The sequence below is a fragment of the Nicotiana attenuata genome, unplaced genomic scaffold, assembly GCF_001879085.1.
Source record: "Nicotiana attenuata strain UT unplaced genomic scaffold, NIATTr2, whole genome shotgun sequence".
Classification (NCBI taxonomy): Eukaryota; Viridiplantae; Streptophyta; class Magnoliopsida; order Solanales; family Solanaceae; genus Nicotiana; species Nicotiana attenuata.
Genome location: NW_017673667.1, coordinates 15,507 through 87,595, shown reverse-complemented (window position 1 = coordinate 87,595; position 72,089 = coordinate 15,507). Strand labels below are relative to the sequence as shown.

Here is a 72,089-nt window from a genome sequence, read left to right as displayed (position 1 = left end):
TATCATTTTTTTATAGATTTTCACATTTACGCTTTCCGGCTACGCGCCCGGACTGCGCACGCAAATCAAGGTGATGCTAAAAGAGGTTTTTAAGGCCTCGGAACGTAGAATTTCATTTTAAAAGAAGGAAGTACCTGAGTCGTGGAAAAGATGGGGATAACGGCTTCGCATATCAGACTCGGACTCCCAGGTCGATGCCTCAGGAGGCTGACCTCTCCACTGAACACGTACAGAAGGAAAACTCTTCTATCTCAACTGACGAATCTGCCGGCCTAGAATAGCTACCGGCTCCTCCTCATAAGACAAGTCCTTGTCCAACTAGACAGTGCTGAAATCTAACACGTGGGATGGATCGTCGTGATATTTCCGAAGCATGGACACATGAAACACTGGATGTACGGCTGATAAGCTCGGCGGCAATGCAAGTCTATAAGCCACCTCTCCCACTCGATCAAGAGTCTCAAACGGGCCAATGAACCTAGGGCTGAAGCTTGCCCTTCTTCCCAAATCTCATCACGACCTTCATAGGCGACACTCGAAGCAATACCCGCTCACCGACCATGAATGCCAAATCACGAACCTTGCGGTCGGCGTAACTCTTTTGCCTGGACTGAGCTGTACGAAGCCTATCCTGAATAATTCTGACCTTGTCTAAGGCATCCTGCACTAGATCCGTACCCAACAACCGAGCCTCCCCCGGCTCAAACCATCCAATCGGAGACCGACACCGCCTACCATATAAAGCCTCATAAGGAGCCATCTGGATACTCGAATGATAGTTGTTGTTGTAGGCAAACTCTGCTAAAGGCAAAAACTAATCCCACGAGCCTCCAAAGTCAATGACACAAGCTCAGAACATATCCTCCAAAATCTGAATGGTCCGCTCGGACTGCCCGTCCGTCAGAGGATGAAACGCTGTCCTCAACTCAACCTACGTGCCCAACTCTCGCTGAACTGCCCTCCAGAAACGCAAGGTAAACTGCGTACCTCGGTCCGAAATGATAGACACGGGCCCACCATGAGGGCGAACAATCTCCTGGATATAGATCTCAGCTAACCTCTCTGAAGAATAGGAGACTACCACAGGAATGAAATGCGCTGATTGGTCAGCCTATCAACAATGACCCATACTGCGTCGAACTTCCTCCGAGTCTGCGGGAGTCCAACAACGAAATCCATAGTCACCCGCTCCCACTTCCACTCGGGAAGCTCAACCCTCCGAAATAAATCACCAGGCCTCTGATGCTCGTACTTAACCTGCAGACAGTTCAAACATCGAGCCACATATGCAATGATATCCTTCTTCATTCTTCGCCACCAATAATGCTGCCGCAAATCCTGATGCATCTTCGCGGCGCCCGGTTGAATAGAGTACCGGGAGCTATGGTCCTCCTCTAAGATCAACTCCCGAAGCCCATCTACATTAGGCACACAAACTCGACCCTGCAATCTCAAAACTCCACATCATCTAAGGTAACCTGCTTGGCACCTCTGCGCTGCACCGTGTCCCTAAGGACACACAAATGGGGGTCATCATACTGCCGATCACGGATACGCTCCAATAATGAAGAACGATCAACTGTGCAAGCTAACACACGGCTGGGCTTAGAAACATCCAACCTCACAAACTGATTGGCTAAAGCCTGAACATCCAAAGAAAACGGTCTCTCATTGACCGGAATATAAGTAAGACTGCCCATACTGGATGACTTCCTACTCAAAGCATCGGCCACCACATTGGCCTTTCCCGGATGATATAAGATAGTGACGTCATAATCTTTCAACCACTCCAACCACCTCCTCTGCCTCAAATTCAACTCCTTTTACTTGAACAAATACTGAAGGCTCTTGTGATCCGTGAACACCTCACATGCCACGCCATACAGATAATGTCTCCAAATCTTCAATGCGTGAACAAAGGCTGCCAACTCCAAATCATGAACCGGATAGTTCTTCTCATGAATCTTCAACTGCCGCGAAGCATAGGCAATGACCTTGCCATCCTGCATCAACATTGAACCAAGTCCAATACGAGATGCATCACAATAAACTGTATAAGGCCCGGAACCTGTGGGCAAAACCAACACTGGTGCCGTAGTCAGAGCTGTCTTGAGCTTCAGAAAGCTTGCCTCACACTCGTCCGACCACCTGAACTAGGCAACCTTCTGGGTCAACCTGATCATCAGGGCTGCGATAGATGAAAACCCCTCCACGAACTGACGATAGTAGCTTGCCAATCCCAATAAACTCCGAATCTCTGTAGCTGATGCTGGTCTAGGCTAGTTCTTGACTGCCTCAATCTTCTTCAGATCAACCTGAATACCCTCTGCTGACACAACATGACCCAGGAATGCAACTGAACTCAACCAGAACTCACACTTCGAAAACTTGGCGTACAACTGACTATCCCTCAAAGTCTGAAGAACCACTCTAAGATGCTGCTCGTGCTCCTCCCGGCTGCGGGAATATATCAAAATATAATCATGAAGACTATCACTAACGAATCCAAATAAGGCCTGAACACTCGGTTCATCAAATCCGTAAGAGCTACTGGGGAATTTGTCAACCCGAATGACATCACCAAGAACTCATAATGCCCGTATGGAGTGCAGAAAGCTGTCTTAGGGACATCGGATGCCCTAATCCTCAACTGATGGTAGCCAGATCTCAAGTCAATCTTCAAAAATATCTTGGCACCCTGAAGCTGATCAAACAAATCATCAATCCTCGGCAATGGATACTTATTCTTGATTGTATCCTTGTTCAACTGCTAGTAATCAATACACATTCACATCGACCCATCCTTCTTTTTAACAAACAACACCGGCGCACCCCAAGGCGAAACACCGGGTCTAATGAAACACTTCTCAAGCAAGTCTTGCAACTGCTCCTTCAACTCTTTCAACTCAGGCGGGGCCATACGATACAGCGGGATAGAAATGGGCTGAGTGCCCGGAGCCAAATCAATGCAAAAGTCAATATCCCTGTCGGGTGGCATACCCGGCAGGTCTAAAGGGAAAACCTCAGGAAACTCATGAACAACAGGCACAGAATTTATGGAAGGAACCTCAGCACTAGAATCACGAACATATGCCAAATAGGCCAAACACCTCTTCTCGACCATACGTCGAGCCTTCACATAAGAGATAACACTACGGGTAGAATGACCAGGAGTCCCTCTCCACTCTAAACGAGGCAAACCCGGTAAAGCTAAGGCCACAGTCTTGGCGTGACAGTCCAAGTAGCGTGGAAGGTGATAACCCGTCCATCAGCAATATAACACCGAAATCATCCATGTCCAGAAGAAGCAAATCTACACGAGTCTCAAGACCTCCAATAACCACTATACATGAACAATGGACGTGATCCACCATAACAGAATCACCCACCGGCGTAGACACATAAACGGAGGCACTCAAAGAATCACTAGGCATGACCAAAGCTTCTCTACCACAAACCAGAACAATACCTGCACCTCTACCTCTAATACCTTTACCTCCATCTCTAGCATCTCTACCTCCACCTCTAATACCCCTACCTCCCCCTCTAATACCTCTTTCTGAGTGATGTGGAGAAACTTCTCCAGAAATAGCTGCGTGAATTGCTCCCAAGTCGAAGCTGGCGATCCGGCTGGTCTAGCCAAGCAATAATCTCTCCACCAAGTCCTGGCGGATACAGACAAGCGAAAGTAGCAAACTCGACCCCATTGGTCTAAACTATCCCCATGTTTCTGAGAACCTCATGACAGTTGTGTTGATAATCCTGGGAATCCTCAGTAGATGCACCGCTGAATGTAATAGTGAAGAGCTTGGGGAAACTTATCCAATTGCCACAAAACCTCTGAAGACGTAGTTGATCTATCACGGGTCTGTGCTGCTGCCCGGCTGAAGAAGCGGTACATGACCTCTCCATTCGCGAAAGGACAAGAGTAGAGGTTTCAATTTAGCATTGAGAGAACAAAATCGCACGACAGGAAAGAATGAATGTGAAGTTGTTCCTAACTCTGTAGCCTCTGGGGGATAAATACAGACGTCTCCGTACCGATCCCTCAGCCTCTACTAAGCTTGTCTTTGAACTGTGAGACCTATGTAACCTAGAGCTCTGATACCAACTTGTCACGATCCGGATTTCCCACCCTCGGAAGTCGTGATGGCACCTACTAATGTGAGCTAGGCAAGCCAATTATTTGAAACATTTACCTTTTTACCCATTTTATATCCTTTAACAGTTAAGAAGAAATAACATTTAAACAGCGAAATTAACGTAAACGGAAGAAAAACAATAAGCTATCTGAACATGAATATCTAATACAATTGTTTGAGTCTCGACTACCCAGAACTGATGTCACAGTTTCACAGCCGGTCTAAGAATACTACAAATAAAGGTCTGAATGAAATAAATACAACACTGTCTCTGGAAATGCATGAAAGAAACAGGAATAGTAGATAGAAGAAGACGCCAAGGCCTGCGGACGCCTGCAGGACTACCTCGGGTCGCCTGATGAGCTAGAATCAGCAATCCCACCGCGGTCCGAAGTCTATACCACTGGCGTCTACACAAAAGAGTGTAGAGTGTAGTATCAGCACAACCAACCCCATGTGCTGGTAAGTGCCTAGCCTAACCTCGGTGAAGTAGTGACGAGGCTAGGACCAGACTATCAAATAAACATGTGCAGTTATATAATATACAGCGGAAAGTAAAGCAGGTATAAGCAAGTAAGGATGGGAGGGGAAGCATGCTTCGGGGAACAACAGGTAAAAATAGAATATCAAGAGAACTATAAAGGAATCAAAATCCAACCACTAGCAAGAATAAGGAAAATAAAGGCAGATTTCACTTTCTTTTCACATCTTGTTGCAGGCGTGCAACCCGATCCCACTTCCTGTATCTCGTGGTAGGCGTACCGCTCCCATTTCATTTATCTCGTGGTAGGCGTACCACCCGCTCCCATTTCATTTATCTCGTGGTAGGCGTACCACCCGCTCCCATTTCATTATATCTTGTGGTAGGCGTACCACCCGCTCCCATTTCATTATATCTTGTGGTATGCGTACCACCCGCTCCCATTTCATTATATCTTGCGGTAGGATTATCAACCGCTCCCATTTTATTATATCTTGTGGTAGGCATACCACCCGCTCCCATTTCATTATATCTTATGGTAGGCGTACCACCCGCTCCCATGTACAAGCCAACAATAATCACAAGGAATCCCGACAAGGGAACAATAATATCAACAAACATCACGGTAAGGAAACAATGATATCTCAACAATATCCCGGCAAGGGAGAAACAACTATAACCAAACTTGTTACAACATCTAACTACCCCAGCTATAACTAAACTTGTTACAACACCTAACCCGAGGAATCATCAACCTAAGCATCCGTAATATCAAATAAGAACACAACGCAAGGGAACCACAACTCAACAATAGCCCGGCAAGGGGCAACTTAATGATTTCTTCTCATTCTCACTTTTACTTCACATTTCACTTCACAACTCGAGCCAATGCTCTAGAGTTTCAATTATCACTTATACTTTCACAATTCGTTATACAACTGGAGCCAACACTCCTTAATGTTCATAGGTCACGATTATTTCCACAACTTTTCACAACAAATATAAATCTTCACCAAGGCATGAATAATACAACGAAGTCATGAAAATCACAATATAAGACTCACGGTCATGCTTGACACCAACGTATAGATACTCGTCACCATGCCTATACGTCGTACTCAACAAGAAGCAAATAGCAAATAGGACACAACTCTTAATCCCTCAAGCTAAGGTTAGACCAAACACTTACCTCGATGCCACGAACACAATTCACGATTCAATTATAGCTTTACCCCTTGATTTCACCACCAATTCGCTTGTATCTAGTCACAAGTTACTTAATTACATTAATAAACGCTAAATGAATCAACCCCAATGCATGAAAAATGAGTTTTCCAAAGTTTTACCCAAAAAGTCAAAAATTGCCCCCGGGCCCACATGGTCAAAACCCGAGGTTCGAACCAAAACCCGATTACCCATTCCCCCACGAACCCAAATATATAATTTATTTTGAAATCGGACCTCAAATCGAGGTCCAAATCCCCAATTTTTGAAAAACCTAGGTTCTACCCAAAACACCCAATTTCCCTCATGAAAATCTTTGATTTTAAGTTGAAATCATGTTAAAAGATGTTAATGATTGAAGAAAACTAGTTAAAAACGACTGACAATTGATTTGGAAGGAAAGTTGCTCTTGAAAAATCTCCCTAGTGTGTTTATGTTTTGAAAAGATGTGAAAAATGGGTTTAAAATCGGCTAAGTATAAAAGTTGCAGGTCTCAGTTATGGGAATTGCGAACAGGGGTTCGCAATTGCGAACCAACCTCTGCTGGCTTGGGAATTGCGAAAAAAGTTTGGAAAATGCGAACCTGGGAATTGCGAAAAAGTTTGGGAAATGCGAAGCCTGGGAATTGCGAAGGGAGTTTGGGTAATGCGAACCTGGGAATTGCGAAAAAGTTTGGGAAATGCGAAGCCTGGGAATTGCGAAGGGAGTTTGGGAAATGCGAACCTGGGAATTGCAAAAAAGTTTGGGAAATGCGAAGCCTGGGAATTGCGAAGGGAGTTTGGGAAATGCGAACCTGGGAATTGCGAAGGGTGTTTGGGAAATGCGAAGCCTGCAGGCCTGCAATTCCTTAAGTCCAAAATTTCACCCCGTGGCCTATCCAAAACTCACCCGAGCCCTCGGGGCTCCAAACCAAATATACACACAACCTCAAAAATATCCTACGGACTTATTCGTATACTTAAATCACCAAAATAACATCATGAACATCGAATTAAACCTCAAGATCAATGAAATTTCTCAAAACTTCTTTAAACATCACATTTGCATTTAAGGTCCGAATCACGTCAAATGGATTCCGTTTCTTTCCAATCTTCACAGAATTATCTTAATCATATATAAGACCTGTACCGGGCGCCGGAACCAAAATACGGGCTTGATACCAACATGTTCTAATCAAAATTCATTTTCAAACCTTATAAACAATTTCAGAAAACAATTTCTTTCAAAAATTCATTTCTCGGGCTTGGGACCTCGGAATTCGATTTCGGGCATACGCCCAAGTCCCATATTTTCCTGCGGACCTTCCGGGACCGTCAAATTACGGGTCCGGGTCCGTTTACCCTAAACGTTGACCGAAGTCAAATTAATTCATTTTATAGTCAAAACTTATCATTTTTTACAGATTTTCACATTTAGGCTTTCCGGCTACGCGCCCGGACTGCGCACGCAAATCAAGGTGATGCTAAGAGAGGTTTTTAAGGCCTCGGAATATAGAATTTCATTTTAAAACCTTGATCTCCTTCCCTATAAATATCAGTACACACTCTACCATTAGCAGTAATACAACCAGTTATAGAGCAAGAAAATATAATCTACGGCAACTAAATCCCCATATATACTAGTTAGAATAAAAATGATAATAAAATATTGAAAAATGCAACAAAAGTATAAGTAGCAAAAAAGACTTCTAGTACCATGTGATGCCAATATGGTATATATGTATACCAACAGAGCATATGATTTCTCTAGAATATTGCTACAACTATTTGCGACTATACTACTGTACCAAAATATTAAAGGACGCAATAAAAGTATGAGAAAATTACATGCTCGTATTGCAAGCTAAATATTCGCAAAACAACTTGCTCATTTCGTATACTAAGAGGGTATATATTTGTATGGGGTCGTTCTAACAATTGCCTATAACTATAAAAATAATTACATAATACACATAATTTGTGTCCATCGACACACAAAAATTCTAGCATTTCAACTCATGTTCATATAAATAATTTCATAGAATTCACTTAAAATGCAGCTAAAACAACCAAAACAATGTTCAAACTACCATATGATACCAATACGGCATATAACTATACCAACATGGTATACAGTTTTACTAGTTAATTCCCGGCAACTATATGACTATACTAATATTACATAACACACATGCATAAAGAGAAAATAAAAAAATAGTGTACCACATATTAATATAATAAGGTATTTCAAGATATTGTACTATATTACTGTTATTAAAAGAAAATCAAATATTGTACCAATTAAATGCAGCTAAAACGACCAAAAAATGATTCAACTAGCATATGATACCAATATAGTATATAGTTATACTAATAGGGTATATAGTTGGAATAAATTGTATACTAAAATGGTATATTTGTATACTATTTGGGTATACAATACAAATTCGTCTTCTTCTCTGGTTCAACTATATTTCAACCCAAATTTCTAAAATTTACTACAAAATCTCCACCAAATTGACTAAAATTTTAGCTACAACCTCCAATCAACTTTCCAAACAAACCCATACAGGATCGGATCAAAACAATTAAAAACTCAAACAAACCAAGTTATGAGTTTCAAGCTTCAAGGTCCTTCAATGGTGGATTTAAATTTTTGTACAATAAATCTCCAAAAACCAGCATCAAAGGTACAATCTAAACATCAAAAAATAATAACTAACGAATTTCAACAGTAAAACACTATAAAAATCAGATCTGGCATTTTGAACTCATTTATATGGAGTTTCAAAAATTGATATGTTCTTCCTATGATCTAGTTTTTGAATTGTGCCATGTATTTTAGTGTTGAAAACTTGTTTGCAGTGCTAAAACCACGAAGGCTTGAAGTTATTTCAATTTCCAGTGCGAACGAATGGGAGAATAGGGCAAATCAATGCTTCAGTTCTTGGTCGCATAAAGCATACGCAAACTTTATCAAAATAGTACAGTAGTATTTTCATACATTCAAGAATTAATGTTGCAATCCATGTCCACAAGAATTGATCTGTTGTTGGTAGTGACTAGCAACGGCTGGAATTAGCGGGTAAATAATTTGGGGCGCATGGGTAGGAATAGTAAATAGTTTGGGTCTGGGCATTAAAGAGTAAATAGTTTGGAATTAATGGGTATAAAGTGAGATTTTCTCTTGAATATACGGTTGCTCTTGAGCCCAACTTACGAGTAAAGATCAGCCCTTTCCAATTTTGAATTAAATTAGTTCTCAGTATCAATAATCTAGGTAGGAATTGCTCCACTAAACTACAGCTGAAGAATAAACAGTAAATAATTCGTGGCAATTAGTATATAAGACTAGGCAAGCAATATTAGGTGAAAGAGGGGGGGAGGGGGGATTAACCACAAGCAATATTAGGTGAAAGAAGGGGGGGAGGGGGGATTAACCACATCTTTATTATCAAATAAATAGTTCTATCTTTATTACAAGTGTATGAATTGTTTATCTATTTATTACGCACCTACTTCTCTTTCTTTTCTTACTATCTATCTATCTATCTATATCTATATCTATCTATCTATCTATCTATCTATCTATATCTATCTATATCTATATTATTATAAAAGCACGAATAATTTAGGTTAAATGTTGAACGACTAAAATATTCCTAAAATATTGATTGACTTTTATGACCTTAAATATTTGTATAAGTTAAGGATGTAAATCACTTAAAAGTGAATTTTTTTTCCATTTAAACTACACATACACCGAGCCTACAAAGTCGATTTTGGGTCAAATTCTTTTTCGGACTCTATTGTTTTGAACTCTACTCCTCACCGCCTACTTCTTTTTGGACAACACTATGCACGTGTCTCCATTATGCTTCTGGTAGGCTTTATTTTTTAGGTTTTTATTGTATACTGATTCTCTTACTCCATTAATTTTGGAATTGTATTCTTCCACAATATGTTTAACTGCTTTCTTTTTTTGTAGTTTATAGATAGTTAATATGCTTATGGTATTCCATAAAATAAAGACCGAGACGAACTAAACTTCATATCTATATCTATATCTATATCTATCTTTTTATCTATATTATTATAAAAGCACGAATGTTAGAACACTAAATATTGAACGATTAAAATATCCCCAAAATATTAATCGTCTTTTATGCCCTCCTAAAAGTAAATTATCTCCTCAATATAGTATTATGCTGATGTACAAAATCGTATTAAAAGGTCTTGTCTTAAAATTCACGATACTTTACGAGTATTCTACGTCTAATAGACACGAAATTGAACTCAGAAAAGTTGTCTTAGAATTCAAAGACATTAGGATTCTTCTACATCAAATAGGCATCTTATTAAACTAATTATTGTAGCTTAGGAGTATGCAAATATTCTAAATCGCCCAACACTCCATAAGTATGGATTTCGTGTCTTGCCAACTCTTGTATTGATTTCACATACAACTGCACGTTTGTTGTTTGATCATTGATATATTTTGAGTTATTTTTTCCTCCGTGAATTTGCAGAAAATTTAGAACTTGATTTAAATGGATGTTCTTGTTAATTTGTTGCTTATCCATTATGATGATGGTCATAGTTAAGCCTCTGGGCAGCACAATTCTGACGATTTTTTGTGTTGAATTTGAGATTAGAAAAACAACTAATAAGTAAATTGCTTGGAATTACTAGATGTTACTTTATATATTTTTTGTTTTATTGTTATTGCAGGTTTTATGAACACTGGATATCATTGGTACGTTCAATGACAAAGATCTTTTTCGACACTGTTCTCTTAATTCAATACGTGTATTGCTGTGTTATAATAACTAGACTCACCAACTGATTATTTCAACTGTTAACATCGTTATTAAATCTATTCATTCACAATGTATTTTTATAATAAATCAAAGTTAGGCTATATTTTTTCCAGATATTATTGCGTATGAAGTAAAACATGACACACGTGCGGATAATCAGATCTTTGGGTTTATCACATCGGAGTTGAAGGTATGTCTTTTCTTTAATTGATTTCATGTATATTACCTTCTAGATTACACTTGTCAGAGTTATAATTTCAGTTAATTTAAGTGATAGAATGTCATATTTATTTATGTTGCTAAAATTAGTATGCCCTTATTAATTTTCTTGATTGGTAATGCGTTTTGCAGTTCATCATTCTCCTTGTGATGAAGTTTTCGCCTTATTTGTATTCTGTATGACATAGCAAATTTATTTCATTAATTTGATGAGAAACTTTAGGAGCCTACAAGAAGTTCGAGACTATACAATAATACAAATATACAAAATTTATAAATACATGTCAATTTTCTTTCTTAAGAATTTTCACTTTATAATTAGCGAAAAATATACGTGCAACGCACGTGCATAGAGATTAGTACTATATTAAAAGCACGAAGGCCCTTAGCGAAATGTTGTTCGTCTTTTTTACCCTTCAAAAGTATAATTCACACTGAACAAAATAGTCATTTGATTAATTTTCTACATTTAGAAATAGTTATTTAATTCTTTTCCTAATATTTAGGACTTTAAATTCAACTAAATTTTGTGTATTAAATCTTTACCTATTTGAACCATATAATGTATAATATTTTTAAAAGAAATATAATAACAAATTGAACGGCAAATATTTTAGGCAAAAATTTTAGCACATCAATTCCTGTAACGTTTGGGATTCTTTACTTTCCATAGAGGAAAAAGATTCTTCAAATTGGCCTTTTTCATGAGTAATTATTGGCGTGAATTTGGAACTTCAATGGGCAGAACACAATTTCAATTTGATAGACATCACTATTCTATTATTAGTAAATATTGAATTAAACACAAAGGCCTAAATATTTTAGGTCAAATTTTCGAGCAATTTTAACTTCTTTTAGGTTTAGAAAATACATTAAATTCCACAAGGATTTATGAATCTAATAAAAATATTCTACGCATCGACATAAAAAAATTCTTTACGTTTGTAACTGAAGTTAGCTTTCACAAGAATTTATAAATCTTATAAATATATCATGCTCAATCAACATATATAACAAAATTTTTTATGTTTGTAACTCAAGTTAGTTTTTACAAGGATTATAAATTTATATATCTATATCTATCTATCTATCTATATCTATCTATACTATTATAAAAGTACGAATGTTCCACGCTAAATATTAAACGACAAAAATATCTCTAAAATATTAATCGCCTTTTATACCCTTAAATAACTAAAACATTGTTAATGAAGCAAGCTAAAGGTGGATATAACTGTAATATTCAAAATATTATATCAATTTCGATTTAAAGTACAACTTTAGTTCTAATTGCAATACAGTGCCGATCAAAAACTCCTACAAAATTGGTTCAGTTCTAATTGTGATATGAATCAAATATCACTCTAAAGTTGCAAAATAGTTGGCTTGCCGACATGCTGGAGATATCTAATACTCTTTGAATTTTAGTTTGTATAGGATTTACATTTAATGCATGAATTCATGTACAAAAAGAATAAGCCAAATTTTTCTATAAAAGAAGCTATTATTTCACATTATTTATCATAGATTTTTAGGGAAATATTAGACATAAGTTGTGGTATTGCAGTAAAAAGAAGGTTATAAAGCTCGGCAAAGTTTTCAAAAGGTATGATTAGTATTTAGTAATAGTAACAATATTTTCATTATACGATATTAGGTTAATCATCTCATTTTTTTTATAATTGTAATAAAACCTCTTTGTCCACACTAACCTGTTATGCATATGAATATTTTTAGGTCTCTTTGGACTTTGGTTGATATGGATTATTAGAAATTCCTTCTTTATATCTTGTTTTGCTGTTAACTAGATTATTGATCATGTTATAGGTTTATCTTATCGTTGCGGATCCAGGATTCAAACTCTATGGGTTCAGCCTTTAAATTTTTTATCATTGACTCATTGTATTTTTTGAAATTACGGGTTCATATATACTATTTGTTATAATTTTAGTAGATTTTTACGCATGAATTCATGCACCGCGTCAAAAGTTATGGGTTCAGTTGAACCCGGTATTAGAAGGCTAGATACGCCCTTGGTATTAACATGTTGTATTATCTATGACTAGCTAGTGCCAGATACTTGATTATGATAAACTTGACAAAGGTATGCTAAAAATGCATTCTCGAAATTCTCGTACAAGTTACTCTTCTATTACATGATCTTACTTCTTTGAATCTTTCAATTGTCTTGAGTATAATATTTATTATCCACCTTCCCGCTTACAACTTTACTTCATGTATAAGTATCTTTAAAAATTAAGAAAAATAACTTTTTCACCCCGTACAAATTATTTGCTTCGTGAATATCAATAGGTGTTCAAACTTTGAGTTCCCCTTGAATCCCAATGATAGGTCTAATTTTTCGTATTTACTTTGTTCAGGCCTACGATGACAAAAATCAACTTCAAACTGTTATCTTCTTCTAAGCAAACAACACGAGGGTTACACTCTAAATTCGTAGAAAAACTTAAGTTCAGAACCATTACAAAAGTTTTTCAAATTTATTAGGTACATTCATCTCATAAAGTTCATAGGTTTGTAGAGCAAATTTGTATGCGCAAGCTCTTTACCTATTAGATGAAAGCAAAAAGAGGATTCAGTGAATAGTACGAAGATATATAGGCATTAACCAACCAGGGAACTAATCTTGGATCTTGAAAATTGAGAGGACGTTGGCATAGTAGAATGTTTAGTGTTGGTTTTAGGATTCTAATTTCAGTAAAAGATCTATTAAGTATTATTCCTTTTCAAGATGATTTATTGCCAAGACTCACGTTGGCCTAGGGGAAAGTTTAGTGTATAACTTCACAATTCTAATTACATAATTGTTGTCAAATAATAAATTTTAGCTGAAGTCGACGTCCTCAATATTGAACAAAATGTTAAATATCACATACAATTTTATCCAACTTTAAATTATTATCTTTTTTGTTGAACTATCATAGCTTTCAAATCTTCCTATTTTAGGTCAATAACATGTTTTTATCTTTTAATAAATAAAGGTAATGTAGCTAAAAATTACATGTAACTATTTTAATGGTGATCCTTTGGTCTGGCTTTAAATATAATTTTGAAAAGATCCATTTTATTACTCTGGCAAATGTTATTATTTAAAAACATATGCGATTACAGGTTTGACTTAAATTTTCGTGCAACGAGCTAGTGTAGACACTAGTATATATTAAAAGCACGAATGCTCTTAGCGAAATGTCGTTCGCCTTTTTACCTTTTAAAAATAGAATTTACAATGAATAAAATAATTATCTTATTAACTTTCTAATATTTAGAATTTTAAAATCAACTATAATTTTAGTTATTATAGTAGGAAATTGCAATATTTAAGACATTAAAGTAAACTAAAATTTTCCTTTTATAATTCAAAATCCTAATATTTAGGACCAAATAAACGAACTAATTTTGACGTTGAAATACGTTTCAAGAATTCAAATTTCAAAGCTTTAATATCTCTGTCATGATCCGGATTTCCCACCCTCGGGAGTCGTGATGGCGCCTACTCGTGAAAGCTAGGCAAGACGAGTATTATAAATTCCTTACCCTTTTTATTAAGCATGTTCAACCATTCAAAGTAATAAGTGATTAAACAATGAAATAAATTAAACAACCAGAAATGCGAAAGACGAAAACTTAGTAGTTTAACCAAACATTGCTACATAATCTGAAGTACAATACTACCCAGAACTTGGTGTCACAATTTCACAGACTGTCTAGGAGTACTACAAATAAAGGTCTGAAAAAAAGTAATACAACACTGTCTCTGGAAATACATGAAAGAAATAGGATAAAGGATAGAAGGAGACGCCAAGGCCTGCGGACGCCTGCAGGACTACCTCGGGTCGCCTGATGAGCTAGAAGAAGCAATCTCACTGCGGTCCGAAAGCTATAGCACCGAGATCTGCACAAAAGAGTACAGGGTGTAGTATCAGCACAACCGACCCCATGTGCTGGTAAGTGTCTAGCCTAACCTCGGCGAAGTAGTGACGAGGCTAGGACCAGACTACCAAATAAACCTGTGCAGTTAAATCATATACAGCGGAAAATAAATGCAGAAATTTACAATTTAAAAGTAAGAAGGGGGAAGAGAGACATGTTGCGGGGATATCAAGTAATAACAGGAAACAAATAGATAACTGTAAAGAACCCGTAACTCAAATATCAACAATAACCAGGAAATCAAACAAGTGCACGGCATCACCCTTCGTGCTTTTGCTCTCGTCCTCACCAAATATCAATATAATCGGCACGGCTTCACCCTTCGTGCTTTTACCTCACATAATCATGGCACGGGATCCTTCGTGCATAATCACTCATATAAAGGCACGGAATGGTACATCGTGCGGCACGACATCACCCTTCGTGCATTAACACTCTCACAAAATATCATGCACGGCATCACCCTTCGTGCTTTAACACTCTCTCACCAAAACAATGCACGACATCACCTTTCGTGCTTTAACACTCTTCCTCACCCAAACAACAATCACAAACAATAAGGGTAAGGAATTAAATAGAATCACAATAAAATCACAATGAAAATCCTGGCAAGGGAACAATATCAAAACCAACAACATCCCGGCAAGGGAACAATATTAAAAGCAATAACATCCCGGCAAAGGAACAATATTAAAAGCAACAACATCCCGGCAAGGGAGACAATATCATAATCCTCTTCTCTTTTTCACATTTACTTCACAACTCAATTTTACAACTTGAGCCAACGCTCTACAATGCTCAATTACCAATGATACTTTCACAATTCGATTCACAACTTAAGCCAACGCTCTACAATGTTCAAATACCGATAATACTCTCACAAATCAATTCACAACTTGAGCCAACGCTCTTAAAAGTAGTTACAAAATTTACTTCCACAAGTCTTGTTCAACAATAGGAATATCACATAAGGCATGAGCAATACAAAAATGGAGTCACATTAATCATAGTATAAGACTCACGGGCATGCTTGACACCAACGTATAGATACTCGTCACCACGCCTATACATCGTACCCAACAATTAACACATAGCAAATAGGACACGACTCCTAATCCCTCAAGCTAAGGTTAGACCAAACACTTACCTCGATGTCACGAACACAATTCAAGCCTCAACTATCGTTTTACCTCTTGATTCCACCACCAATTCGCTCGTATCTAGCCACAAGTTACTTAACTATATCAATAAATGCTAAATGAATCATTTCTAATGCATGAAAATAGATTTTCTAAGATTTTTCCCAAAAAGTCAAAAATCGACCCCGGGCCCACATGGTCAAAACCCGAGGTTCGAACCAAAATCCGATTACCCATTCACCCACGAACTCAAATATATAATTTATTTTGAAATCGGACCTCAAATCGAGATCCAAATCCCCAAAATTTGAAAAACCTAAGTTCTATCCAAAACACCCAATTTTCCCCATGAAAACCTTTGATTTTGAGTTGAAATCATGAAAAAAGATGTTAAAGATTAAGAAAACGAGTTAGAATTGACTTACAATCGATTTGGAAGAGTACTTGCCTTTGAAAAATCGCCCAAAGGTGTTTAGGTTTTGAAAGGTTTTGAAAAATGGTTGAAAATGCGTCTAAGTTATGATTTTGTAGGTTGCAGATGTCGCAATTGCGAACCCATCAGACTGCTAACTTCGCAAATGCGAAGCTTTTGTCGCATTTGCGACCCAGCACAAATCCGATCACCTTCTATTTGCGAGGGACCTTTCGCAAATGCGATATCGCATTTGCGATAGAAAAGTCGCATTTGCTACCAAGGCAGCCCGGGTCCAGTATTGCATTTGCGATGATTTTCTCGCATTTGCGAGCTTGCATTTGCGAGCCAGGCTTCGCATTTGCGAAGCCTGCAGACCTACAACATACCAGCTGAAAACCCGCAACTTCCTAAGTCCAAATTTCACTCCGTGACCTATCCAAAATTCACCCGAGCCCTCGGGGCTCCAAACCAAACATGCACCCTAACCTAAAAACATCATACGGGCTTGCTCGTGCAATCAAATCATCAAAATAACATCAACAACTATGAATTTAGCATCAAAATCAAAGAAAATCTCAAGAACTTTCAGAGTTTCAAATTTTACAACTAAGGTTCCGAATCACGTCATATGACATCCGTTTCTTACCAAACTTTACAGGCTCAACTTAAATCACATATAAGACCTGTACCGTGCTCCGGAACCAAAATACGAGCCCGATACCATCAAAATTCAAACACATTTCATTTCCAAAAACTCATATATATATTCCAGAAAATAATTTTCTTTAAAAATTCATTTCTCGAGCTTGGGACCTCGGAATTCGATTCAGGGCATACGCCTAAGTTCCATATTTTCCTACGGACCCTCCGGGACCGTCAAATCACGGGTCCGGGTCCGGCTCCGTTTACCCAAAATGTTGATCGAAGTCAACTTAAATTATTTTAAAAGCAAAATTTATTATTTTTCATAGATTTTCACATAATGGCTTTCCGGATACACGTCCGGACTGTGCACGCAAATCGAGGTGAGGCAAAAAAAAGGTTTTAAGGCCTTGGAACACAGATTTACTTTCAAAACGAGTGATGACCTTTTGGGTCATCACAATCTCACCGCTAAGCATTAGATTTGGATTCAAGACATTAAAGGCAAAAATTGAAGAGATGCCATTACTTTTTAATTTGAAGAAAAGAACTACTATTATTGATTTTTCTTTTTAATTTCCAAGTACTACCGATTATTGTAAAAGTAAAGCTAGATGAGGAATAGAGTCAAAATAAGCCAATATACAACTAATATAAAGGAATTAATTTCTACTCCCTCCATCTCAAGTTATTTATCGTAATTTATAAAAATAGATATTGATAGAGGAAGTATTGTTTGTATAACTTTTTAAAAATTTAGCATTCATCGATATAGGTACACGCGCAAAGCGCGTACCCTAAAGCTAGTCTCTAATAAAAGTTTGGAGTTTGGACACCATCATGTTATTTTATATATACAATAATACAACTTCCATTAATATTAATGCTATAAAACTTCCTTGAATGATAATTTCATGTTGGATACGATTGTCTTGTAAAAAATTTTACCCAATATTTAGGACTTTAATTTAACCAAAATAATTATTTAACAACTTATGAAAGTAATATTTGAATACTAAATATACTAAACTTTCCTCTAGGTAAACATGGAATAAATACATCCGAACTAAACAGAAGTTAGATCAATTGTATATGGTCGGATATTTTCAAACTATTGAAACTAAAATAATTAGTTTACGGAATTGTTAAAATATTATCCTTATAAGTTACATTCGGTAAGTGATTTACTACTCTTAACATAACTCCCAGAATATTTAGTTCCATTTTATTCTTAAATTACTATTAAAATTTTATTAATGAGTTGATCCAAATTATATATTCTATATTTTTTAAATTTTTATGTTCATACATCTTTTACGCACTTGAAAGTTTATTACTTTTAGTAGATATTTAACAGTATTTGATACAAGACATTTTGTGTATTATCAACGTGGGGAATGTGATGTCCAGAATCATTTCTATAGTGGGTGCGGAGCATGACCAGAACTATCCTTTCCCCAGCACCCTCAATATGTACTTCTGGGACTTGAAAGTGGACAAGAAGCCCTTCGATGTCAAAGTCAAAGCGAAGGCTCCTTTTTCCTGGTACAACATGCATAGGGATGACAACCCCAAGAGCAAGAGCTTCAAGGGTACAACTACTACCACAATTGGCCATTTTGAAGAGCCAGTTGTGGTAGTGGCTCTTGTTGAGCCGACCTCCACTTCCACAGATATCCCTCCCGGTCCATCCACATCAGCAGGCCCGGAGATTCCATCCTCCTGGGCCCATCCTATTACTGCTCACCGACTGAGCCAGGCGCTTCTTACTGAGGCCTCCGTGGTGAACCGGGTAGTAGTTAAGGGTGCCTCAAGCAAAGCTTCACTTGGGCCTAGCACATTTGTCTTTAATCTTATGGTCAAAAATAAATTGTTGTGTTTAGGATGGTGAAAGCCGTGACCTTGAGACTCTTGTGTTAGCCGATAATCATCAAGTGGTTTTTCGGGACCATTGTGTGCTCAAATCGTATCTAAGGTCGTTGTGGGCCCCCGACTCTATGTCTTTAGCAATCCCTTAGCTTGTGTGGTGAGTAATTGAATTGCAAGTCCAAGTCCCGAGCAACTGGTCTAGAACTTGCCCTGAATGTTTGTTGAGGTGAAATCCTAGGTGAATTTTTACTTGAGGCATGATTATAGTCTCTCCTTGGTCCAAATGATAGTTTGAACAATTCCATAGCCTATCAATGATAAAATCCCTAGTTAACCCTTTTGAGCCTTAAACTTTTTTCTTTCAAGAACCATGATACAAGCCTATACCCGTTCTAAAAAGATACCCTCACTTGGCATCCAATCTTTCCTTTAGCACATGGCAAAAGTATAAGTTTGGGGGGAGAGACGAGGATTGCAACAAAGTGGTAAAAAGGCGCAAAAATGAAGATAAGGAAAGGCAATGAAAAAGAAAAAAAAGCAAAAAGACAAAAAGAATGTTCAATGTGAATAAGAATGAAAAGGGATTCAAAGAAAAGCAAAGTATGAAAGGTGTGGAAAGTTAAAAAGGGAGAAAAGGTTTGAAATGCATAAGAAAGAGTGACATCGTGTCTCTCTAACCCCTTCAAAAGAAGTGAAGAGACTCGAAGAGTCAAGTGAATGGATGCCAAATGAATCAAAAGAAGTGCTTAAGGGAAGATGGAACCTACTTAGACCAAAAGCCTTCACAATGTCTCCACAAAAGCCCTATAAGATCTTGAGTTGGATGAAGCTTACATTAGTGGATACTCACTTAAGGGGCAAGCATATGGTAGCTAGAGCCGGACTTGTGGCTTTTTCTTGAGAGAGATGAGTGAATTCCAATTATTCTCGTTCTGAGTGCCACTATCTTAAAGGTGAGGATTGCTTAAGGAGAGCTGAGGAGTGTGAGTTTGGGTTCCACAATGACCAAAGTAATAGAAAAGAGTTCTTTGATGTGTTGAGTCAATTCTTGATTCTCTTGTGTCGCACTTGATCCATGGTGTTTTAAAAGAGTAAATGTGTTAATGATTCATGTGTATTGAGGGCAATTGTTAGTCCCAATTGAGGCTAGTTGAGGTCACTTTAGGACAGCTGAAATTTTTCTTGGACTTTCTCTTAAGGGGTGGGTCTTATTTTGTTTGCTTGAGGACAAGCAAAAGCTTAAGTTTGGGGGAGTTGATAACTAGAGATTTTGAAGCATTTTATACTCCTTCTTGTTTATGCTTTGATCAAATATTCATACAAAATAGTTCCAAAAGGCTCACAAGTTGTGCTTGATTGCAGGTTTGATCAACAAAGTGACAAAATGTCAAAGATCGGCTCAAAAGGAGTGAAACTTGCACAAGTGCCAAAGACAAGCCAAGTTCAGTCAAAACAGGCCTAGTGCGGCCGCACACCACCGCACTGGGAGATTCAGAGAGCTGTATTTTCTAGCATCCAGGTAGTGCGGCCGCACTAGGTTTTGTGCGGTCCGCACTAAAGGCAATGCGGCCGCAATACCATTTTGTGCGGTCCGCAGTGCCAAGATTTAGAGAGGTTGCATTTTCAAGTTTTAAGCCTCCGCGGTCCGCGGTCAACTTTGTGCGGACCGCACTAGAAGCCTCCGCGGCCGCAGTCCATTCTGTGCGGTCCGCGGAGCCCAAGTTTAGAGAGCAAGAATTTTGAAGTCAAGAGCCCAGTGCGGACCGCAGTCCATTTTGTGCGGTCCGCACTAACCCCGCAGGGGCAATTTTGTCTAGATTTTTCAGCTTAGTATAAATAGATTCTTTTTCCATTTTTAGGGTATCAGATATTGTAATACACCAGCTGCGCTCGTGGGTCGATTTTTCTTAGCCATTTTGGGCATTTTTACTTACTTTCCATCATTGAATCTTTGTATTTAGCTTAGCAATTAATTAATATGTGTTTATATGGGCAGCTAGACCCATAAGCTAGGGTTGTGGCTCAACCCTAGTGTGGGTAATTGATGGGTCTTGTAATTTAGGGCTAATTTGACTATGGGTGTTTGTTATTTGGGCCAAATTCATGGTTAATTTCTGAATTAGTGGTTGCAAACACTAGGTTGAGTTGAGTTGACTTGAACTCTTCTTGAGAAAGAGAGCCTAAGTCTCCGAAATTGGTCCAACAATAAATCGGGGCATACTCAAGAGATTGATAGCCCTAATTAAAGGGTTAAACCTCGAGAGAGTAATACCCGAATTGAACCCTAGTTGCTTGTGCAAATTTGCATACCCAATTGGTCTTGAGAAAGCTAATTCGGGCAAAACCACTCGAACCACCAAGAGGTGTAGAGTGGGTAAAGTCGTGCAACGGTTATAACATACTCCCCAAACATGCCAAACGTGCCTTAGTTTCAAGTACCCGTCAATTGACCACCTAGGCGGTAGTCACTACCCTAGTGCCTTTTAAACCTATTTGAACAACTTGTAGCATTTTAATACTTAGCTAAATTTACAATTTGTAGTTTGATACAAGTAGAATTATAAAGAAAATCCCAAAAATGTTGAGAAGTGTAATTAAGAACACATACGCAATTCTACACTAGATAGATACTCGATTCCAACTTCTAGCTCTCTGAGGATTCGATCCCGACCCAAAATTGGGTAAAAGCTATTGCGTCCCTCTCTTGCTACTTTTTAGTAGTGCGAATTTGGCAGCGATCAGAAAGCATTGGGGGCTACAAGACATGGGATTCCATCATCTTTTCATCAATTCAATACGAGAGTTTCGATTGTAAAGTTAGATTAATGCTTTCTTATTATTTAATTATAATTATTGTAAGCACGTAATTTTTGATCCATACAATTTTAAAATTTAGTTTTAGTAGTATTTTTTAAAATACAACAACAATAAAAACAACAACCCAGTAAAATTCCACAAGTAGGGTCTGGGGAGGATAGTGTGTACCAGACCTTACCCCTACCCCGAAGTGGTAGAGAGGGTGTTTTCGAAAGACCCTCGGGTCAAGATAATAAAAAGAAGACAAAGGATAGGATATTAGATTCATCACAGAGATCATAGGAAAAATAGGAACATAAAATGCAGAAGAAAAATGTAAAGCAAAAACGGTGGCTAGTAAATGGATACAACGTCGAAAAAGAAAATAGTAAGACACGACATTGCCCCTAGATCTCTTAGACAAAACCCTACCGGACTAGGCTCACGCAAGACTCAACTACCTCCTAGCCTACAACCGTAATACTCGACCTCCACAACTTCCTATCAAGTGTCATGTCCTCAAAAATCTGAAGTCTCGCCATATCCTGCCTGATCACCTCTCCTCAATACTTCTTAGGCCGCCCTCTACCTCTTCCCGTGCCTTCCACAACCAGCCGCTCACACCTCCTTACTGGAGCATCTGGGCTTTTCCTTTGTACATGCCCGAATTTTACTTGAATTATATTAGATTTTAGTCCACTCTTATTCTTAATCTTAGAATATAAAATTTAAAACACAAAAATAGTTTCAATTTTATCTTTTTACCTTTATATTTAAGTTAAGGACATTAGTCTTTTGTAGTAATATTATTTAAAAAAATTTATCATTTTAATTAAATTTTTCTCTACTTTGATTTTAATATAATCTTTGAAAATAGTCGTTTCATATAATATAAACTTTATTTTAGTTAAAGTCAATTACTAGTATTCTAGTAGTATTTTGCTATTTATTTTATTTTTATCTTTAGAAAGGAGAATGAATTTTTGTTTAGCTTTGTCTCATTTTAATTAGAGAAGTCTATTTTCAGCCTAATTATTTCGTTTAGCTCATAGGATTTGGCAGGTTGGGCTGAATTTGGGCGGGTCAAGATGGGTTAGGTCAATAAATGGGTCATTGCCTAACCCAGCCCAAAGTGTACTTTGGCTAAGATGTCAAGATGGGCTAAACAATGGGTCATAGCCCAACCCGCCCAACTTGACCCATATTTTAGAACCATGCTCATCTTGCATAAAAAAGCCCTAACGACTTCCTTTTCCTCAAGGAAGAAATGTAGGAAAACGTATTTTAGTTCTAGGTAATCCTCCCAGGGAGCTAATTCTGTGGGCAGCTACTTCCATTGGATCAGGGCTACTTCTTTATTCCCCTTTTGAATCATGCGCCTATCCAAGATCTTCTCAGGTTAAGGACAGTAAAGACTGGATAACTCTATGACAAGAGGGTGAGAAATGGTTGTTGGAAGCTCATAGCATGGTTTGAGTTAATATACATAAAATGTGGGGGAGTAAGAGAAGCTGGGAAGGAAGAGATAACTTATAAGCCACAATGCCAATTTTCTGTAGGATCTGATAAGGGCCATAATGCTTAGCAGATAGTTGGGAAAAGTGGTTCCCAAGCACAAATCTCCCTATAAGGTTGGATTTTTAGATAAACTAAATCCCCTTCTTTAAATCGTCTATCCGACATGTGTTTGTTAGCTTGTGCTAACTTCCTTTGTTGATCTCTATTCAAGTGATACTTTAACAATTGCACCTTGAATTCTCTAGTTAACAAGCTCATATCCACTTCTTCTACTCCAGAGGCACCAGCCACATAGGGAAGATGCAGAGGTGGGGGTTGGCCATATAGTGCTTCATAAGTAGTGCTTTGTATAGAAGTATGAAAGGTGGTATTGTAACACCATTCCGTTGTAGCTAAGAATTGGAACCAGTCTGATTGGGAATCTGAGCAGAAACATCTCAGGTAGGTCTCTGGGCACTTGTTCACTACCTCTGTCTACCCATCTGTTTGAGGAAGATAGGTTGTTGAAGTGTTGAGAGTTACTCCTATCATGGAGAGCAGTTCTTGCCATATTTTACTGGTAAAAATTGGATATTTGTCATTGATTATATCCTTTGGTATTCCATGAAGTGTCACGACCCCAAACCACCCCGATCGTGATGGCACCTATCATAGTACTAGGCAAGCCGTTTCAACACAGATAAAAAAAGGTCTTTTTCAAATTCATTTCTCAAATCAGTTATAAACACAAGTCTTTCATTTAATATAACAAAATACGCGGAAGAATGAACAAAATACGCAAATACATCTACACTGCCCGACCCTGGTGTCACTAGTCATGAGCCACTAAGATACTGTCCAGTACTGTCTACTCAATACAAGAAGAAAAGACTAAAATAAATAACACTAAGGGTAGGAAGGAGAAAGGCAGGGCTGCGAAACGCCGAACAGCTACCTTGCTATCTCCGTAAATACTCAGAGGCTGCTGAAAACTCTCACTTTGAAGCTCTGGCACCTGGATCAGCACACAAGGTGCAGGGAGTAAAGTGAGTACGCCAACTTAGTAAGTAACCAAAGTAAATAAAGTCTGAGTGCAGTGACGAGCATTTGAATCATATACATAATCTAACATAAAATCTCAATGGAAATATCAAGTCAAATAGTTAAATTTCCAAACAACTCGTAAAACTTCAGTTTCAATGAAAGTTATTTAAAACAATTGTTCAACATATTTTCAATAGAGGCTCAGTGTAAAAGAGAGTGAAAACAGAAAATTTCATAAACAAGCCCCTCGGGCTAAGCATCGCTCATATATATTTACGGGCCCTCGGGCAGCCTCTCAGTCACTCGTGACTCAACTCTCGTCAATCAGATTTCCCACTCAGCATTCCCGCTCAATAGATATCTCATAATAGCAACCACTGCGGCGTGCATCCCGATCCGTAATATATAGTCGACTGCGCTCACTAGGGGTGTGCAGGCTCCGGAGGGGCTCCTACAGCCCAAGCGCTATATCGTTGTGGTGCGCAGCCCGATCCAACATATCGCTACGGCATGTAGCCCGATCCATATACATATAAATATCGCTACGGCGTGCAGCCCGATCCATAAATATATATATATATATATATATATATATATATATAGTAGGGAAACTCAGCCCAAACAACTTTCATATATTTAAAACAGAGTAATGAAACATGAATAACAGTAAACAGGTAAAAATCATGGCTGAGGATATGCTTTCGAATCAAAACAGTATGAGGAAAGTAGTAAAATACCCCTGAGGGTCCAAACAGATCGGCATAAGGCTCCAAACATGGCATTCAGCCCAAATTAACAGATTCATTTCTAAAATACATAGATATCATATAGAGTTTATCAAAATAAGCAATTCTATAGGTACTACGGGACGGACCAAGTCACAATCCCTACCGGTGCACGCCCACACGCCCGTCACCTAGCATGTGCGTCACCTCATTTATCAAAACAGTATGAAATTCTGGGGTTTCATACCCTCAGGTCTAGATTTACAATCGTTACTTACCTCAAACCGGATGAAATTCTACTCCGCGATGCCCTTGCCTCTCGACTCGGCCTCAACTCGGCCCGAATCTATCCAAAATCAGAATCATAACATCAGAATAGGCTAAAGGAACAAAGCCCACGCGAAAATAATCAAATTACATCAACAATCCCGAAATTGGCCAAACCCGACCCCCGCGCCCACGTCTCGGAATTTGATAAAAATCACATCACTAGAAACCTTATCCTCCTACGAGTCTATACATATTAAGATCATCAAAATCGAACCTCGAATGGCCCCTCAAATCCCCAATGAAAATTCTCCAATTTCAAGCCCTAACTCTCCAATTTTAACCCTTAAATTACAATAATTTCATGCCTAATTAGTGAGAAAAATGCCATAGAATCGAGTATTGAGTTCAAAAACCTTACCTCCAAGCGTTACCCCTTGAATCCCTCTTCAAATCCTCTCAAAAAGCTCCAAGTCCGTCTCAAAAATGGTGAAACAAGGCTGAAAATCGCGAAGGGAAGCTTATATACTTTCTGACCCAGGGATTCCGCACCTGTGGTCCTTTTCCCGCTTCTGCGATCTAACCAACCGCATCTGCGGTTTTAACTTATGTACCTTCGAGCGCACCTGCGCCCGCCTACACTCACTTGCGGTCACGCAGGTGCGTAACATCTTCCGCACCTGCGGCTTCTGGCCATCTCGCTTGTGGCCGCATATGCGGCTGCTTCATCGCTCCTGTGGACATCGCACCTGCGGTTCCCACACCGCAAGTGTTGTTATGATAGAAACAGCAGCTGAAGTTGCTCAATAACCAAAACCAAACTTTTTGACAACCTTCCGAAATCATCTCGAGGCCTCCGGGACCTCAACTAAAAATACGAACAAGCCACATATCACTATTCAAACTTATACCAACCTTCGGAACACTCAAAACAACATCGAAACATCAAAACACCCTCGGATTCAAGCCTAAGGATTCGAAAACTTCCGAATTTCGCAAACAATCAAAAAACCTATCAAACCTCATCCGAATGACCTAAAATTTTGCACACACATCACAAATGACATAACAGACCTACTCCAATTTTCGGAATTTCATTCCGACCCTAATATCAAAATTTCCACTACCAACCGAAAAATGCCAAAATTTCAACTTCATCAATTCAAGCTTAAATCTACCACGGACCTCCAAAATATATTCCGATCACGCTCCTAAGTCCCAAATCACCTAACGAAGCTATCCGAAACATAAAACCCCAATTTCGAGATCATTTACCCACAAGCCAACTTCCGGTTGGCTTTTCCAACTAAATAGCCAACTTAAGAGACTAAGTGTCTCATATCTTTCCAAAACTACTCCAAACCCACACTAACCAACACGATACGATGAAATGTAGCTGAATAATACATAAAGAAGCAGAAATGGGGAAAACGGAATGTAACTCATGAAACGACCGGCCGGGTCGTTACATTAAGTTTGAAGATATTGTCCATAATGAGCTTGGAAACATCATCGGCAGAGTATGTGTGGGAAAGTCCAATGACGTGAGCATATTTGGTAAGCCTGTCTACCACTACCCAAATAAATATTTTTCCTTTTGACTTGGGCAGTCCCTCCATAAAATCCATATTAATGCTACTCCAAGTAGCTACTGTATCTTCAAGGGTTGCAAAAGTCTAGGATAGGGAGCATTATCATACTTGTTTCCCTGACAGACTTCACAAGCTTTGACATAGTCATGTACCTTTTCTCTCATGCCCTTCCAGTAAAAGAGGGAAGACACCCTTCTGTAAGTGTTTTCTATGCATGGGTGCCCTCCTACTAGTGTATTGTGCCAGAGTTGCAAGATGTATTTTCTCTATTGATCATTAGGTCCTACCGCCAACCTCTCATTCTTCCTTAGTTGCTCATGAATGAAAGTGTACCCTTTTGCCACATCCTTTTTCTCCTTTAGGGACTGGATTAGTGTCTGCAATTTATCATCCAACTCCCAGCTATTCATAATCAATTCCAACAGATCAGTCTTCATGGTGGAGAGTGCCATTGCATCAACCTTCACCAGTGGTAGTCTAGATAGAGCATCTGCTGCCTTGTTCTCCTTTCCTTTCTTATACTCAATTTCAAAGTCATACTGCATTAGTTTGGTGATCCATTTCAACTGAGTCTCTATGTGTAATTTATGCTCTAATAGAAACTTGAGAGCCTTTTGGTTTGTTTTAACAACAAATGGTCAGGCTGTTAAATACTGAGACCACTTTACTCACAGCTAAGACTAGAGCCAAGAGTTCTTTTTCATACACTGATAGAGACTGATGCTGCTTTGATAGTCCCTTACTAATAAATGCAATTGGTTGTCCCTTCTGCATTAAAACAGCTCAAACGCTCATATTACAAGCATCGGTTTCAACAAGAAACATCAATGAGAAGTCTGGCAGAATCAAGACTTCCTTCAATTGCTGGAAAGCTTTACTAGCCTTCTCATTCCAACAAAAATTATCCTTCTTTAACATATCAGTGAGGGGTTTACTAGTGATTCCTTACCCTCTAATAAATCTTCTATAATACCCTGCTAATTCCAAAAGACCCCTCAATTGTGTTACAGATTGTGGTTCAGGCCATGACCTTACTGCTTCCACTTTCTTAGGATCAGTGGACATACCCTTAACAGAAATGTAATTTCCTAAATACTCTACTCTTTTATCAGCAAATACACATTTACTCTTCTTAGCTAAGAGTTCATGTTGCACCAGCATTTCAAATGCCAACTCAAGATGATGTAGATGTTCTTTCAAACTTTTGTTGTAGATTAGAATGTCATCAAAGAACATTAGGATGAATTTCCTAATGTGTTCTTGGAAGATGTGGTTCATTAATCCCTGAAAGCTGAAGGGTGCATTGGCCAAGCCAAATGGCATGGCTAAGTATTCATAGTGCCCTGAATGTGTCTTAAAGGTAGTTTTTGGGACATCTGTTGCAGCCATTCTTATCTGATGATATCATGCCCTTAAATTTATCTTTGAATAGATCCAATAGTTCCTCAATAATGGTATTTGGGAATTTGTCCTTGACAATTACCTTATTCAAGGCTCTATAATCTATACATAATCTCCAAGATCCATCTTTCTTCCCTACAAGCACCACAGGTGATGCATAGGGACTTGAGTTGTACTGGATGATTCCCTGATTCATCATTTCTCTCACCATGAATTCAATAACAACTTTTTGAAGTGGTGAGTATCTGTAAGGTCTGGAATTAATTGGAAAAGCACCCTCTACTAATGGAATATGGTGGTCAAATACCCCTCTAGATGGGGGTAGTTGAGTTGGCTCACTAAATACATCAGCATATTTATCAAGGACTTCTTGGATCTCTGCAGGTTCTTCCCCAAGCTGAGATTCCCCATCTTCCCCAAGATGAGCTTCCCCAAGGACTTCTGTCACCTCTGCCTCCGTCTCTTCTGTCCTTACTTTGATTTGATCATAAAAAGTTGTGAACCCCCTATTGACATTTTCTCTAAAGATTTAGCATTCACAGTTTTGAAGGTGGGTTGTATTCCCTGCAGAATAAGTAGCTTTCCCTTGTAATCAAATTCAATCATAAGCTTTCTGAAATTGAGTTTGATGTCCTCCAAGTGGTAGAGCCATTGTACTCCCAGTACTACATCACTCTTGCCAATGGGAAACACTAAGAAGTCATCCTGGAACGCTGCACCTTGCATCAACCATTGAAACCCTTTACATACTCTAGTTGGTACCTCCCTACCATCTTCTACTTGCACTAACTGGGGCTTGGTCTTACTGATTTTGCAAGCTAACCTTCAGCAGCATCTCATGTATGAAGTTGTGAGTGAAACCATGATCAATAAAGATCTCTAATAGTTACTTCTTTGTGAATCTCTTAATTCTTAAAGTCTGGTAACCCATAGTTCCATTTAAGTCCTGTAGTGAAATAGCACAATTTTCAAGAGGTTCTATTATTCCATGATGTTCTTCCTCCCAACTCTACTTCCATCTCAATTTCTTCTTCCTCCTCTATATCTCCAATTGCCTCCAATTCCATTGAGAACAGTTGCCTTTTAGCTTGGAACTTGTGGCCAGCTACATATGTCTCATCACAAAAGAAACATAGTCCTTTAGACCTCTTCTCCTCCATTTATGTTGGGCTTAGCCTTTTTCTTCTGTTGTTTACAAACATAGTAGTGATAGGCTTCTTAAAGGTGCTAGTATGATTCTTCTGCCAATTACCAGAGTTACCTAAGGAGGAACCCTTAATGGCTTTGCTTTGAGCAGCAACACTTACCTCATGTAGTCTTGCTAAGTAGTAGGCTTGTGGCAAGGTGCAGGGATTGCCAACCTTCAGTGCCTGACTAAGCTATGTCTTGAGGTTGTTCAGGAAGATGCTGATACCACGATCAACTAAAATATCCAGCCTAGTCACCACCCCAACAAATGCCTTTTGGTAATCCTTCATTGTTCATATAAGCTTGATGTTCATAATATTTGTCATAGGATCAGAGTATTCAACTCCAAAGCTATCACATAATTCCCATATGTACTCTTCTCAAGTGGGAAAGCCCGTCTGTTTTTTACTCCATATGTAGCCCAAATGCTATTGTAAGGCATCTCCTTCAAAATGTAGGGAAACCAGTTTCATCCTCTGTTGTATGGTAACATCCTCTTCAGCAAAAAATTGATCCACCATATACAACCAGGTTCTCAAGTCTTTCCCATTGAATTTGGGGAATTCCACCTTAGTATATTTGGTAAAGGGTATCCTGGGTAATGGGACATTATGGTTATTTTATGGTGTTTGAGGGTTGTTCTGAGGGTAGTTGTTTGTGAAGGTGTTTTGATAGGAAGTTGGTGTTGGGGCATAGGAAAATTGGTGGTATAATGAGGGTGGAATATGTGTTGTAGTGGTGTTGTAAGCAAATGGGAATTGGGCATTCTGGTTGTAGGAATTATAGGGTATTGGCACATTGCTAGGGGCTCCTAGGTTATAGAACTGAATTTGTTTGTGAGGCTCAGTTTAGACATAGAAAGGCTGTGGTTGGGACCCTATATGTCTGGGTTGTGGGGACTGTTAGTTTTGAGATTGGATTGGTTGTGTTGCGGACACCCGTGAATGGTAGCTTTGGAATGGTGGGTTAGTGTTATGCAGCATATGGGAAACCTGCATCACAAAAGCTGGAATAGGGCTAATTTATACATTAGGGGAAAATTGGGTCTGTACACTAGCTGGAGTTGGAACACTAGAAGCAAAAGGCAGAGAAATCTGAGTTTGTCCACTAACATGAGGTGAAACATTAGCTAAATTTTCACTACTCATTCCAGTTGCAACCAAACTATTGAACCCAACAATGACAAGTATAGTTAACTCACCAAGGTTGAAAGGCTTGTCGTTAGGGGAATACAATTCTTCACCACTATAGCTCAAACCTTTATCTCGTTCATGTCTCTTTCCTGCGTGAATTACCCTATTGAGTACTTCCCTCATCTCGCTCATAGCTTTCTCATGATGTGGCAAGACTGCTCGTGACTTGCTTCGAGCTGGTTCTGCTTCTCTGCAAAATTGAGTCACCTCCGTTTCTCTCTTGTGCGGCATATTCATGACCGCATTCATTTCAGTAGCCATTATCCACAGAGCCGAGGAATTGCCTTGATAGCACTGTTGCGGCAAGTAGGGTTCCAGCGAAAGAAGAATAAAATTACAGCTAAAAGATAAAGTTAAGCAAAAAGAGAAATGGAATTTTCAATCATAATCAATAGTGGACAAGTACACCGATATATATGCCTCCACTACACACTAACTGTCAAAATAGCATACCTAATTCTGTGGGATTAAAAGAAATATAAAAAGATACTTAGAGGACTTAAGTGTACTGCTTTCAAAACTTTACCTATGCAGACTTCTAAACAACTTAACCGTTAATTACAATCCCGCAAGCTCTACGTACAACTCCCTAAGCAGACTTCAAGTCTTTTTTTTTTTATTTCTCACCCGGTATCCGGTACCCACATTGGGGTCCGACTAATTCGGATCCGCGCCGGGAAGTCCCACGTTGGGAGGTAAAGCGCTCCCTAACAAAGGCGACTCCATACCCAGGGGCTCGAACTCGAGACCTCTGGTTAAGGATGAAGGAGTACTTACCACTCCACCAAAATCCTTGTCGGTACTTCAAGTCTTCATTGTATCACTCTTGTGTGCTTTATTGAATTATATTCGGAGGACGATAAATATGAACTAGTATTAACTACGGAGTACCGGTTAGATCATCATCATTGTTGTATTTTTTTGTCAATATCATCACTGTTATTAGTATTGTTGAATATCTTCTTTAGTATCACTACCATCAAAACTGCTGCAAGTCTGCAAATACTACCATTATCACTGCTACTACTTAGCGTGCTCTATTACTATATATAAGATATAATTTTTATAATAACTATTAAAGTTTAATTTGGTTGGAGTTGTATAGATGGTGAGTCAATAACGATATATAATATTTTCTCTCATTAACCGGGTATATTTACCTTCTTCTTCAATTCTTATTTTTCATCTATGTATATTCATTTTTTTTTTATGTTCTGACGCTTGACTTTCTGATTTTGACTCAGTTTTTTCATATTAGCTATTTTTTTTTTTTTGATTGATCCATAGATCAAAAGACAAGTTATTTTGTATCTCACTATTGTATGAAATTTATTAAATAAGTTTAAGAGGTCGGCCTCTTAATATTTTTGGCTTTAGACCACCAACACCGTCAAGCTGCCTCTGTTTGTTTAAATAGTTTTTTTATAAAAAGTCTTTATCTGCATTTTGGACGTGCTGATGACTTGATTCCGCGACCCCAAACCCGTCTTGAATTCAGGTGCAATGAGCTTTAAGACCTGATCCTGAAATGAGAAGATAAAATAATATAACCATTTGATGAGTAAGTGCATTTTCAAGCAAGGTGTGTAATAGATTATTAGAAAGTTACATCCTCACGGCATGAAAGCCTGACTTGACCAACTATAATAAAACTAGTTGGAAATTTTCGTTTATCATACTAGGCGGCTTTTAGCAACATCATCTTTAAAATTAAAGTGATTGACATATTCACTGGACGTTCAAGGTTAAATTCTATGCCTAATGTTTACCAGAGCCTGAAGCAAGCCTCTTCTTTCCATACTATTTTATTTGATATAAAATAAGTGTCACTTTAGAAATCAAGAAACATTCTGGTCATTGTTTTTTTTCGAATTTACCCTTTTTCCAAATAAATGATCTATTTAATTTTCTAAAAGGTCCATTAAAATTTATTACTCATATTGAGGAATGATAAAGGGTAACTTAATGGATGTGTGAGAAACTTACTGGACGAATATCAAATCACAAAATAAAATTTAGAATTCACGATGATTTCTTTGATGAGTGTGAAAAACTTAACATACCAATAATAAATTAAAATAAAATAAAATGTAGAATTCACATTTTCCCATTTATTATATTATGAACTTATGTCTATATTATATTAACATCTCATCGAAACACAAATGATTTGCAAATGTGATCTTTCTAAAAACAAATTAAGTCTTAAAGAAAAGTTGCTAAAACTGCAGGGAAGAAATTACACAAATATAGAGACTAATCGTCAACAAATGTAGGGGATTTCTTTGGGTAACATAATAGACAAAGAAATGTTTTCTTTTTAAGCTAATGCCATTAACATGAAGTTAGGACCCATTTGGTCATAGATGTTGCAAAAATTTAATTGGAGTATTTTTTGACAAATACCGTACACATTTTGTCTACGTGAAGTTTAATGTGCAAAGTCCAATTAAATAGGGATTAAAATCGCAAAAAGCCAATAACTCAAGCATTAAAAATGCCATTTTCCCTTTCCGTAGCTTGTTTTTATTTTTATTGTTAAGACTAGCTTTAGTGTACGTATGTTGTACGTGTTTTTTACATGTAAATAACACTGTTAGAAGGGAAGATGAGGAGGATGAAACCTTGTACATGGCGAAGATGGAGATGGGTGAGGAGGTTCGTCCCTGGCTAGCACAGTACCTGGCAATCCCAGGTACCACCCCCGACTGATCGACCGCTGGAGTCAAGATCTTGAGACGGACCTTAAACTTTGAGGCACGGGGATGGGAGACCTTTGTATGTAGCAGGTTGGACCCCACAACACATGACAACACCCTTCCTCTTTCCCGGGCTGTGCTGGTGGCTTCTATCATGGCAGGGTACCCCATCAACGTGGGGAATGTGATGTCCAGAATCATTTCTATAGTGGGTNNNNGGGGGGGGGTTGGGAAACTCAACTGACTTAGTCCAGCATCACTATTTCAAAGTATATGGAAAAACTATATATATATAAGAGATTGTCTTCTTACATACCATATCACTACTATCTTGGAGCAAATTAAAACATGGCTAACATGATTTCCTTTCTTGCTTCTCTACTAATTATCCTTGCAATATTCACCCGTGAAATCCATGCAGTAGATTACGCCGTTACCAACACGGCTGCAAACACCCCCGGCGGTGCCCGTTTCAACCGAGATATCGGTGCCCAATATAGCAAACAAACACTCGCAGCTTCCACTTCTTTCATATGGAAAATCTTCCAACAGAACTCTCCGGCTGACCGCAAAAACGTTCGAAAGGTAAGTATGTTCGTCGATGACATGGGCGGAGTAGCTTACGCTAGCAACAATGAGATTCATGTTAGTGCCAGGTATGCAATAAATTGATTCAGTAAATAAGCAGAGGGTGCGCGCACATCTCAAACTCAAAAATACACATATATGCGTATATTAAGTGATGCCTTTAAATTTGTGTTTTGCAGGTATATTCAGAGTTACTCTGGTAATGTCAAGAGAGAGATGACCGGAGTATTGTACCACGAGAGCACCCACATTTGGCAATGGAACGGGAACGGTCAGGCTCCCGGTGGATTAATTGAAGGTATTGCTGATTATGTGAGGCTCAAAGCTGGTTTTGCACCTAGTCACTGGGTGAAACCAGGGCAGGGCGATCGATGGGATCAGGGCTACGACGTGACTGCTCGATTTCTTGATTACTGCAACAGCTTGAGAAATGGGTTTGTGGCACAACTTAACAAAAAGATGAGAAATGGCTATAGTAATCAGTTCTTTGTTGACTTGTTGGGGAAGACGGTTGATCAACTTTGGAGGGATTACAAAGCTAAATTTCGTGCATAGTGTAACGTTGTCTGAGATAGTTAACCTTTGTTGAATAAATAATACTATAATAAGAATAAGTACAAGGGGCTAACAACAAGTCGTTATCTTACTCATGTGACTAATTTATAATGCAATATATATGTACCTTGCATGTTTATCAAATAAAATAAGAGTTCAATATATGTGTAATATCCAAAACAATTATCAGGTTTTTCAGATCCATGCGCATGTTATAAAGAGGGCGTTTGGATTGGCTTATAAAAAGGGGTTTTCACACAGTTACCCACAAAAACAAAACTATTTACCCTTGTCTACCCATTTGTTTTCCTACCCATAAACTAATTACATTTCCTACCCATAGTAGGTTTTGTGGGGAATTTTTTCTTTATTCTTTTTTATTTCTATGCTTCTTTTCTTTTCTTTTTTCTTTTTTTTTCTTTTCTCCTTTTTTTTCTCGTTTTCTTCTTATTGTTTTCTTTTTTTTCTTTTCTAATTTCATTTAACTTCTATTTTTTATATTCTTTTTCTCTTCATAATCTAATTTTATTTACTGTTTTCATTATTTTTTATTATTCTTTTTTTTATATTATTACGAAAGAAAAATCAAATTGTGTACCAATTAAATTTAGTTAATACAACCAAAAAAATATTAACTAACATATGATACCAGTATAGTATATAGTTATACCAACAGGGTATACAATTATATGCAAAGAGTTAAAAAAAATTAATTCAATTATTAAAATGAAATAATATCAGCTGTAAAAAAAAATTAAAAATTCTAAAAGGATCTAATTGTAAGAGTATACCGTTACATCATATAGCATACTCTATATATATATATATATATATATATATATATATATATATATATATATATATATATATATATATATATATANATCTTCATAATAATATATTTTTGTGCCTCCAAGTTCATATATTTTAATAACTTTATATATTATTCAATAAATATTATATTATATTATTTTTAATTAGTATTATTATGATAAGATATAAAACACATTAGGAAATGTGGTGCATTTAAAAGATAAACAAAGGTGCATATGAATCTGGCAATATGAAATTTCATGCTAAGCAATGGCAAAGATAAGAATGGGTAGAGCGGGTAAAATAAATGTGCCGCATAGGTATAAAATGTAATAGAAATGAACATGGGTAGATACGCATAAATATTTTGTCTTTTATGGGTATATAACATAATTTGCTCTATAAAAAGTAGCTTTTAAGCTAAAAACCAAAAGTCATAAGTTGGTAATACCCAACTTTTGGCTTTTGGCTTATTTTTGTACTCCCTCCGGTCCAAAATAAGTGATTTTTTGCCTTTTTTTTGTGGTCCAAAATAAGTGACTTTCAGATTTCAAGAATGAATTAATTATTTTTTTTCCTACATTGCCCTTGGAGTAAATAGTGTTGGAGTATGTGTTAGGAGTGTTTATGTGAAGAGATAGTAAAGGTTAATATGGTCAATTTCATAGCTAATTAATGTTAAAAGGTGGATTTTTTAATCTGTATGAAAACAGTTAAAAAATCACTTATTTTGGACCGGAGGGAGTACTTTTTATGCCTAAAAGTAAGTGCTTTTAAGCACTTTTTATCTATGCCAAACACCACACAAACTAAAAAAGTGCTTAAAAGCCAATAAGCACTTAAAATAAGTCAATCCAAACACCTTCAAAATACTATAGCTATACGAAGACGCTCTATTGGTAATGTTCAATAATTATGAAGCCACAGCCATGTATTTATCTTATTATTTCCTCTTCTATCGTTTTGTTAGATGTCTATAAAAGATCCTTATGTTTGGTAATTTTGGATGCCAATATTTGCATGTAAACTAAAAGGGGATTTTTTCCTTCCTATACCATATATGAAAGTTTATCTATCTATCTAAATTATTATAAAAGCATGAATACGATGTTGGAAGACCAAAATAGCCTTAAAATATAACTATATTATTGGATATAATAGTAATATTGTTATTTTCCTTTTTCTTTTGAGATTAGTTGACTTAGGAAAAACAACGTGTCTCGGAATTCTATTCTAATTGGTTTATGATTCCAAATTAACTTTTCCATCTTTTAGTTTAAGTAGCATTTGAATCGTTCATTATTAGGAGCAATAGTATGAGCGGACAAATGAGAGAATGTAAGACACGGGAATTTAATTAAAAAGTTTTAATAATGTCTAATTTAATTTTAAGAAATAAAATATCTAGAGTATTAGCCGTACTATTCACTTTCAAGGGAGAGAAGATAGTACAGAGGAATTAAATCAATTTATGTTTCTAATTGGTATATTAATATTGTATTTATGTTTGTATAATAATATAGGCTATTCTTTTTCTAAATGAATTTGGACAATATAAATACATTCTCAAATTTAATTAGTAATAGGATATTATAATATATTTTCAAATTAAATTAGTAATAGGAATTCTTAAGAAATATATTCTAAAAGTAATGGGATTACATGACTAAAAATATTTACTTGTTCAATTTTAAATGAATTAGACAGCCGGAAAGTAATTATACTAATAGGATTCCTAACATTACAAACATAAAGATCTAAAAGTGAAATGTCATATCAATCTTTTACTCTTTGAAATAAAATTTATGGTGGATAAAATTATAATTACGATTAAATGTTCAAAACAAGATATGAACTAATATTAAGACCTAAATCAACGTATAATAAGTTATTTTTTATATTCAAACCAAATAACTAAGTCTGTTAATTAATTATTTAGCAAGAGAATCCATTTCAATTTTTTTTAAAATTTATTATATGAGTAAAATTCTTATTCAAGTTTAAAAAAATCTTAGGGTACATGAATATATTCCATAAAAAAAGCGTTACAACACAAAGTAAAAATGTTAGTATATTATTAAGAATCAAAATGCTACACAATTGTCTGAGGAAGCACAATCAAAGCTACATCCTAAACAAGAACAAACTTTCAAGACTATATTATAAAGAGTCGACTCAGGTATAACGGGATTATTCTTTGTAGATGCCTCCGGCGGAATCGAAGTAATATTTCTATGTCATGCATTACTTGCAAACATCATATTAAGAGGCATGACACTCTTAGCAATAATAGCAAGTGGTGTACCAACGATGATTTTATTGCGAGGCCATCTACTTTGGATTTGATATACATCTTCAAACAACTTAACTAACCATCACAAATATAAGCAGAGCAATGGTGCTAAATTTATAAGGAAAGCAAAATTGATAATATGGGATGAAGCACTTATGGCTAAGTGTCAGACGATCGAAATAATTGCCTGGAGTTCTATATATATATATATTGAATATTAATGAACCATTTGGTGAAAATTAATAGTTTGAGAGGTGATTTCTGTCAAGTATTATCAGTAGTTCCAAAATCGATAAAAGCATAGACTGTAAAAGCTAGCTTGCCAAAGTTTTACTTCTGGCCCGTACGAAAAAGATTCAACTTACAAGAAATATAAAGTAAGAACAGATCTAATATTCAATATCTACTTGCTTTATGTCGAAAACAAAGAAGAGCATCCAATAAAAGATGATTTGGTTCTTCCTAAAAACTTGATTATCAATCCCAATGGTAATGGTAGTGCATTTAATAAGAGAAATGTTTCTATCATTAGATTAAAATGCAATCTGTGCAAATCACATGATAGAATTAAAAAGATATCTTATCTAGCACAAATGAATATGTTGATCAACTAAATAAAGGGTTGATTGCCAAATTTTATTGTAAAAAAAAATATTTTTCAGTTTTTGACTCAGCAGAAAATGATAACAATAATTATTACCAAGAAGAATACTTAAATACTTTAATACCAAATGGCCTTCTACCATACATGTTTGTTGTCAAGTTTCTTATTTCTTATGTATGTTAGTATCACCATATATATAATAGACTAAGTTAAAATTGATTTTCCATTGTATATAGGTTAACTTTGAAGAAAAATATGTCCATCATGCTACTGAAAGACTTAGATACGACGAATAGCTTATGCAATAGTACACAGATGGTATATAGAAGTTTTGACAAAAATTATGATACTGGTTAATGTGTTTCTAAGTATATTCTTATCTGTGAATTAAACTTTAGTCTTCCGAAATTAAGGAATATCCTTTTGAATTTGTGTGAAAATAATTTTTAGTATGTTTATGTTTTACAAATATAATAAATAAAGTAAAAGGACAAACATCCTAAATATTGGACTATATTTAACACAATATATTTTCTTGCATGAACAACTGTATGTTGTACTTTCAAGCGGGATATTAAGATCGACAGCAAGAGTTCTGGTTAAGGCAGAGCAACCAATGCATTAGGAGGAAACATACACAAAAAAATATTGTTCAAAAAAAGTGTTCGTTAAGATACCATTACATTAGATAGTTTTAAACTATAATATATAATTATCTAACTAACATGACAAAATTGATCATTTGTGTAAGTTTTATTTTAAATTCATGTATTATGCTAATGTAATTATATTTTTTGGCATTTCGATGATTGTTGTATTATTATACATAAAATTTCTCAGATTAATAAAATTTTATTGTTCTTTTATATAAATAAATATTTAAATCATCACGTGCCATTATTAACGTGCAACGCACGTTCATAGATACTAGTTACCAAAAATATGCATATTTTGTATATTACCCGCCCAGTCCACATTTTACCTACAAAATTTGTACCATTCGACTATTAGGCATTAAAGGAGCAGAATATTCCCTAAAAAACGCGCTAAAATTAAGGAGAGAATCTTAGTGATAATTGATTCTACATTAAATTCAATTTTTAAAAAGGGAAAGGAGATTTCTCATCTGCGTTTTTTTCTCCAGAACTACAATTCAAATTCTGAAGAAAAAAAAAAAGAACGAACAGCTCCTAAAAATAAGAACAGATTCAACTACTAAGAGTTTTGACGAGCTGAATTCAAATTGTAGATTTCAAAATTTTCGAGTTTCAACAACTCAAAGTTGAAAAAAATCTGTTCTTCGTCGTTGCTTCTATCAAATTATCGATCAGATATATCTCTTCTTCATCTTTTCTTCTTTCAATCTAGAAATCCAAAAAAAATCAACATCAACAACAAATCATGTCCAAAACCGCAATCATGCTACAATTTAATGGGGATTGGGATAATTATGGCAGATTTAGAGATTTTGAAGTTAATGCCATGTGGTAGATGAGAATGCAAGCTACAGTATCCTGATTTCTACAATTGCAGAACAAGTATCAATTGATACTACAGAAAAAATTGTAGAAATCAAATACATCGTGAAATCAAATAGTAGATTGTATATAATTTGTAGACAAATTATAGTTAATTTGTAGATTGTAGGTAATTTATAGATATAATTGTAGATACGTTGTAGATAAATTGTAGATAAACTATTTTATGATTGTAAATATTTTTATTGCTGTTTGTTATGTAATTCTAGGTGAGGGCTTCAACAGATCATATTCATACTGTGATAGATGGTGTGAAGCGGTACATGAATCCTACATTATAACTACTATTAACTACAAAAACTCTACAATTATGTATAAAACCAGTTCTACAATTCAAACAAACTTACCTACAGTTTACCTACAGTGAATGTACAAATTACCTACAGTTTAAGTACCTAATATAAGAATAACTACAATTTACCTACAGTTACAGGGCAAACAGGAAACACATCATCCACAATCATGTCTACATTATATCTACATTTTAGACTACAATTAATCTTGGAATGTTCTACATAAACTACAAACTAACTACAATTACACTACAAACAGTAAATCTAGGTGAGGGCTTCAACAGATCATATATTACACTAAATCTACAATTACACTACAATTACACTGCAATTACACTACAAATACACGACAAACAGTAAATCTAGGTGAGGGCTTCAACAGTCAGTATTTCTAAGTCGTTTGGAGAAGTTGTCTGCAGCTTTTCATATTAGTCTCTTTACCAATAAATTTCTCATTTTTGACTTTTCCAGAAGAGGGAATTTTGTTTGGTACCCAAAAAAAAACTACTAAAGTGTATCTGTTTTCATTGTTTTGCTAATTCGTGGCGTATTAAAACGTTTGTTGCAACTTTTGATTTCATGTAGACTTTCAAAAAATCAGATCACATGCCACAATTGTTGCAGAGGAAATTGGCACGACATTCAAATATAATGAGATTTCGCTGGCTAATGCATCTCAAGGACATCTTTCGTTGATTGATCTTGCAATCGTGGATGAAGAACAAGAAAGAATGTGGGGTATGGGTAAAAACGTGGGTGAGGGGGTGAGGGGTAAGGAGAGAGAAACCTGAGATATATGGATACCTTTAATTAAGGAGTAAAAACTGCCCATTAATTAGATATGGATACCTTTAATTAAGGAGTAAAAACAGCCCATTAATTAGACCCTTAATTAAGTATGGTATAGGATTGGTAATTTGGTATACTAAGTGTAATTTACTCAAACCTTAAACATGTAGGGTAAAAAGGTTTCCTATGTGGTATAGGAATGTAAAAGTTCCAACTAATAATTTCGGAGTTGGCTTTCTCGAAATGGAATAAGTTCGTCTTGTCTCTTATGCTTAATTTTGATTTTACTTTTATAGCATAACATAACTGTAAGACGTAAAAGAATCATACTTTAATTGTGTTAAGGGGTCAAAATGTTGTGGAAAATCACATTTGTACCCACAACTAGGTCAAGCTTTTGGCTTTTTAATAACGTAAAAATTAAAGATTTAAAATTTTGAAGGGAAAAGAAAAACTAGCTTTAGTTGTTTCACTACCAAAATATCCCTATTCAATCTTAAAAGACCAAGAAACTAAAATTGTGTCACAATGGAGGGGTTTTGGTCAATTTGGCGGTTTAGGAGGCATACCAAAGAGGACACCAGACCAATAAAATTTTAACCCTCTCACTCTAATCTCTGAGTCGAGGGTCTCCCGAAACAGTCTCTCTATCCCTCGGGATAGGGGGATAGGGGTAAAGGTTTGCGTACACTCTACCCTTCCAGACCCCACTAGTGGAATTATTACTGGGTTGATGTTGTTGCTGTATTCTAATTGACAATCCGATCCCGTGTATCAAACAAAACTTGACGATCACACACAAACGAAATAGGACACCAAATAGCACAGATTTGCATCTAAATGTTATATATAACTCAGATTTATTGTTGAAAATAAAAAAAATTCTCGTTATATTATACTAATCGTATGTAGTTTTTATCACAATTCCTTAACCTAGTACCTAGTAATTAGAAATTTAGCATTCTCAATAGGACCAAAAGTCCGTGGAAAAGAAACCAGTAATTAATGTGGTAATCGTCCATCGGAACCATTTGATTTTGAAGTAATTTCAGATAAATACACAACAAGACTGCAGTATAATCTGTTAAATCCTATAGGCAACTATCAAGATCAACTAAAGAAAACAGAATGTGAAAAATATGAAGTTGGTGCAGAAGTAAACTGGAAATGATAAAGTTCCTCCGTAATAGAATGACTACTGAATCAAAGAAAAACTCACCAATTTTTACCAAGATACTTTAACCCCTAACAGAACTGAAAAAACAGACCCGACATAGTACAATTGTCCAGTATGCTAACCATTGCCAACCGACATGCAATTGCACTAAATAACAGGGGATTATTTCTGATTAATATGCATCTTAATAGACTCCAAAACGCTTAGTCAAAATGGCTAACATGTTACATCGTCTATTTTACCTAGACATTATTGCAAATGACCTTGCTCAATTGTGGAAACAACTTCATCAATGCTCTTGAAGTTTCGTCTTTCCTTCAGAAGCTTCTTTGCACAGTTAAGCGCTAGTCGTTCACAATCAGCTCGTTTGGCAGCATCCTTGATTGATTCGAAATCTTCTACATGAGCTACCCCAACTATTCGCCTGTGTATTATTAAGAAAATAAGAATTTCAATCACATGCACCAAAACTTCAGAACTTTCTTGGGATTAACAAGACCATTGCTCTTAAATTTTGGAACAAGGCTTAGTTGCTTGGCAGGAATGTAATTTTGTAAGGGGTTGTTAAATTAAAAGAAAAACAGAAGAGAGAGAGAGAGAGAGAGAGAGAGAGAGAGAGAGAGAGAGAGAGAGAGAGAGAGAACATGCATAGAACGAAGATTAGAAATAAGAATTGACCAATCACCTTATCATTTTAGCAGCACCAAATCCAAGGGTGTCCTCAAAGAGTTCTTTCATGTATTTCTGCTTCACCAGCTGTCGAAGCTCTGTATTGTTGTATATTTCAGGAAGATATGCCTCACCAGGACCATCCTTGTGCTCATCCCAGAGTGCAAGAAACTTTTTGTGAAAGAGGTTCCAAGTCTCTGTTATTGTCTTCAGAATCCAAACTTTATATGACTGAAAACAAACGAGTTTAACAGTAAGTGCCAAAAACAATGTCAGTGTTGTCCATCCCTCTATTTAAGACCTCCTCTGTAAGGCGTAACCTGTTAACTTTTGTTCAGAACCACTGAGAAAAAGTCCACAACAAAACCTGTTCTCTATCGGAAAAACTTCTATGCAGATATTCCCTTTTTATCCTCAATCATTACAGAGAAAGATGCATTCGTCAGCATATGAAGGTCATATAAGGATCTTTCATCTCATGGAAATTTTTTTTTTGAAGAAAATTAAAGAATTTAAAAGTCAAGAAACCGAGCTTTAACATTTGAAAATATTACATATTGCAAACAGTTATCAGCTTGTGAAGAAATTTATAAACTCATTGAAATCTTTAGATGAATATTTAGATTTAAAATCATGTCTTTGGAAGAAAGAAAAAAAAGCAGCCTAACGACATGCCTCAACTTCTCCAGATGAATAAATCTGGCAATAGGACATATATCTGAGCAGGTGCAAGCCATAAACAACTATAATTCCAGAATAGCGATCACAGACGTTAAGGACCAGAATATCATGCACAAGGAGAAAGAATCAAAAGAGGGACAATGACCTTTACTATGAAACAATGAGATCATAGTAAAAGAAACATAGCATAGAAAGGCAAATGTTGCAGTAGATATACCTTGCGGTCATTGGCCTGATCCGCATGACCATCTTGGGAAAAGTACGCCAGAATTAGATTTCCAATAAATGCTCCAATATCAAAACCCATTGGCCCATAGAAAGCAAATTCCGGATCAATTACTTGGGTTGAATCGTGAGTGACCATCAAAGAACCAGTATGGAGATCGCCATGTATTAGAGCTTGGGCTCTCTCACAAAACCTGCAAAGTATTACATAAAGATTGTCGTGGTTTTCAAGCTAAAGCAAACAAATACAGATAAAAGTCAAGCATATCAATTAGATGAACTATATAGCAACATCTTCTAGAATCACAAACGTACTTGGATTTAAGCTCAGCAACTTCAATCTTCAAACCATTATCGTTGCGAACTGCCTCTGCATCGGCATCTAGATAAGGAGATGTACAGCGATTATATTGTGACACTTTGTAGGGATCCGAGAAGACAACCTGCTCAGTGAGCCGACACAACTCGACGTTTCCACAAAATTCAGCAACTGAAAAAATGAATAGAGGTCAAAACCAAACAGAAACAACTGTCATGGCCATGATATAGCTTGCCAGTGGCCATCAAAACCAAAAGTGAATAGTTTCAATCCATAATAATTAATTGGTCCTGGGAATGTGCTAACAGATGCCGATTCATACAGGTACACCCTTATAAGACGAAAATCCCTGATGAAGGCTGAAGATTAGTGTATGGTTCAATTTGTTGAAGAAAAAATGGTACGAAAGAAAAGATCAAGAGAAACGTAAATCAGAAAGAAACAGACACGCAGATAATGAAAAAGAGACGAAACAGAAACTACAACTAGTTAGAATAAGTATCTACACATGCAGAGAAAGATTTTTTTATAAGCGACATGCAAAGAAAGATCTCCAATTCATAATAAAGATGTTGCAAGATGAAAAAAGAAAAATAAAGTTGCCTCCCCTGCTACCCGGCCTAACCCAGCTTCAAAAATTTAACACACGCACAGGAACTTTGTGCTAATTTTTGACATTACATGCTAGTCTACAACTTTAAATTTTATTAAATAAGCTATGACTCAAGTTACAACTCACACCATAGACCAGAAACAGCAGTCCCACCGTCAATGTATGCCTTTCAGCCAAAATTTTCTTAACGGAAGTCACCCATCACAAGCTAGAAGACAGAAATAAATAGGAGAACAGAAAGAAAAAGAATTAAAAGACTAATTCTCTTTTCTTCATTCCTTTTAGAATGGAAAAACAATTTAGAGATTTCTTTAATTTAAAGAGAGAATTGCACAACCTCCCATGACATTTCTTCCTGTAACACAACCTTTCCTTAAGTTACAAATATTACATTGTTCTGCTTATATCAAGGATTGGGTACATAAACTTATTCATTCAACTTTTTCAAATAATTTCTCCAACGTTACAAATATAAGGAAAAATAAAAAGTTAAAATTACAGGGTAAAGACATTATACAATAAAACAAAGGAAAAGATAAGCTCGAAAGAGAGGAGAGAAGATATTTATTCCTATTTATTTTGTGCCTTGTCATTTTTTTTTTTTTTTGGCTGTCTTAACCCATTTTTGTGTAAGGATTTTACTAAAAGAATTTGAATGATATGAAAAAGACCAAATGTATGCATGAAATGATTACAATTATCGCTAAATTTGTTCCTCGAGATGGAAGAAGAATAAAATTAGCATATCAGAGGCCAATTATTCCAGGTGTGTTACAACTTAGTTTTGTTACAAAAAAAGTATAAAAGAATGGAGGTTTGCACATAAATATAAAACCACGGGCGTAGAATGTGTCGCATGTCAAAATCTGAGGAAAAGCATATGTAATTCTCCAGTACCTTTTTTGAAAAGGATGCACTTGTCCCATATTTAATTTATAACTAGAAAATTCAATGAGTTATGCGAACTACAAGGGACGTGCTCAAGAACGGCTCAAAATTGATTTAGCCTGGTGAATTTGGTTGCTGTTTTAAATCTTTAACTTTCAAATATCAGAATTACAAAAATATCAACCAAAATAGTTGTATAGTCTAACGAAAAAACAGCGTCGCTACCTTCAAGGTGGGGGTAAGGCCTGTGTACACACTACCCTCCCCAAACACCACTTGTAGGGTTACACTGGGTTTGTTGTTATTGTAGTTGTTGTTATCAACCAAAATACTTGTATAACACCCTAAAGAGACTTGCCAAGTCTCAAGAATTGAAGACCCGGAAACATACAACTATGATTCATCTCTAATCCTTCTTCTTTTTTTTTCTTCTCGTGTCAGGTCAGCCTCACTTTCTCAGCAGAAAGACAGGTGTCAAACAGAGAGTAAATGCTATGAGTGAGCATATGTGAGGCTTGAGGTGTTGTAATGCGTTTGAAATGAAAAGGATGTGTGGCTGTTCTAAAATAAAAGAGAGGGATTGTAGTTATAAATATTACACTTTTACCTTGGCAGTTACTAATTGAATTCCAGAAATTAGTTACGGTTGTTAGTGGCAGTTGGGTGGTTAGTTGAGCCTGTATAAATAATTGTAATTCCAATTCCGAAGTCATTGATTCAGAATCTCAGCTATTTTTCCCTTTTTCCCCTTTTCTTCAACTTTTCTTATCCGACATTATTGAACTTGAAGATCAAGACTGTAACAGTAAAAAAGTCCATACACTTGAACTTGCAGAATTGTAGACACTTGCTAGTTGAGGTGCGCTCAAGCTGACCCAGGCACCACCATTGTGAAAAAAAGAAAAAAAGAAAAAAAAAAGATAGCTCGACCAACTTTCAAATTTGAAGTCATGAAGTGGTTTCTAATCTTTTGAGTAACTATATTCGTCCTCAATAAAAGTACTGCCTCACTAAAAGACAGGGACAGCAACAATGACAAACTATCAGTCAGAATGCACCAGAAAAGCAAGATTTATTGACGACAACAAGTGTAGCAATGGCACACCGATGTTGCCCTTTTACTAACAAGGGGGATGAGGTGAGCAAGTTAAGATGTACTAATGAGTTAAAGGATCCAGATTTTGAATTGGCATCATGGCTATAAATGACAGTGACGAAAAGCTTGCTGACGTAGAGCTTGTCACTGCACATTTACATCAGAAATAGATAAACTGTAATTCACCTGATGAGCTTTGTTTTTAAAAATGTAAAAGCTCTCCTTGTCAAAATCTGATTTCTAATAATTGCCCCCAAAGGTACAGAAGAAACCAGACCACATGTCGTACAACCAATATCTACAATTCTTACCATAAGTTTTTATAACTTTCAGTAATATGCTTAACCTTCAGTAATGTAGCCTAACCATTGTAAGAAGTATATTTTATAGAAGAACCAATTATGTGTATTCACACAACTGAACCCTGTCCGGATAAACAAGAAACTTCCATGAACATTCACAAAGCCTAATGCAGAAACACAGATGCGGAAAGTGTATATGTACATCTACAACTATATGCAGTCCCATTGAGATTAATATGGTGCACCTGCACGTTTGTGATCAGTTGTCTTAAGATAAAGCAGGGAGGTGAAGAAAAGAGTCTTCGCCATATAGTCCGAAATGTTTTCTGCGAGCAATGGATACTCGACCCCAGCAATCAATCCCTTCCTCAATATAATATGAGGAGGTTCAAGGTAGCGCATCCCGATCACACACATGGTCCTGTCAAAATGGTAAACCTCAGGTACATGCTCGGGACACAGACGCCCATGCTCTTTTAGCGCAGTGGATTCAAAGTAAGCGCGTTCTTTTGTCATTGGCCACGACTCTCCAATGCATCGAATATAAGGAAGAGCCTGCATACGCCATCACCATAAGAAACATAAACATGATAATCAATGATTGCACTGTCACCTTAAATATTAGTACTATTTCAAGTCACTTAAAAGCCAACAAAGATGCGGAAAGAATTAACCCAAAAAAGTGGGCACATAATGTGTAACAACAGGTTAATTTACACTGCTAATGCACTTATTCTATCAGTATAGATCACTCAAATCCAAAGAGTATAGTAGTAAACTGTCAGAATCGTTTCTATTAAACGGCAATTTGAAGAACAGAATAACTTGATTGCAGAAAAAAAAAAGTGAGACAAATAAATACGGGGAATCGCTAAGTTCACTTCGGGAATAAAAAATACTCCCTAGCCCGTTGACTACGAATTGACTAAAATTAAGAATAATTATAGCAGAGAAGGAACAGGGACAAAATGAGATGAACGCCACCTGTTTGATGACAAACGAACCAGAGGGAGCAACAACAATATAAACAAAGTTGAGATTTCCATCACCCACTTCCTTAATTTCAAGTTTATCGAACTCCTTGCCTAATATTGAAACCAAAGCAGGAGTAGCTTTTATGTACTCCACTAATGATTTCTCGTCCAACGGCCGGAACCCATCGGATGCCATCGTCGCTGCCGGCGGAGAAGACAGTAGGTACGCGGTGGCGGTTATAGTTGACTAATTGGGGTAGGTGGCGAATGAAGACAGATGTTTTGGGGCAAAGGATTTAATAGTACTAGGAGTAGTAATTACCAAGAGAAAAATGTTGCTTATTTTGTGAGTCAGAAATAGTTGAAAATTTGACGAGAATCAAGATGAAGCACACGCTGAGTTCCAATCTCCACACCGCAGTAATATTGTTACATTGTACCTGGTCACTTTTCCAGTAATATACACGAAATTTCTAATATTTCCAACTATTGCTTCATTTCTAGGCTTTGTTATAAAGGTCAAAAGGCGTTATTAATTTTTTAGTATTATAAATAAAATTATATTTATGGTGAATGTCTATATTTAGATTTTAGGGTTTATTAGTTGGTGGCTAAGTAATTTTTTTTCTATAAATATAGCGGTTCTATTCCATTGTAATTCATCCAAATCAATAAGAATTCCCTCTCTCTACTATTCTCTGCAATACTTTCTTTTTCTTTTATTATTTTATAACACCTTATCAATGCGAGACTCTATCCAATTGAGTAGAAGTTTTGGGATTGAACATAATGATTGTCAGTTGTTCCATGAATCCTTCATGATTAAATTTTGAATTTAAGGTAAGTATTTTACTTTAGTTTGCTCTTTTAAATTCTTGACATTCTATAATTTGATTTTAAATACAAGTAAAAGAAAAGACAATAAATAATGATTATGACTCTAATAGAGTTTGTAAAATTATAATCACGTGAAGTGGTAAAAATTTTATGTCTTGCCTATATATATATATATATATATATATATATATATATATATATATATATATAAAGAAGGTGATGTGCCACCTCTCTTTGGCCAAGAATCACAATTATCTATTTTCTCAAATTTTTGGAGTTTTCCCTACTGTTTCTACTTATATTCCCATTTATTTTGTGCTATTTTTAAAAACTAACAAGGAATTACACATATCCTTTTCCACGATCTTTTGGCATTTATTCCTCTCATTCCGTAACGCCTCTTGGTGAAAAACAATAACACCTCTTAATGTTTGAAAACCCAAACGTCACTACTAACCGAACGTTGGTTTGCTTACAATATAATTAGCAAAAACAGTTTCATAATCTCTTAATTACATTTGTATCTTTTCCGCTTCTTTTTCTAATCTCATATTGTATTTCTATTCCAAATCCTAATTAAGTCCTCTCCGGTCTCCGCCCTAAAATTATAATGGTAAAAAGTTATTGTTCATATCACTAATAAATAATTTTCTAAACTGATGTGTGCGGTTATATATATACACCAAGATCATAGTTTCTGATGACAATGGAGAGGGACAAAGCAAGATCTAAGGAAGTTCTTGAAACATTTACGAAGGAACTGGAGCGGCGTACTCCTGTAATAACTTTATTCTACCTACTTATTATGCCTTCTTTTTGCTCTATGTCAAAGCCTATAGAGTGCAGAAGAAGAACGCCACCCAAAAATGGATAAACTTTTAATATTCTTTCTTTGTTTTTGAACAAGCTAAGGTAAATGCACAAAGATATTTTCTACTTTTAATTTTGGGTTCACGACTATATATGTTCTTCAATTTACCTTAGTTTTTTTTGGTCTTAATTTACTTATTTTCTAATACTCATAACTCTTTTACAATCATACGTCTCCAACACTTTCTGAACTGTTTCTCCAACATTTTAGTTTGTTTCCATTTGGTTCATAATACTTAAATATTTGTTTTTAGAAAAACAAGCAGAAGAAGCAAAATCAAATAAGGAGAAGAAAAGAAGAATTATGAGGAGAACAAGATTGGTAGTGACTTTCTTAGAAAAATAAAGAACAACAACCCCACCAAACGAGGAAATCATTTACTGAGAATGGTTTGAATCGTTAGTTCTTTTTATATGGTAAGCTTTGTGAATATTTTGATTGAGTATAAAAAAAATTATTATCATATGACTAAAATGAGTTTGAGACAATAAAATCTGAGAAGGCTGCCAGTAGGTCAAGTAAGTTTGTATGATAATCTGAAGTGGTTAAGATTTTTATTTGTGCTATAGATTGTAAATATGTAATAACTATTTTAGAGTGGGTCCAAACCTACTACAATTTAGAAGGATACGAAGTTTTGCCTTAATAATAGTGTGAGGTAAATTTTAAAAAAAATGTAGATTAAATGGTAATTATATTCTTTTATAGTTAGGATTTAAATGAATTATATTTTGGTTCCTTATCATCTTTAAAGTCTAATGTATTAACTAATACTTTTATGATTTTAAAAGTTCTGTTTTGTACAATGGGTAAAGTCGTACAACAATTATTTTTTGCTTTTAGGATTTTAACTATTTCGGGTTTTCAATTTAAATGTAACGTTAATATTTACTAATTTCTTTCTTAAATTATGTGTTAATCTCTAATGTAATGTTGTAGTTACTCCATGAAAAATATATCTCATAAAATAGTGTTTTAAATGGCAGGATAATGTATTACAAAATTCAGAAGAAGTTCCAAATTTGCGCGGCGTGGGCAAATAGAAAGTGGTCTTTCTAATAACTACACTTCTTTTACCTTCTCAATTTACAACTCTTAATTTTTTTTTTTGTCATTAGTAATTTTAATTTTTTAAGATTTTTATTAACACTCCTTGAACTTTCTTAATAGATAAAACTTAAATAAGCTTCATTAGTATACATTTAATTAACTATACATTACATAAAAGTGTAATGCAGAAAAATAAACCAAATTTACGAGTTTATTCCAAATATATTTTAATTTACAAGTATTTTTTTCCTCATATAAAAGAGGGATAATAATGAATTCGTTATTGCTTTCTTATTTTTTATAGACTGTTGAAGCTTTATAAAATCGCGCGAAACGCGATTGAATTCACTAGTCTTAATAATAATAAAGTGTTATTAGTTGTGTACACGTCCGTGTGATATAATTTTGACATACCAAACAAAAGCGAATACATACACGTGATTTGTTTTAAAGATTAATTCCATAAACTCCATAATTAAGTAAGTAAAAGCGGTAAAAGGTGAAAACGCATATAGGTTCTAAAAGACTTAATTAACAAATAATAAAGCCAGGTATGGTCATAAAGCGATCGTGCTAAAACCACGGAATCTGAGAATGCCTAACACTTTCTTCCGGGTTAGTATAATTCCTTACCCGGTCTTTTGTATTTCACAAACTTTAAACAGAGTCAATTTTTCTTGATTTGGAATTTTAAAATAAACCGGTTGTGAGCACCTAATTTTTGACCTAATGCAAAATACTGCTAAAAATATTCCAAAATAGTTTAGAGTTGTTCATGCATATTTAGAGTTATTTCAAAATCATAAATATCATAAAAAAAATGTTCAAACCTTAATTTCATAGGCTGTTAGATTTTAAATTGCATTTTACGATTTAATTACATTGTTAAATGCATCTTTTAAATAACTAAAAATCAAAAAAATTTGCATTCTTAAGTTAGTTAATTAAATAGTTGCATTAGTCCGTCATTAAGTAAAATAAATAAATAGGCTAGCCATATAAAAATTAGATTCAATTAAAGTTTGAGTTTAGAATGGCTAGAGTTTGCCAAAATCTGATATTGAAAAGAAAGAAAAGAGCTAGGTTTGCCAAGGCTTCAAACGAACTGGGCCAAGGATTGAGGCCCAATCTTTAACCAAACACCCGCCCCAGTTTCGTCCAAATGCCCGACCCGCCTGGCTCCAGGTCTCAAATGCCGTTCAGCTCCAAAACGTCGCCGTCCCTCTTTTCTGCCTACTAAAAGTCTAAAACACTCCCTCCTCCAAAAGAGTCGGACAGACCTCCCCTTCCAAAAACCGCAGTCTTCTCTTTCTCTTTTCTAAACAGCTCTACACTGCTCTTTCTCACTTCACTCCCATCCAAACACGAATATCCCTCTCTCATACACACTAACTCACACATTTAGAAACTTAGAGAAAGGGGATGGATTTGAATTAAAAATTCCGGATCTGAAGAAAAGAAAAAAAGGGGTTTGAAGAATTCATTCTGATTTCTGCTAAGCTGTTTTAGTAGTTTTCTGGGCTCCCAAGAAGTTTTTGAATTCGAAGTTGAAGCTGTGTGTTGATTTCTGCTGTTTAATTGGCCGTTTAGTGGCTGAACTCAGACCTTTATTTTGCTCCATTTCTTCTGCTGTTGTTCGAAGTCTAAGTTGCTGATTTTCGCTGAAGTTGGGCTCCAATTCGAAGCATCTCCCATTTATTTGGCTTTCGGTCCAGTTTGCTTTTTGTTTTTGCTTCAAACAGGTATACATATATTCCTAAGCTTGTAGTATTTGGGTAAATGGAACGAAAGTTATGCAATTTCCTGTTGGTTTGAATCCGTATGTTAGTTTGCTTGGTTGTGATAATGACAGACCTATGAATGCTAGATTAGTTGAATTTAATCACTTTAAAGCTAATTCTGATCCTAAAAAAGCACAATCTGGACACGGCGTATAAAGATCTATGTGATATTTGCTTTACGAATCATGTTTAATTGTGTTTTTGAAGAAAGGTTAGCACAATTTTTATGCACAGTTGAATTTAGTTGTGTATGGATCCTACTGGATTTTACTCTTAAAATCATTGTACGAGTGTTGAGTTCAAATTACAAATGGGATGTTGAAAAATCCTTGTCATAACGGAGGCCAGGCCAATTCGTTTGGGCCATTCTAAATAAATGACCCAACAGAACTCATTTGGATGTTGCTCGGGCCTGAATAAAAGGCCCGGATGTCTTTCCTCTTATGACAATTAGGACTGGACCCATGCACAGTCTCAAACCTTAGGAAATAATCATTAATGAACATATAATAAATCATCGTAACTATGGGTACGGTTCCCGTGACATAGTCATGATACGTAAAACCCAATTCGAGTGTTCGTTTCACGTCATTCGACCATAACTTCAAATAATAATAAAAATAAACATGTTGTAGATCGCGAGTGCGATTCACGTGACTCTATTCGCAATATTTACAAAAACAAAACGCGTGCGCGACATCGCGATATGTTCAAATGAATTCCATAAATAATTGAAAGCGGTATAAAAGCGGCCATGCACAATAGGTTTTAAATATGTATTAAACAAGATAATTAGGCCAATTTTAATAGTTGAGCGACCATGCTAAAATCACAGAACTCGGGAGTGCTTCACACCTTCTCCCGTGTTAACAGAAGTACTTACCCGGTCTTCTGTGTTTGCGGACCATAAATAAGAGCCAAATTTCCTCGATTTGAGATTTAAAATAAACCGGTGACTTGGGACACCATAAATTATTCCAAGTGGCGATTCTGAAATTAAATAAATAATCCCATTTCGATTAATGTCACTTTAATTAAAAAAACTCCCTATCCCCTCAGAAAAAATGAGGTGCGACACCGGTGACTTGGGACACCTTAATAATTATTCCAAGTGGCGACTCTAATTAAAATAAATAATCTCATTTCAAATAATATCACTTTAATAGGAAAAACTCTTTTTCTTCGGAAAAGAGGTGTGACACAAGGATTAGCTAATCTTATTGTTATCCAAACTAATCGTTCAATACCCGTGTACCTCTCCCTTGTCAACACTTTAAAATCCAGTAAGATGAGGCATGTAAAGAAATTCTTGAAAGTTTAAATCTTGAAAATGGTAGTATTAAAAATCTAAGTATTGGTTCTTTTCTTAGGAAAGGTCTTGAATATTATTGGAATTTAAAGAAAGATCAAGAAAATGTTGAAGTGTTTGATAAATGGAGTAGAAAATCACTTGAAGAAGGTGTTTTTGCTATGTTTGAGAATATACATAGGCATTATTCATCAGTTGGTGATTTGGGTACTTTAGATTTCAATGGAGAAAGTCAGTATTGTAATTTTCCTGGAGATGAACTAACTATAGCTAAAGGGTACTCAACTGTGGTTGAATCTTTGGCATCTGTTTTACCACCTGGTTTGATTCAATTAGGCCGAAAAGTCACGAAAATTGAATGGCAATCTGATAATTGTGAAATTTGAAAATGGTGTGACACATGGATTAGCTAATCTTATTGTTATCCAAACTAATTGTTCAATAACCGTGTACCTCTCCCTTTTCACCACTTTAAAAAGGTGAACTAAATTTGCCACTTAGGGGACACGTGCCAGTCCCAAAGGCTAATCAACAAAAATAGGAATTAAGTTGAACAAAATAAAGCTTCATCCATGAATAAGGCCATAGATGAGCTGTTTTGCAAACGGTGGAAGCTTATTTAGTCCCAATTATAACCGAGAGCAAAAGTCATCTCAATTAATTTGACATTGAGGAAGGGTGAAGTAGAACTTCTATTCATACTTAGGGACCATTTCGGTTAAAATTTTGAAATGCGTTAGGACTATAATTGCAAAAACTAAAAATAGTTATATTATCTCGGTTAATTTGTGTGTCTTACTTATAGTTTTGATGTGTTTTAAAAAATAATTATTTTTATAATACTTTCATTTTATCTTTAATGATACACAAGATTCCAAAAGTTTTTTTGGAATGTTAATCTAAGATTGAAAAGTTTTTGTTACATTTGTGTAACCAATCAAGTTACAGAAATTGAAAGGGAAGGAGAAGGAGTACCAATTAAAGAGGGGTCCTCAAAATTCATTTCAAACTCGACCAATCCCCGCTCTACAATGTTGGGTCAAGCTCAGCAGCAAACTGTGGAGCAAAATGATGACATAACCGAACTGGAAGAAGCAGGAATACTGGTGGAAGAAGTAGAATTACTAGAGGAAGAAGTAGAGTTACTGGAGGAAGAAGTTAAGCAAAAGGCTGAGAGAATAGCGGAGTACCGGGGCAGAATTCTTGCTCAGCTTGAAAGTGATCTCTCTTCCATTTTTGCGGCTCAAAGACCCGTGTTGGGGACCCGTTTTGACAACGGATCCGTATTTCAACCTGGGTCCTCTAGTGATCCCTGCAGCTCTGGTACGTTTCTTGGTTTTCTCATTTATTGTGAAATTACAGATGCATAATGTTTTAATTATATATATTTTGCTCAGTAACGTTCTAGAACTACTAGTAGTAAAATTGTGATACTCAACTGTTCTTTATCTGGAGGTGAAATTGTTGAATATATATTGTAATTTATAAGCTCATTCTGCTTTTTCTGGCACAATGTTGGTGTAGAATAAAAGCAGGTGAATAGAGGCCCAAATTTTGGTTGATTTATTAAGCTGGAAAGAGCGGCATGAACCCTAATCAGTTTGGGATTGTAGCAGAGTTGTTTGATAGTAATAGCTAAGAACACCATTTTTCTGACTTCAAGTCATTTTGTGGTGTTTGATTAGATGTAAATTCGATGGAATATAATATTTGTGGAATTATGATGAGTGAAGGTATTAAAAGCAGACGAGGTGGACGTGAAGTCACATGTCTCGAAAGACCTATAATCTTGTGGAATCCTAGGAAACCAGGTGAAAAATAAGGGGTAATGGAACAAAATGATCTATACATGCAATACCAAATTAATTGAGCAACACGTTTTCTTCAAGTTCTATGTTTATGGTGAAAGCCAAAACCTCTCGTCCAAAAAATTTCAAAGCGCATTGGGGAGAATGGCATCATGAATGATTTTGAAAGAGGATCAGATGGCTCTGTTTGTATACAAAATTGTCTCCTTATACTTCTTTTTAAATGAAAAGCTCTCTTATAGTTAAACTCTTCAGTTAGCATGTACCCATTATAAGAATAGTTAACCTGGAAACGTGGGTTGGTTAAACGCTTTGATCTTCAGGAATGTAGTAAATCACTGTATGAATTAGCCACACTGGATTGGAGGAAAATATAGTTGGCGAGGAATCTTGGATTAACATCATTGTTTTGAAACTTGCCATCTGTTGTTCTCAACTGTTGAATCATTGTGCAGATGGTACCATGATCATCCCACTGTTTTTTGGATAACTGAGGAATCCCCGAGGGCGAGCTACTTACACGGTTCAAAACTCGATCTTGAATGGCTCAGCCCCTCTATACTTATCCACTTAAATATCAGGTTTTTATCCATGGCAGGGTTCGACGTGACATGCCATTAACCCACATATTGTGAACCAAAGCCCTGTGGACTCTGCACCTTTAGGAATAATGAATGGTTGCTCGATATCTCTCTTAGGTTGTTCACTTCTTTGATCTTTCACATAGCAAGTTCTTCCATGTTCATAATGGTATTATTGATTGTTCAAAGCCAACTAGAAAAACCTATGTAACCGGTAACTTTTTGAGACTAATGAAAAACATCAAAAACGGCATTTACTGTGGCAATAATGATTTACCTTATAAAAAAAATGATTTAGGACAAAAATGAAACAGTCTGGTTCCACCTACTGTCCCAAATAAATTGTTACATTTCTCGACCACTCACAGAAAAAGTTATTGGGCGCGAGGGGTAGTATTATAGTATTATTTCCAGTTTGTATGGTCATGTCCATCCTATGATTGAGAATTACAAGGCTTGAAATATACACATAGTGTGATGAGTGCTAAATGCACCCTAGTCAAATCTTCTCATTAGGGTTTAATATTGACATTATTAGGAGCATCACCTTTTCTGTATAAAGTTTTAATATGACAGTCTAAAGATTGTCTAAAGCTCACTGATTATTTTCAGTAACTCTTTGTTTTGTTTGTAATTGTTATCCCGGTCTCTTTACAGATGTTGGAGGACCAACTGATATTGCGATGTTAGCTGGAGAGGAGCGGAAAGAAGCTGAGAAAATACAGCTCCTTAAAAAGAAGAATTTGGAGAGTGCTTCCGCTATACCCGTTGCATTAAATAGGATGAAGGATTGTATGGCAAGGATTGATAAACTACAATCATGCAACGGAGTCGTACATCCTACCTTTAAAAGGAAAAGGAGTTGCTGACGAGCCTCTGCTAGCTAAATCTTCTTGAGATTATGATATTAGCTCACAATCTAGAAGATTTTCAAGATCTGCATTCGGCGTAACAGTATATAACTTTGTGAAGCTGACATGAGCATAAATTGATTGTGTAATTGTTGAATAGGATGAAGTGTTTGGTTTGTTTTTTGGCTATCCGAGTCATATATTCCACTTTTGACAACTTATTTTGGCACCAAATGGCAATATATTGCATTCACGCTATTCTTTTCCTTCGTTTATTTGACCTTTGTTTTTTTCTTCTATGATGCTCGCAAGTGCCACCCTAAAGAGAGCCCTTGATATCTATCTTCTTCTCATGTTAGCCATGCCAAATGGTGCTTAGTTAACATGTCATCTGCTAGATTCTTTCAGTCAATTGCTAAACCATTTTAGATAAGCAAGTATGATTACAAGGAAGATAATTCCACACCAAATCTTAAATGCTTTAATGGAAATTCAGTGTCAAGCATTGTATGAATAGATACTAGTTCATGTATGATTGTGGGCGCAAGAACTGAAAACTCGTCCCATTGAATTTGCTTCATTCTCATTCCCTTAAGAGAATGTGGTAGCAATATGTAAAAAGTCTGAAAGAAGACAAAATTATTACCGTGAAGGTATCAATAGATGTGGATGTGGCAATAGACGAAATTATAATCGTCATCGTTGTATTAATGAGAATAATAAGGATTCTCAAAATAATCCTTCACTATGTGAAAGTAATATTTGTCATCGATTTAACATGAAATTTTGTGAAGCACATATAGATGATTATGGTCCATTCATGGTGTGAGTGTGACAACATGTATTTATGAATACATATTTATTCTTGAAAGAATAAAACGTGTTAGTGGTAGTGAATATACTACACTTACCTCTGGAAGGAGGTTTGAGAGGAAATAAGAAAATAATATCAGTTATTATGGCATAAATGGTCATTGGTCATGTACTTATTGTACGCCAAAATATTTTGGCATTATGATTATCAAAAGACAACAGTAATGCAAGGAACAAATCTTGTATAAAATTCCGACCATGACCATAGTAATATGTGGTAGTATAAAATTAATTGAGAGCTCTGAAGAGCCAATTATTACTATTTTGGAGGAATACAAATGATTATCATGTCAATTTATTGCGTCGTAGTAAGTCGCAAAGAAACTTATTCATTCGCGAAAGCGGTTAGTTATACTGAGACTATAAATAAAGGAAAGATATAATATCTTCTTACTACAACTTGTAGCGGGATAATATGTATGTGAAAAGCTACCCGTTTTATCTCCAGTTTGTACTACACAAACAAAAGAATGCCACAATAAAGTAGAAGTTTATTGATATAAAAACACATGTCATAATAAACTTGGAGTTTATTGATAATTGCACACGTCATGGTGTAAATCTGAACTTTATCAGTATTGATAATTTATCCAGTTGGAATAATTGGTTTAGCCATGTTAATTTGAGTATGATGTGCAAAAACAAAAGAGAATTTACATGGGTAAATATTAAAGAACTAGAAAGTTCTTTACGAATTCTCTTATGTTGCATGTTCTCATTATTTAATATACCAACTAAAATTGGGATTGAATCCCATGAATGCTGGAAGTATCAAATAAAATGCATCTATGAGATGGTTACATGTGCGATTATTATTAACCCGCAACATGGTGTTTGCGAGGTAACTTGCTCAATAATTTAATTTAGAGCATAATTTTAGATTTTCTATTCAAGACAATCCATCTTGATAAGTTGGTTTACATTACAATTGATTTAGCAAAAGAATTTATTGAGTGCCTCTACTCAATAGCTAAACTATTGCTTATGAGAACAAAGTTATCTATGTCAGTTTGATACACGTCATATACCAAAGTATATTACATTTTCCCCTCACAAGTGGCTTCAAGGTCAGGAACCAAATAATTTCATCTCAATATTATTGATGTGCGATGTATATTTTTATTAACACCATAACGCACAAAGATGGGCTTTCAAAGTTGAGGAAGCAAATTAGTTTTTCTAACGTGAGGGGGAGATAAGATAAACAATTGAGAAAAAGTTACGTGGAATGAATTATCGTGTGTACATCTAGATCCTCGAATAAAATAATATGAACTTGAAGTTCATAAAAAGATAATTCATTTGCAATATATTGCAAAGCATGCCAGACACATTTGCTGACCCAAAGAAAGTAACTATATTCTCACTGCAAATGCTCCTATTAGAATAAGTCCTAGAAGGGCAAAGTCTATGGTACGCTTAAACCGTATAGACAAATCAGTTTCAAATAAACTTCTTAATAAAGAAGATGAGCAAATGATCAAAATGATCATAATAAGGAGGCAAGTGATCTAGAAGATTATATGACATAACACTTCATAAAATCTCAGGAGAGATTTAGGTACCTGAATATGAACGAAGAGATCACTATGTTATGTCTATATAAAATAAGGAGATAGAAACCGAAATAAAGTGTTTGTCGACGACATCTATCATAACGCTAAGTATAGATGAGGATCTTAAGTTTGTCGAATACAAACACTTGAAAGTATAAAGTCAATGGTATGTGCAATCAGTTTTCGATATATTATTTGTCTAGCATGACATGAAAACTTGATATGCATCTAATTAATTTCTATTTTATGGCTTAACTTATATGACAATCCTTGAAGGATATTGCTCAAAACATATAGAATTCTTGATCTTGAAGTACCACATCCTCAGTGCAATTTGTGTACATCTGTATCTTGCTATAACTATAAGCATGATAATGTGATAGCGATGATTTTCAAGGTGCAACATATTCATTCAAGTGATTTTATGGATGATTTGTTCACCAAATCTCTACCGATGTCAACCTTCAAGAAGCTAGTGCACAAGATTGAGATGTGAAGGCTCAAGGATGTGAATTGATGCTCTCATCAGGGGGGAATTAATATGCGTTGTACTCTTTTTCCCTTACAAGGTTTTGTCCCACTGAGTTTTCCTTGCAAGATTTTTAACGAGGCAACCAAAAGGCGTATTGTTAGATATGAGTACTCTTTTTCCTTCTCTATAATTTTTTTCCCACTGGGTTTTATTTTAGTTAAAGTTTTAACGAGGCACATTATATGCTAAATAGGCAAGAGGAGTGTTATAAATAGAATTATATTTATGGTGAATGTATATATTTTAGAGAGATCTTAGGGTTTATTATTTGGTGGCCAAGTCACTTTTTTCCTATAAATATAGGGGTTCTATTCAATTGTAATTCATCCTAAATTAATAAAAATTCTCTCTCTACACTTTTTTCTACAATACTCTTCTTCTTTTATTGTTTCATAACAGCTAGCACTTTTAGGATATTTCTAGGTTTCTATTTGTGTACTAAACATCAATTACACAACCAAACGTATTTAAGTTCTATGAATCAATTAGGCTCAATTCCAAACGGATTTATTGGTTATTTTAGTATAAGTTACCTCATATAGCAAAGGTTGATACTTTATTTATTTTAAATAAATACCATTTTAAAAAATTATATTGCATACTTACCTTTTGATTTTTATAGCCAAATATCTATTATGGTCACCCCCTACCCTTAATCCATAAAACACGCTTTGATTTATTTTTCTCTCTCATTCTTTCAAGATGTTTCTCCACCCTCTCTCTCTCAACCAACTCCACAAATCACAGTACCTCCGCCTTTCTTCTGACGCAAAACCTCCGCCTTTTTAAAACTCACGAATATCCACCATTATCTTCCCTTGAAAGCTCCTAACTGATACTCTCCAATTCTTAGAAATCTGAAACCAACGCAAAAATCAGAAAAACAATAGAAAAGTGAGATATAAAATGCTTGGGGAAGTGAAAAGAGAGACCTCACAAACGACGATGCCATCAACATCGTCAGAATCATCATTTCTGTAACAAAGACGATGATTTTTGGTTCTTGTATGTAATTTTGGAATTTTGGATTCATGGATTTTGGATTCTTGAAACCAACGCAAAAAATCATAGAAAGAATTTTTGAAATGAGAGCTTCGATGATTTTGGATCTTTTGTATATAATTTTGGAATTTTTACCTTGTGTAGGTTATTCTTGAACAAAGACGACGGAGTTTGGGGCTGAGCAACTTGAAAAGTCTGTTACTTTTTTTTTGTATTGTATTTCAATGTATCTCGCTGTATTCTATGTATTTCATTGTATTCATTGTCTTTTTTTTCCATTGTATTTAATGTATCCGTTGTATTCTATGTATTACATTGTATTCACTGTCTCGCTATATTCCATGAATGTATTCATATATTTTTTTAATTAATATAATTTATGTATTCAGATGTATTATATAATTTCTCTGAAGATTGCTATGTTTTTGGGGTGTTTTTCGGTTGAGAATCTTTTTATAACTGGAAATACAAAATTTGTGTGTTATAATTGAGTTTGTTGAGTTAAAGTAGGAGTCTATTATGTTAATTAGTTCACTTTCCGTTTAAAAATAATTGTAATCCCCTGTTTCACGCCGTGAATATAGTCGAATACAATAATCTGTCCAGCTGTAATCCCATGTGTTATATTTCAGTCAGAGATCTGGAGTGTCACTGCCACACAAAATTAAGTAGGAATTTTTACCTCCTATAGCAAAGGTTGATACCTTATTTATATTAAATAAATACCTTTTAAAAAAATTATATTTCATAGCTACCTTTTGATTTTATAGCCAAATATCTATTTATGGTCATCTGCTACCCTTAAGCCATAAAATACGCTTTGTATTGTTTTTCTCTCTCATTCTTTCAAAATTTTCTCCACCCTCTTTCTCAAAGCCATAAAAACTTATGGTCTCTCTCAACAGTTCCTTCGTCGATCGTTCTTCCTCCTGGAAAGCTTCTCTGCCACCACCACCATCAGCGGCGAATCTCCGCTCTTTCTTCTCATGCCAAGCCAAAATCACTGTTTCCTCAATTCCGGATACCTAGAAGTTGTAATAGAATGAGGTCTATGACTGTTTGATAAAATTGAGTAGCGGAGGAGACAAAGAAGAAGAGGAAAGTTCGACTGGTCTATTGTGCTTCCTAGATCTCTTTGGACTGGTTCTTGATCCAAACGGGAATAATGACGTTTCGAGTCAGAATCGCGGCCCTCTCGACAAGACGACATTAGGGTTGTTCTTGAACAAAGACGACGGAGTTTGGGGCTGAGCAAATTGAAGATCCTGTTACCTTTTAAGTGTATTTCAATGTATCTCGCTGTATTTCCATGTATTTCATTGTATTCATTATCTTCTTTTTTTCATTGTATTCCAAAGTATCTCGCTGTATTCCATGTATTTCATTGTATTCACTGTCTCGTTGTATTCCATGAATGAATTCATATATTTTTTTAATTAATATAATTTATGTATTAAGATGTATATATGTACACAAATGTATCTGCAATATGTATTCATATGTTTTTGCACTATAAATGAATCTCGAATTTTATTGGTTGAAAACAGAAACAACCACGAATGATATCAGAAGAAAAGGGAAGGATTAGGGAACTCGGCGATTGGTCTGTTGAAAAATATTCAACATATTTCGCGTCAAATACAGATTATGGGTGATGTAATTGAGTTAGTTGAGTTATATTAGGAGTCTATTGTGTTAATTGATTTACTTTCCATTAAAAAACAACTAAATAGACCATAATTTACGTTACTATATTCATAAATACATATCGTGAATACAGCCGAATACAATAATTGTCTACCTGGAATCCCCTGTTTCACACCGAGTTTTGCTACTGTATTCATGAATACAATAACTTAAATACATCAAATACACTCTAAAAAAAATTAAAAACATAGCTATAGGAAGTAATATAGTAAATGGTAGCTACAACTAGCTAATAACCACTAAACAATAGTGGTTTGTGAAAATTTCTCAATTAAGTATGATAACACATATTTTTTCTTTTTCAAAATTTTTATTGTGAACAGTTGTGCATCTAGAGATATCCCTAAATTCCCAATTCAAAACGGACTGGCCCAATACAACCCAGTCCAGCTCAGTCCTACGAGGCCACGGGCTAACTGGGGCTTGGTTTAGTAGTCTCGTGTTTTAAATGGGCTGAAAAATCTTAATCAACTCAAGTCCGCGGGCTAGCCTCTCAAATCTGTACCCTGCTTTGGGATCTTACATTTTCCTTTTGAAGAATTAACCCAAATAGACACCTACTCGACCACTTAAACTAAAAAATAACCAGTAAAAGTATAATATATGCATAATTTATGTATTATATATGTATAATTATGTATAAATCTATGTATATGGTTACAAAAAATAAACAATGAATATATCCGACTATTTACGTAAAGATCCACTCTTCACTCTTTGGTGCTTTTACAAGGCCTAATGTTGTAGAAATGGTTGAAGCTGCGATATGCTCCTTTACCCTTGTACTTTGTTATATGGGATTTTATATTTATTTAAATAAGAAAAAGCTTGGAATTCTCTGGCGATAGATATTTTAAGGATTTTTATGCCATGAATCATGATGTTGATAACTGGGAGTGGTACGACATCAGATTCTCATAAGGTCAATCCTTGCCTTACTCAGCATTACTTTCAAATTATGGCCAAGCAGCTATATTCGTGGACCTGCTAATGTTGAACTATCATTTTCCATCAACTTCCCCAAAGTATTTGGTCATAGGATATTCTATCGATGCATAAATGATACTGTTATCGCATGCTGTTTTATTCTGGTCACATGGTTTTATGGGTCTTTAAAATCGTATTTTTAATTTTATGACCCTATTTTTTTCCTTTTTTAAATGAGATATTTCTCTTACACATAAGCGATCTGAAAAGGATATTTTCTTAATTTTAACATTGTAAATGGTCATGAAGGCCTATTTCCTCGCTTTTTTTTTTTGTCAAATTCTAGTAATTTCGACATTTCTACGCCGGAAGAAATTGTCACTTAACTTGTAACAACAAGCGTCACGTAATTGTATCCTTAAATGTGAGGTACCTATTATAAACTTTAAGTAATTAGGACTCAATCATATAGAAAATGAATGCAGTAGTTATCCTGTGTCAAGAGCGCTGTCTGCCCTGGAGCATTTAACGACAAAACTAAGAATTGACGAACATATAGCAACACATACTTATTTGATTACTCGCTATGTCCTCAAGTATTTGCTATTATAAATATTGGAGAGATAAATTATTATTTTTTACTGTACTACGAATTTCCAATTTTTTTTACTGACTCCTCATGTAAAGTTGTATACATGGAATTGTCACCGAATAGTGGTGGCAAAATAGATTTAAAAAAAAAAAAATAGTGATTCATTCATATTATTCACTAAAAAATGTGTTATAAAACAATAAAAGAAGAAAAAGAATATTGCAGAGAAAAGTAGGGAGAGAGAATTCTTATTGATTTTGGGATGAATTACAATGGGAATAGAAGCCTCTATTTATAGGGAGAGGGTGACTTAGCCACCAAGCAATGAACCCTAGAATCTCTCTAAATATAGACATTCACCATAAATACAATTTTATTCATAACACTCCCCCTTGAATGTCTATTCAACAGATAATGTGCCTCGTTAAAACCTTAACTAAAATAAAACCCAATGGAAAAAAATTCTAGAGAAGGAAAAAGAGTACACATATCTAACAATACGCCTATTGGTTGCCTCGTTAAAAACCTTGCAAGGAAAACCCAGTGGGACAAAACCTTGTAAGGGAAAAAGAGTACAACGCGTATTAACTCCCCCCTGATGAGAGCATCAATTCACATCCTTAAGCATTTGCATTCCAATCTTGTGCACCATCTTCAAAAGATCTTTGGTAATTTGATAAACAAATCAGCCATATTAACTTGAATGAATATACTGCACCTTGAAATCATCATTCTTGATAAAGATGGATTGTCTTCATATGATCTTGTTGGAATCTTCAGTTCAATATCTTCACATAGAGGTGAAACTCTGCTATCATATTATCATGCATATAGTTATAGCAAGATACATTTGTGCACAAATTGCACTGAGGAAGTGGTACTTCAAGATCAAGAATTGTATATGCTTTAAGCAACTTAAATCCTTCATGGATTGTCATATAAGTATAGTCAAATAAGCCATTTAAATAGACTTTAGATGCATATCAACTTTTCATGTCATGCTAGACATATAAGATAAATAAAAGTGATTGCACACACTACTGATTTTATACTTTCAAGCGTTTGAACTACATGTTCAAAACTACATGGCTTTCATATGAAACCAATTCTATTTGAATTGTTTCTTCAAACTTAAGATCCTCATATATATTTAGCGCTATCATAGATGTCGTCGACAAACATTTTATATCAATTTCAATATTTTTCATAAAGACATAACATAGAGATCTCTTCATTCATATATTCAGGTACCTGAATCTCTCATGAGATTTTATGAAGTGTTATGTCATGTGATCTTCTAGATCACTTGCCTCCTTTTGTTATGATCATTTAGATCATTTGCTCATCTTCTTTCAAGAAGTTTATTTGAAACCGATTTGTTATATGCTTTAAGCGTACTATAGACTTTGTCCTTCTAGGACTTAATAGGAGCATTTGCAATGAGAATATAGTTACTTTCTTTGGGTCAGCAAATGCGTCTAGCATACTTTGCAATAAATTGCACATGAATTATCCTTTTATGAACTTCAAGTTCAATTTATCTTATTCGAGGATCTAGATGTACAAGTGATAATTCATTCCACGTAACCTTTTCTCAGTTGTTTATCATGTCTCCCCCTCATGTTAGAAAAACTAACTTGTTTTCTCAACTTTGAGAACCCATCTTTGTGCGTTATGGTGTTAATCAAAATAGCACCGCACATCAATAATAATAAGGGAATTATTTGGTTCCTGACCATGAACCACTTGTGAGGGGAGAAAATAATATACTTTCGTATATAACGTATATCAAACTGATATACAAAACTTTGTTCTCATAAGCAATTGTTTAGCTATTAAGTGGAGGCACTCAATAAATCATTTTGCTAAACCAGTTGTGATGTAGACCAACTTGTCAAGATGAACAATCTTGAATAAAAAATCTGGAAATTATGCTCTAAGTCAAATTATTGAGCAAGTTACCTCGCAAACACCATGTTGGCGGGTTAATAATAATCGCACATGTAACCATTTCATAGATGCATCTTATGTGGTATACATGGCAGGTGAATGGGCCCATATTCACCTTTGATATTTCCAGCATTTATGGGATTCAATCCCAATCTTAGTTGGTATATTAATTAATGAGAACATGCAATGTAAGAGAATTCGTAAAGAACTTTCTAGTTCTTTAATATTTACCCATGTGAATACTCTTTTATTTTTGCACATCATACTTGAATTAACATGGCTAAACCAATTATGCCAACTGGATAAATTATCAATATTGATAAACTTCAGGTTTACACCATGATGTGTGCAATTATGAATAAACTCCAAGTTTATTATGATATGGGTTTTTATATCAATAATATCCACTTCATTGTGGTATTCTTTTGTTTATGTAGTATAAACTGGAGAATAAAGCGAGTAGCTTTTCACATGCATATTACCCCGCTACAAGATGTAGTAATAGAAGATATTAAATCTTTCCTTTATTTATAGTCTCAATATAATCAACCGCTTTCGCGTATACTTTGGAAACTGAATAAGTTTCTCTGAGACTTACTACAACACAATACCTTATTGGTAATTAATTGTGTTTCTCCAAAATAGTATAATTGGCTCTTCTAGAGCTATCAATTAATTTTGTAGTACCACATATTCATCAACACCCATATGGTGAATATCTCTTTTAAAGAGAAAGTTATACCATTATGGTTATGGTCAAAATTATATGCAAGATCTGTTTCTTGCATTACCGTTGACTTTTAATAATCACAATGCCAAAATATTTTGGCGTACAATAGGTACGTGACCAATGACCATTCATGCCATAATAATGATATTATTTTCTTATATCATCTCAAACCTCCTTCTAGAGGTGAGTGTGGTATATACCACTAGCACGCTCATATTCTTCCAAAAATAAATATGTATTCTTAAATCAGATGTTGTCACATTCACATCATGAATAGACCATAATCATCTATATGTGCTTTATAAAATCTCATGTCAAATCGATGACAAATATTTTCACAAGTGGGGGATTATTTTGAGAATCCTTATTATTCTCATTATCACAATGATGACGATTATAATTTCGTCTATTGCCACGCCCATATCCATTGATACATTCATAGTGATAATTTGTCTTCTTTCAGACTTATCACATACTGCTATCACATTCTCTTAAGGGAATGAGAATGGAGCAAATTCAAAGGGACGGGTTTCCACTTTTTGTGCCCATAATCATACATGAATTTGATCATGGTAAGACATAGAAACTTTTACCACTTCAGGTGGTTATAATTTCTTACAAACTCCATTAGAGTTATAATCAAACTTTGTTGTCTTTGCTTGTATATAAAATCAAAGTATAGAATAAAAGAGAAAAATACGGTAAAATACTTACCTTAAATCCAGAATTTAATCATGAAGGAAGTTCATGGAATAATTGACAATCATTATGCTCAATCCCAAAGTTTCTACTCAATTGGTTAGAGTCTCGTGCTGATAACGTGTTATAAAACAATAAAAGAAGAAGAAAAATATTGCAGAGAAAAGTAGGGAGAGAGAATTCTTATTGATTTTTGATGAATTACAATGGGAATAGAAGCCTCTATTTATAGGGAGAGGGTGACTTAGCCACCAAGCAATGAACCCTAGAATCTCTCTAAATATAGACATTCACCATAAATACAATTCTATTTATAACAGGTTGGCTAATATAAACTTTTTAAAAATGGATCATATATATATAAGATCCATATTATCTACTTAAAAAATAAATAATCAATGGATAACCATGAGCTTAACTTTTACATTTGCAAAGACTCAAATTCGAAGTTCTTCAAGTTTCGGAGACAAGAAATTTTCCCAAAATGATCATATTCAAGGAGTCAAGGATAATATGTGTTACACCACATATCTTCGTACGAAAGAGTATACGTAAGTCAATTGATGTAAGCTCAGATATGAGATACTCTTTGAGAGTACATAAAGTAAGTTAATCATGTTACCTTGGAGATTACAAATCTTTAAGAATGGATAACAAGTACCAAGAGGGTTGAAGGGCTAAGAAGCTAAACAAATTGAAGAAAATAAGTTTCGTCCAATGTCGACAAGTTGTGAATGTTATAATGAGTAATTTTGTGATAAGACTAGGGTGCTTAACAAGATAAGGAGGTTATATTATGAGTTATTTTAGTCGTATGATAGTCGTGTATTATGTTTTAATTCAAGCAAGTTGTGGAACAAAAGTTGGCAAAGGTCATCACAAGTTACATTAATAAATATGCTGAAACTTAGGTCAAATGTAGATGTAATTTTCTTCCAATATACTTGGAATTAGGGGATGATCTACCTACCAAATTGAAGATCTATGAGTCTATTTTCTAACGCATTAAACCGTTTGTCAATACGATATAGGAGTAGAGATATATGTGCATTTTCGCGAGTCTGCGCAGACTCCTAGGTGACAAGTAGGTGTGTCACCTACTTGCTTAAATGAGAGTCCAAAAATGGGCTATTTTGGTTCGTCCAAAGAGCCCATTTAAGAGCTTATATCCTGCAATATAACACTCAATTATATAACACAATAATCATACCTAAACCCCTGCAAACATTCTCCCAAAAATTACCCACAACCCCTAATTAATTTTCTTTCCTTTTCATGTTCTAGTTGGAGGCAAAGCCTAGAATTTGAGGAACCAATATAGGAGATGAGTTATTCAACAAATAAAGTATGTTTACTGCTCTATTTCATCTATTTTTCATGCTGGATATGTATGGAAGGTCGTTCTATAATTGTAAGAACTCACGGGACGGTGATCGAAAGCCGTGAGTTCGAGTTATTCACTTGTAGCGGACTGTTTTGTGGACTGTTTTGTGTTTTTGTTGGATTGGTGGTTTACTAATGTTTTCTGTAGTTTTGTAGGAGGAAGGTGTCGCTTCTTTTTCTCGCAAAATCGGGTTTATGACATTTAGTTGGGACAACTCTTTCCTTTTGAAAAGGGAGGTTTCCATTTTTGAAGAGTCGCCACCTAACGATTTAAGGTGCGTTAGGGCACCTATAGGGTTCATTTATAACTACGTTTGGTAACTAGAGACAGGGTAAGGGATTTAAATTATCCTAAGGGGAAGGTATTAGGCACCCCTCAGGATCCACTAGTGTGGTTCCCGGCCAAACAGTTTTTGTGAATTTGTACAATTAGCAAATAAACAAGTATGGCTCAAATAGTAGGGGATTTAAGTTTAAATACACAGGTGTTTGAAAAGCAATTAATGAAAAAGCAAGATTTTGAAAAGAATTACTATCTAAGCATATTTGGGAATGTAAGGGGGTATCCTAGGTTTGTTTATAATATGGATCACATCAATGCAATACCCGGTATGACACTTCTCAAAGAGGGGCTACACCTAGTATTAATGCACCGGTCATCATATCCATATCTACCCTTCCCTCCCCCCCCCCCCCCCCGTGAAGGTAATTAAAGCGAGGATTGGTCTCGACCCCTATTGCATGTTGTTACCCGTCCATTCCTATCAGTCCCGGAGGAATTTAGTACTCCTATCCTATAAAAGGGGGGGTTCTAGGCAGACCCCCAGGTTTAAAGGTAAAATACTAAGGCGACATATAATAAACAAGTAGGACTTCAATTAAGGGGAGCATGGAAGACAAATGAAAGGCTCAGATATACCTCCACACACAGTACACATCAACAGCATGACTCATACATAATTAAGGTCTAAATTTAGATCCCAAGCATGGTATCTAAGTGATAACAGCAGAGTCAGATTTATTACATGACTTAGAGGAGAAGTCCTAATCAAGCTTGCCTACTAATTTTAACATGCTGACAGTTAAACATTAATCACAAAGACTGTTCTGATTTTGTTTTAAAGTTGATTACCTAAGACTTGCCTAAACGTAAAATAATTTGTAGCAGTTACCAGAATTATTAAAAAATAGTTTGGAAGTTATTTTACCTAAAGCATGCTGTTCTAAATGTTGCAAAGACATGCAGGGATTGTGACTAGTTTCACTTAAACAGGATAATCAAACATGAGACTGATTTATGTCCTTTTTCATGCATCAGTAGTTTAACAAGGTGTGATTGAGCGAGTGTAAACAAGATCCTAAAACAGGGTATCTAACATGCACATACAAAAATACAGAATTCCTAAAGCATGATTTCTAAATGCCCAAAAGTTACAGCATGATTTCAAGATGTGCAGGAGCAACAGTTTTATGTTGATGCTGTTATTTAACCTAAAGAAGGATTTCTAAGCGGTAAAATGATGCCAAATGAGATGCTGAAACACTAAACCTAAGAACATGGTATCTAATGCATGACATGCTTTGAATGTGTTAGTCTTACACATGGATTCTAATGCGCATATAGGAAATGCAAACCTAAGGCATGGTTTCTACCCATTGATATTGATAGCATATGTAACTACCCTCCCCTTTTCACTAGCCAACCCTAATATTCGTTTACAATAGATTATTACAGATCAGCATTGAAATAAATTACATAAGTAGAAAAGAAAATAAGAAGTAATACTATAGAGAGATTGAAAAACAGGCCCAGATTTCTAGAACCTGATTAGGACTTCCTCTCTAAGTAATGTAATAAATCTAACTCCAACACCTCAAATGCCAAGATTGTTTCATAGCTTTTCCTCATATCTGGGTGTGTTAGAGTTCCCTAAGGACCTCAAGGGATCCCAGGTGTCACACCTCCTTTTCACTACACCCCGCAAAGGGCGTAAAGGAGTTTTTCCACTTAAAGGACAATCGGAACAGGATTTATTATTAAGATTCAGAGTCGCCACTTGGGAGATTAATGGTGTCCCAAGTCACCGGTTGAATCCCGAACCGAGGAAATTATGACTCTGTTAACAGACTGCGAACCAGAAATCCGAGTAAGGAATTCTGTTAATCCGGGAAAAGGTGTTAGGCATTCCTGGGTCCCGTGGTTCTAGCACGATCGCTCAACTGTCATATTTGGATTACTTACCTGATTTTACAACATGTTTGAATCTATGTGCTTTTTAACCGCTTTTATTATTATTATTTTAAAGAGAATTGCAACGTCGTGAAAACATGTCTCGAACCGCGTCACATAAATGCACCCGCGATTTTTGACACATTTTGACTTCGTTGAGATTTGGATTTGGGTCACATAAATGCGCACCCGAGTTTAGGAAGGTAATGTTACTAAAATACGCGCTTAAAGAGGCTAACGCGTTATTATCTTTGGGGAGGGCCGTGAAATTAGCTAAACGGCCCATCCCGAAGTCTAAGTATTTTTTATAAACATTTATCGAGGCCCCGCAATTGTTTGTTTTATTTGGCGTAGGCTCGTCTTATTTTATTTGAAAGGCAAGTCCTAGAATAACTATGATTTTCTAATTATATGAGTCTCTAACAATAAAAGAAAAAAGTCCTAGTTAATTAGTATGTCAATGTGTTATTACTAAAATATTTGAAACAGATATTGCATTTAAATGAAACATTTCAGTGTATATTCAACATTTGGGCCTGATGATGGGATCCAGGCCCAGGGCGTGCTGGTGTAANTTTTCCAGCAGGAGATCTACATTGAAACAAGCTCGAATGTGTACCTGGTATTGGAAATATAAGAAGAAGAAGGAAGGGTCAGCAGCGATGAACAGAGATCACAACAACCAGAACCAGTTCAACTGATCGGGGAGAGTTTAAAACCAAACAAAATCCAAGCAATCAGCCACAAATCACTTGAAACGCATTCAAGTAGACTCGAAATGCTCCGGAATACCTCAGCAAACCCAAAACTCCATCAAAACCAGTTTAATTGAATCTAAAGCTACTCGAAACCAAACCAATAGACTTCTGAAACTTTCAATTACCAGAATTGAACTAGGAAAGTGCAAATTAACCTCCAAAGCTGGAATTTAAACTAAGAAACTTGAACAAAACAACTTTTTTTTGTATTTTTTTTTTTTGTAATTTCTATTGTTTTTGGCTTTTTGAATTTTTGAATTTTTGTTTCAGATCTGAAGAGTTGAGAGAATACTTTTTTTTTGGGGGGGGGGGGGGGGAACTTTTAGGCTCAGATTTTCAGAGAAGATTTTAAAGGTAATTTTT

General features: G+C 35.6%; 3 protein-coding genes across 4 annotated transcripts; 2 read left to right on the top strand and 1 right to left on the bottom strand.

The window, feature by feature from the left end:
- Positions 1 to 33,600: 33,600 nt before the first annotated feature.
- Positions 33,601 to 34,589, top strand: LOC109216991. Its single transcript, XM_019381215.1, has 2 exons — positions 33,601 to 33,938; positions 34,050 to 34,589. Exons 1-2 carry the CDS (start codon positions 33,631 to 33,633, stop codon positions 34,423 to 34,425), a joined length of 684 nt encoding a protein of 227 aa, XP_019236760.1. The 5' UTR covers positions 33,601 to 33,630; the 3' UTR covers positions 34,426 to 34,589.
- A 7,297-nt stretch (positions 34,590 to 41,886) lies between these two features.
- Positions 41,887 to 48,167, bottom strand: LOC109216992 (methylthioribose kinase). Its single transcript, XM_019381216.1, has 6 exons — positions 47,710 to 48,167; positions 46,971 to 47,280; positions 43,823 to 43,997; positions 43,500 to 43,701; positions 42,618 to 42,832; positions 41,887 to 42,356 (listed from the first exon to the last, which is right to left on the bottom strand). The coding sequence occupies exons 1-6, from the start codon at positions 47,893 to 47,895 to the stop codon at positions 42,182 to 42,184; spliced, it is 1,263 nt and encodes a 420-aa protein (XP_019236761.1). The 5' UTR covers positions 47,896 to 48,167; the 3' UTR covers positions 41,887 to 42,181.
- A 3,541-nt stretch (positions 48,168 to 51,708) lies between these two features.
- On the top strand, positions 51,709 to 57,053 carry LOC109216993. Of its 2 annotated transcripts, none has more exons than XM_019381218.1 (3): positions 51,709 to 52,199; positions 54,496 to 54,870; positions 56,594 to 57,053. In XM_019381218.1, exons 2-3 carry the CDS (start codon positions 54,579 to 54,581, stop codon positions 56,803 to 56,805), a joined length of 504 nt encoding a protein of 167 aa, XP_019236763.1. In that variant the 5' UTR covers positions 51,709 to 52,199; positions 54,496 to 54,578; the 3' UTR covers positions 56,806 to 57,053. The 2 variants fall into 2 exon arrangements, with proteins under 2 accessions (XP_019236763.1, XP_019236762.1); XM_019381217.1 differs by having other exon boundaries at positions 54,490 to 54,870.
- Positions 57,054 to 72,089: the final 15,036 nt, after the last annotated feature.

What these genes read in the sequence shown, in the direction of transcription:
- LOC109216991 (XM_019381215.1), top strand. Translation starts at nt 33,631, where the DNA reads ATGGCTAACATGATTTCCTTTCTTGCTTCTCTACTAATTATCCTTGCA. An exon ending in GAGATTCATGTTAGTGCCAG is followed by an intron (nt 33,939 to 34,049) that starts GTATGCAATAAA and finishes TGTGTTTTGCAG; the next exon opens with GTATATTCAGAGTTACTCTG.
- LOC109216992 (XM_019381216.1), bottom strand. Translation starts at nt 47,895, where the DNA reads ATGGCATCCGATGGGTTCCGGCCGTTGGACGAGAAATCATTAGTGGAG. An exon ending in GTTCGTTTGTCATCAAACAG is followed by an intron (nt 47,281 to 47,709) that starts GTGGCGTTCATC and finishes TGGCGTATGCAG; the next exon opens with GCTCTTCCTTATATTCGATG. An exon ending in GTTGCTGAGCTTAAATCCAA is followed by an intron (nt 43,702 to 43,822) that starts GTACGTTTGTGA and finishes AATACTTTGCAG; the next exon opens with GTTTTGTGAGAGAGCCCAAG.
- LOC109216993 (XM_019381218.1), top strand. Translation starts at nt 54,579, where the DNA reads ATGTTGGGTCAAGCTCAGCAGCAAACTGTGGAGCAAAATGATGACATA. An exon ending in TAGTGATCCCTGCAGCTCTG is followed by an intron (nt 54,871 to 56,593) that starts GTACGTTTCTTG and finishes GTCTCTTTACAG; the next exon opens with ATGTTGGAGGACCAACTGAT.